We start from the raw sequence: 72,089 nt of genomic DNA, 5'->3' as shown, positions 1-72,089 counted from the left end.
TCAGGAGATAGAGACCACGGTGAAACCCCGTCTCTACTAAAAATACAAAAAAATTAGCCGGGCGTGGTGGCGGGCGCCTGTAGTCCCAGCTGCTCGGAGAGGCTGAGGCGGGAGAATGGCGTGAACCCGGGAAGCGGAGCTTGCAGTGAGCTGAGATTGCGCCACTGCACTCCAGCCTGGGCGGCAGAGCGAGACTCCGTCTGAAAAAAAAAAAAAAAAAGTAGTAACAAAACTGGAGTCTTACAGGGGATAGAAATTCTAAACTTCCAGATGTAAAACCTTCAAAATGCCAAGAACCACAAATAAGAGTGTTTTTAAAGCTTCCTTGCCAAAACTCTAAGATTTCACTCAGGAGTCACTATTATTATTATTATTTTTCTTATTATTAACACAAGCTGGGCAGGCCTTGACAGAAGATTAGCTTGCAATCAGGTTTTGGTTAGAATTTCCAAAACAAGTACCATGAATAGTTAATGAACATCAAGGTACATCTGTTTAATAATAATAACCTCAGCTCTACATTAATTATTTAAAAATCTCTGGTATCCTTATAAGATTTCCGGAGATATAGCTTTGTATCTTAGATTGATTGCAGGGAACTTGAAGAAGATTTTCTGTTCACATCAAGATTTTTATTCACTGAGGCACAGAGAAATAAAACACATCATTTTTTCCTGTGCCTGGAATTATGGTCTGTATCCGGTATTCTGATTATTTAAATATAGATAATTCGTAAATATGCAGTTGAAGTACCCATTGCTCCTCAAAGCAATTTTGACCACCATGTGACTTTCATTGCATTTGTTCATAATACTTAGCACTTTTTTTTTTTTTTTTTTTTTTGAGATGGAGTCTCACTGTGTCACCCAGGCTGGAGTGCAGTGGCATGATCTCGACTCACTGCAACATCCGTCTCCTGGTTTCAAGCAATTCTTTGCCTCAGCCTCCCAAGTAGCTGAGATTACAGGAGCCCGCCACCAAGCCCAGCTAATTTTTGTATTTTTAGTAGAGACGGGGTTTCACCATCTTGGCCAGGCTGAGCATATATATCTATCTATCACATTTTCCTTAGCACTTATTGATTGATGGGCATTTGGGCTGGTTCCATATTTTTACAATTGTGAATTGTGCTGTTATAAACATGCGTGTACGAGTATCTTTTCATATAACGACTCTTTTCCTCTGGGTAGACACACAGTAGCGGGACTGCCGGATAAAATGGTAGATCTACTTTTCATTCTTTAAGGAATCTTCACACTGTTTTCCACCGTAGTTGTACTAGTTTATATTCCCACCAGCAGTGTGAGTGTTCCCTTTTCACCACATCAGTGCCAACGTCTATTATTTATTTATTTTATGATGGCCATTCTTGCAGGAGTAATGTGGTATTACATTGTAGTTTTGATTTACATTTCCCTGATAATTAGTGATGTTAAGAGTTTTCTTCATATGTGTGTTTGCCATTTGTATGTCTTTTTTTGGGAATTATCTATTTACTTTCTTAGCCCACTTTTTGATGGGATTGTTAGTTTTTTTCTTGTTTATTTGTTTGAGTTCCTTGTAGATTCTGGATATTAGTCCTTTGTCAGATGCATAGTTTGTGAAGATTTTCTCCCACTCTGTGGGTAACTACGACCACAATTTCTGACTCCAAATTGCCCTATAGTCTCCCAGCCCTCCCAGCCTCCTTATGTTATTTTCTTTTCCTGGAAGACCTTCCTGATTTTTTTCTGTTTAATTCTACTTACCTTTTACAACTCAGCCCTATGAACATCTCTCTTTCAAAGACTTCTCTGAACACTTCCGCACCTTTGTTTTTCATGTAGTTATTTCTTTTCCTAAGATCTCTATATTCCAACAACATTACAATGTTACTAAGAGTATTAAATATGATAATAGTTGTGAAGCAATTAATAGTGCATTAATACCTAACAGACACCACAAATTATTTTTTAATTTTTTAAAATTTATTTTTAAAATAAATTTTAAAATAATTTTTAATTATTAAAAATTTTAATTATTAAATTATTTAAATTTTAATTATTAAAAAATTTAAAATTTAAAAATAATTTTTAAAATTTGTTTTTTAAAATCATTGCCAAGTATATACTCTATTATTCTCTTACTCCTTTATAAAGGAACTCCCAATTGTTCAACCATAATGCCTGATAAACTTTGTTTTTCAAAGGTAAGTCTGTCTTTGGCATCTTCATTAAATATGGAATAGAAGGGAGGATCAAGCAAAAGGTACTGTTTATAATACCATTTTATTTGTTTGGAAAATTCTCATATATTTTTGGATGAGATTTTATATTTGAAAAAGCTTCTATACACAAGCCGTATCTTGATTCAAGTATAACACTTTGTATAACTTAAGGAACTTCTGATTACAAATCTTTTACCTTGATCAATAATGCATACTGATTACAATTGCAGACAGTCTTTTCCCTAGGAATGCCAACAACTAAGTTACTTAAGACGAAATATAAGTGATAAAATATTGTTATTGCTTCTATCACCCTTTTAGGAAATACGTGTAATATGGTAAATTTTGTCCTCAAGTTTTATCCTTGTTGATTTTGGGAACCTGATTGCATTATATGCACAGCAATGTTCAAAATGGTGCAATTGGGGTAATTGTGAGAAGGTGGAGGGTGCTGATTATGGATAAGACCACAGAGATAGATGGCCTGGCTTTTAATTTCATTTCTATGCTGATAATTTGACCTTGAACAAGTTGCTTAATTTCCCCATGATTCAATATGCTTGTGCAAATGAAATAATGTTAGGATTTGTCTCATAGCATCACTGTGAGAGTTAAAGAGGATGTAGGAGCTACACCACTCACTACAGTGCTCCCCACATAGCAGGCACTCAGTACATCTTGATCATTACTTTGATCCCCTTTGGAGCCCCTTTCACCCTCCTGAGACAGAAGCCACACATTACTGGGTACCTGGTGACACCCAGCCCATTATTCCTTCCTAGTTTGGTACTTTACTCTTATTGCATCTAGCCCAGTTTCAAAGTCAAGTTTCTCAAGGCCTTTACTTCTCTAAACTGACTGGCATATGTGGTATATAGAAAGTACACAAGTCTGTAAAAAGATTTGAGACTTCATGCTCCAATCAGGCCCAATCCATCTTTGAGATTTCATAATAGAGAATAGAGAACAAGGATATCCATAAACCAAGGCTAATTTCTTTCTTTTTTTTTTTTATTATTATACTTTAGGTTTTAGGGTACATGTGCACAATGTGCAGGTTTGTTACATATGTATCCATGTGCCATGTTGATTTCCTGCACCCATTAACTCGTCATTTAGCATTAGGTATATCTCCTAATGCTGTCCCTCCCCACTCCCCCCAACCCCACAACAGTCCCCGGAGTGTGATGTTCCCCTTCCTGTGTCCATGAGTTCTCATTGTTCAATTCCCACCTATGAGTGAGAACATGCGGTGTTTGGTTTTTTGTCCTTGCGATAGTTTACTGAGAATGATGTTTTCCTGTTTCATCCATGTCCCTTCAAAGGACATGAACTCATCATTTTTTATGGCTGCATAGTATTCCATGGTGTATATGTGCCACATTTTCTTAATCCAGTCTATCGTTGTTGGACATTTGGGTTGGTTCCAACTCTTTGCTATTGTGAATAGTGCCGCAATAAACATACGTGTGCATGTGTCTTTATAGCAGCATGATTTATAGTCCTTTGGGTATATACCCAGTAATGGGATGGCTGGGTCAAATGGTATTTCTAGTTCTAGATCCCTGAGGAATTGCCACACTGACTTCCACAATGGTTGAACTAGTTTACAGTCCCACCAACAGTGTAAAAGTGTTCCTATTTCTCCACATCCTCTCCAGCACCTGTTGTTTCCTGATTTTTTAATGATGGCCATTCTAACTGGTGTGAGATGGTATCTCACTGTGGTTTTCATTTGCATTCCTCTGATGGCCAGTGATGATGAGCATTTCTTCATGTGTTTTTTGGCTGCATAAATGTCTTCTTTTGAGAAGTGTCTGTTCATGTCCTTTGCCCACTTTTTGATGGGGTTGTTTGTTTTTTTCTTGTAAATTTGTTTGAGTTCATTGTAGATTCTGGATATTAGCCCTTTGTCAACAAACCCACAGCCAATATCATACTGAATGGGCAAAAACTGGAAGCATTCCCTCTGAAAACTGGCACAAGACAGGGATGCCCTCTCTCACCGCTCCTATTCAACATAGTGCTGGAAGTTCTGGCCAGAGCAATCAGGCAGGAGAAGGAAATAAAGGGTATTCAGTTAGGAAAAGAGGAAGTCAAATTGTCCCTGTTTGCAGATGACATGATTGTATATCTAGAAAACCCCATCGTCTCAGCCCAAAATCTCCTTAAGCTGATTAGCAACTTCAGCAAAGTCTCAGGATACAAAATCAATGTACAAAAATCACAAGCATTCTTGTACACCAATCACAGACAAACAGAGAGCCAAATCATGAGTGAACTCCCATTCACAATTGCTTCAAAGAGAATAAAATACCTAGGAATCCAACTTACAAGGGATGTGAAGGACCTTTTCAAGGAGAACTACAAACCACTGCTCAATGAAATAAAAGAGGATACAAATGGAAGAACATTCCATGCTCATGGGTTGGAAGAATCAATATCGTGAAAATGGCCATACTGCCCAAGGTAATTTATAGATTCAATGCCATCCCCATCAAGCTACCAATGACTTTCTTCACAGAATTGGAAAAAACTACTTTAAAGTTCATATGGAACCAAAAAAGAGCCCGCATCGCCAAGTCAATCCTAAGCCAAAAGAACAAAGCTGGAGGCATCACGCTACCTGACTTCAAACTATACTACAAGGCTACAGTAACCAAAACAGCATGGTACTGGTACCACAACAGAGACATAGATCAATGGAACAGAACAGAGCCTCAGAAATGATGCCGCATATCTACAACTATCTGATCTTTGACAAACCTGACAAAAACAGGAAATGGGGAAAGGATTCCCTATTTAATAAATGGTGCTGGGAAAACTGGCTAGCCATATGTAGAAAGCCGAAACTGGATCCCTTCCTTACACCTTATACAAAAATTAATTCAAGATGGATTAAAGACTTAAATGTTAGACCTAAAACCATTAAAATCCTACAAGAAAACCTAGGCAATACCATTCAGGACATAGGCGTGGGCAAGGACTTCATGTCTAAAACACCAAAAGCAATGGCAACAAAAGCCAAAATTGACAAATGGGATCTAATTAAACTAAAGAGCTTCTGCACAGCAAAAGAAACTACCATCAGAGTGAACAGGCAACCTACAGAATGGGAGAAAATTTTTGCAACCTACTCAACCAAGGCTAATTTCTTAAAAATCTATTTCTTATTTAGAGCAGGAAAGGCGTCCATGTGGAGACATTAGGACTTAAATAGTCACAAGTGTATGCACATGTCATTTAAGAAGCAGCTGAGATTTCTTCATGTATTTGCTTGCAAGCTGTTTGTTGTCTCCTCTCTATTCAAGCTGGAAGTTGCTTATAGCCTCTCTCAGAAGGACTTGTCAGCACAAACAATGCAGATTGCAAAGTGAGAAAATCTGAAACAAAAGCACGTGCTCAACTCTCCCAGGTAAATATGCTTCCTAATGAAATCTTTTTCTTTGCAGCCTCCTGTACCAAAATAGTAAACTTTTCCTGTACTTCTAAACCATTCTGAATCTGTGTCATGTGAAGGCAGGACATTTGTGAAAGGAGGGACTCTACATCAACATGACTTCTGGTCCCTGAAGACTGCTTCATGTATTTACCATTCCAGCTATTCAAAGAGTCTGTCATAACTGCACTAAGCTCTTTGACCACTGGAGCACATGAGCTGACTTATAAAATGAAGGAATACCAACAAAAATGAAAGGGTCTGTCATAAAGACAAGTTACTGAGAGATGTGTGTGGTTTGAAAAATAAGATGATGGCAGGACACGGTGGCTCACGCCTGTAATCCCAGCACTTTGGGAGGCCAAGGAGGGCAGATCACAAGGTCAAGAGATCGAGAACATCCTGGCCAACATGGTGAAACCCTGCCTCTATTAAAAATACAAAAATTAGCTGGGTGTGGTGGCACACGCCTTAGTCCCAACTACTCAGGAGGCTGAGGCAGGAGAATCGCTTGAACCCTGGAGGCAGAGGTTGCAGTAAGCTGAGATCATGCCACTGTACTCCAGCCTAGCGACAGAGTGAGATTCCGTCATAAAAAAAAAAAAGAAAGAAAGAAAAATAAGATGATACATCCAGTATCAGAAAGCCTGTGCTAATTGTGGGCATGAAACTAAGCCACAAGAATGTCCAATGAATAATTAGAGGAGGCTAGGTAGACCCATAGGATGCACAATGAAAGCTAAGATGTTGCAGTTAGTAAGCTAAAATTCAACAATGATGATAGCTGATATGCATAGAATAGTTACTGTATGCCAGGAGCCTTTTCATTTTATCCCAACAACACTCCAATGAGAAGATTGCAATTTCTATCCAATCTGTGTATATAATGAAACTCCTAAACAGAGATATTCAGTAAGTGCCCAAGTTAAGACACATTCTGTGTACTGTAGCAAAGCCTTCCACTGGGCCACATTGTCTCTGTGGCCATTAAGAACCCACATTCTTTATGGCTGGACACTTTTTTCACTGGGATTAGAAAAAGAGGGTTAGAGAGGAGAATAATGAGCTTGAGGGTATGTGTACCTTTAATTTTCTAGCAGTTACATATAAGGTCAATATTCATGTATAACACAACAACAGCAGAAAAAACAAAATAATTCTCATCACTCAGCGAATTTAAATTATGGAATATAAGTTGCCAGCATATAATGATGCCAAGGCTGGGAATAAATATGGAGAAGGGAAAAAAAGCTGAGTCACTGTCCTTGTGATGATCAGTGGGTCAGAAAAAGGGCGGTGTAAAAGAGGTCATCAGTTCTTTGCTTTTCACTTTCCCAGACCAGATATTGAGAAATAGGCTTTCAAAATTATGATAATTATGGCTGACAACATTTATAAAACTTCATGTTATTAATGATAATGATAATAAATACTTCCTCACACACAATTCCATAGCTGGGACAGTTTTCTTTAGCATATATATTCATAGCACTATTGTTCTTTCCACTTATTGTAGCTATTGTTCCTTTATGTAACTCTCTTTTATGAATTGCCTACTGGACTTACACTCTCATTCTATAAGGTAGGGACTATTTAAGTTGCGTTTAGGTCAACATTATACTTATTGTCTAACTAACTGTACAATAAGTATCCCTTCAATATGTTAAAAGGATCAGTTTGATTTTCTGATTTCCAAGCCTAAAGCTTATCAGAGCATGTGGTAGTGGAAGTTGTCATAGTTTTAATAGTGAGAAAAGATGGCTGATGGAAATGAAAAGGACAAACTACCAAGGAAAAACTAAACGAAACAAAAAACAAACAAACAAACAAAAAACACCACACACACAAAAACTAACATCAAGGCACCAAAACAACAAAAATAGAACTCAAACAGGGATGTTGGTATAAAGCCTTGAGCCATTTGTTTAAAAGAATAAACTGTATTATATCATTCAATTGTCCTCTCTTCATCCATTTCATTGTATCACTATTTGTGGCAGATGAATAAACTATGAGGAGGAATAGTTGAGGTTTTTGTAAAAACTACATTTTTTACAATTGTTGTAGTTGTGTGTAAACACACATACACACCCACACACACACAGAGAATGTGTGTGAGAGAGAGAGAGAGAGAAATAAAGAAATAATTGTTTTTTCAACCACGGTTGCAGAGGAAAAAAAGTAACAAATGTACAATAACTATAACTCGTCTCTTTTTCAAAGATGAGACAAAGTAAGATTATCCTTTAGAGGGGGATTTGAGCTGTTTCCTTTGGCATACAAACCTCAAATCTTTCCTAAACAATTAGTTTTGGTTGTACTCCACAGTGCTCAAACTAATTCAATAACATTCCCTCTGGATTTCATCCCTCAGCTACTGTTGGCATCATCATTTTTCCCCACAAAGACTTCCATTGGAAGACTGTGTTAATTAACAAAAGGATAATATAGCCTCAGTGAAAAGAACATATTCAATTTGCTGTACTAAATGCCATGTTGGATCTTTCTTTTAAGAGAAACATCATTTACATTAGCACTAAAATTGCAATCACAGCTTAACAAACATAGTGATGGCAATAAAAATATAATGTTTTTAATAATTCCAAAATGTGTAATTTTGTTTTTAATGGTGAAATCAACACCAGGGCACTCTCCTTGTGGATTTCTCTTATCTAAGATACAAATAACAATCATCCTGGGAAAAGAGATATGGATATGATAAATTGTTTCTACTACTGCCCGACTTTATTTGTATTTTAGACCTATAATGTTCACATAAACAACATGATCTCCATATATCACACACATAAAAAGAAAGCCAAATTTTTTAGTAGGTATGAGCAGGAATATTAGAGTTACATATTTCTGGGATTTTTTACAAAAGCACTCAATTGCTGACTGATCTTGGGGAAGTTAATTAACCTTACCAAGAATTGGGTTTCTCATCTTTAAAATGAGAATACTAATTCCAAACTCACAGATACAGTATCCAAGAAATAAGACCATGATGAATGGAAAGTGCCTAGTACAGTAAATCCAGCATAAACCCAGTTACAGCACTCACAGTCCTGCTTCTTCCTTATATCCATTCAATTATATCCATATATGTCCTGACAGCATGCCAAGATAGAGGGTCTTATATTCTTAAATGGAGAGATCCATGTAACCTCATCCCAAATGGACTTGACATAGATATGTTGAAACTTTCTATCACTTTCAAAGAGCCACGCCATTGGCGTAACCACAGGATTGTTAGTGAAAAGTAACAGGACTCATGTTCACTCCTGCTATTTTGTTATGGTAATACCAATTAGTTAACACATTGCCTATAAAATTTTTTAGTTTAATTGTTAATTGATATTAACTGGGTACATGTAGGTTTATAGATATTACATACATACTATAATAAATATAATTATAATAATTCTGAATAATAAACATACTTATATAATTCTGAATAATTCTGAAACATAAATATCTGGGACTAGAGCCTTCCAGTGAGACTGCCTGGCTTGTAACTTTGGTTCTGTGATGTAAAGGCAGCTTAATCCTTCAACATCGTGTCTATGTTCTCTAAGCCTCTGTCAAGTGGGAATGACAAATGTATAGCTTAGCAGTGAGAATTAAATTGCATCATATATCTCTAGCACTAAGAATGGGTATATGATAAGAATTCAATAAGAGTTAGAAGCTTTTCAGTTATAGCTCTGATTACTCTTGTGTTTTATTATTGTTTTTGATATTATCATTGTGGTTGGGTAGCATTGAGTGGACTAATAACATGGGCTCAGAAATCAAGAAAATCAAGGTTTAAATCTCGAAATCTCTTTCTGAGCTTGGATTTTAACATCTGTAAAATGATAATGTGACATCTAAACAAATTAGGCATTGATAGTTATTTTTTTATCTTAACTTCACTGGGCTAAAGGATGCCCAGCTAGACAGTGAAAACATTACTTATGGATGTACCTGTGAGAATGTTTCCAGAAGAAATTAGCATTTGAATCCATACACAGAGTAAAGAATATCTGCCCTCACCAGTGTGAGTAACATCCTATCCATTGATGGCCCAGATAGAACAAAAATGTAGAGAAAGGACAAGTGCTCTCTTTCTTTTCTTGAGCTGGGACATCTATCTTCTCCTGCCCTGGGAATTCAGAGCTCCTGTGTGAGGCCTTTAGACTCTGGAACTAACACCAGCCTCCCTCCCCAACATCCCATATACCTCCCTGCTCCCTCCCACAATCCTCAGGACTTTGAACTTGGACTGAATTATACCTCCAGCTTTTCTTTTCCTATATCTTGCAGTTGGTACATTGTAGGACTTCTTAGCCTCCATTATTTTGTGAGAAAATTCCCATAACAAAAGTCTTCTTAAATACCTACATATACTATTGGTTTTCTTTCTTTGGAGAATGCTGACTAATACATGTATGGAAGGAAGTTGCTTCAACATGGTGAAGTACATATATGAAAAGCCCACAGGGTACATCATGCTCAATGCTGAAAAACTGAAAGCTTCCCCTCAGAAATGTGAGACAAGAAAAAATGCCCATTCTCTCCACTTCAATTCAACATGGTACTGGAATTGCTAGGTAGAGCAGTCAGGCGAGAAAAGAAATAAAGGAGATCAAAATCAGAAAATAAAAGGTAAAATTATCTCTGCAGATGTCATAATATTATCTATAGAAAACCTAAAACGACTCCACAAAAATTATGAGAGCTAATAAATAAATTCATTAACATATAGGATACAAAATCAAAATCCAAAACTCAGTTGTGTTTCTATACACTAATAACAAACTATCTGAAAGAAATATTAAGAAAACACTTTTATATGCAATAGTATCAAGCAGGATACAATATTTGAAAATAAACTTGGCCAGGTGCAGTGGCTCATGCCTGTAATCTCAGCACTTTGGGAGGCAGAGGCAGGCAGATCACAAGGTCAGGAGATCGAGACCATCTTGGCTAACATGGTGAAACCCGGTCTCTACTAAAAATACAAAAACATTAGCTGGGCGTGGTGGTGGGTGCCTGTAGTCCCAGCTACTCAGGAGGCTGAGGCAGGAGAATGGAGTGAACCTGGGAGGCGGAGCTTGCAGTGAGCCGAGATTGCGCCACTGCACCCCAGCCTGGGTGACAGAGCGAGACTCCGTCTCAAAATAATAAAATAAAATAAAATAAATAAAATAAAATAAAATAATAAAATAAAATAAATAAAATAAAATAAAATAAACTTAACCAGTAAGTAAAAGACTGAGACACTAAAAACTATAAAACAACTGTAAAAATAAATTGGAGTGAATCCAAATAAATGGAGAGACATCCCGTGTTTACTGAGTAGATTAGTACTGTTAAAATTTCCATACTACTGAAAACAAAATACAAATTTGGTCCAATCCTGAACAAAATCTCAGTAATGTTTTATATAGAAATAAATGAAACAATCCTAAAATTCATATGAAACCATAAAAGACCCAGAATAACCACACAAATTTTAAGCAAGAAGAACAAAGATGGGAGCATCATACTTTTTGATTTCAAAATATATTATAAAGCTACAGTATTCAAAACAGTGTGACACTGGCATAAAAATTGATATATATGAGTCAATGGAGCAGAATAGAGAGCCCATAAATAAATGTACACAAATATGGTAAATAGATATTTGTCAAGGGTGCCAAAAATACACAATGGGAAAAGAATAGACTCTTCCATAAATGGTGTTGAGAAAACCAGATATTCACATACAAAAAATGAAACTGGACTCTTATCTTACACCATACACAAAAATCAACTCAAAATGGATTAAAGGCTTAAACACAAGACCTGAAACACTCTATCTCTTAGAAGAAAGCACTGGGGAAAAGCTTCTTGACATTGCTCTTGGTAATGGCTTCTTCAATATGATACCAAAAGCACAAAAAAACAAAATAAAAAATAGACAAGACTACCTCAAATTAAAAAGCTGCTATACACAGAGCAAAGGAAAAAAAAAGAAAAAAAGGCAATCTATGGAATAGGAGAACACACATATATATATACACACACACACATGCGTGCACACATGTAATATATACTATATGTGTGTATATACTACAGGTGTGCACGTGTGTGTGTGTGTATATATGTATATTATGATAAAGGGTTAATCTCCAAAATATATAAGGAATTCTTACAACTCGATAAGAACACCCCAAAACCCCACTTGATTAAAAAACAGTCAAAGGAATTGAATAAACCTTTCTCCAAAGAAGACATAGAAATGACCAACAGGTATATAAAAGGAGCTCAACATTACTAATCATCAGGGTAATGCACATCATAACCACAATGAGATATCACCTGACACCTTTTAGGATGGCCATTAAAAAAAAAACATAATGGTTGGCAAGGAAGTGGAAAAGTAAGGAACCCTTCCGTAGTGTTGGTGAGAGTATAAATTTAAACAATATGGAGATCCCTAAAACAATTAAAAACAGAACTACCATATTATCAATTATTGTTCTGGAAATAATAATTAATATTCCAAAATAATCTATTTTTATTATTAAAAAATAAAAATTATTATTCAAGTATTCAAAGAAATTAAAATTAAGATCTTGACAAGATATCTGCACCTTTATGCTCACTGCAGTACTATTCATAATAGCAAAGACATGGAGGCAACCTCAATGTCCATCGGTAGATGAATGGATAAAGAAAATGTGGTCTATACATACAATGAAATATTATGCAGCCTTATGAAATAAAAAAAATTCTGTCATTTGTAACAGCATGGATAAATCTGGAGGACATAATGCTAGGTGAAAAGAGCCAAGCCATAGGACAAATGCTACATGATAAAATTTACATGAGGAATCTAAAAGAGCCAAACTCATAAAAGCAGAGAATTGAATGATGATGTCTAGGGACCGGGGAGGGGAAATGGAAGGTAGTAGTCAAAGGGTACAAAGTTTCAATTATGCAAAATGAGTAAGTTTCTGAGGTCTACTGTATGTACAGCATAGTAGCTACAGTTAATAATACTGTCTTATCTACTTAAAAATGTGTTGAGGGTGGAGATCTTAAGTGTTACCACACACACACAAAGACACACACACACAGACAAAGATAATAAATAAAGAAGGTAGAAGTGAACTTTTGTAGCTAAGGGATACACTTATGACATAGATTGTAGTGATAGTTTCACAGGTGTATATTGTCTCCAAAATCATCAAGTTGTACAAATTCAATATGTATAGCTTTTTGTACATCAATCATACCTTAATAAAGTGGTTTAAAAACAACAAAAAAAGGATGGTTGTGATAAATAAATGAATTTTTTATACAAAATAATTATCCTAGTACCTGTGACAATGGAAGCACACTCATACACATTTACGTTTTTATATTTATGTTTGCAAATACATTACTCATAGCATATGTGTTATATATAACATTAAATATATAATTTTTAATAATTTATGTTTGATAGATTCTTGTCCTTGTTTTTCCTCTACAATATTTTATGTGTTCATCTTATTTGTTTTCATGGGTGCCTAATGGGCATAATAGTGAGACAGGAATACAAACAAAACTCAAAAACTATCCTTGATGTATATTTCATATTCGAAAGTGGAAAGAAGAAAGAAGTTTTACATTTCATTGACTCCTGTCTGTCTGCTTGTATTTCTCTAGAGTCAAATGTTATTCTTTTACAGAACAAAACATATCATTGGCATGATTGTCCAAAACAAATAGCTTTCCTCAAACATTAATTGGGAACATTGGTGGCAAGAAAATTCCAACATCAAAATGGTCCACAGTCAGAGACAGTTCCTTTGTTTCTCTGTTCACCCATCAAGAATATGTTTTGTTTAATGTATTTGTATGGAGATTTTTAAGAAAATAATCTTTTAAAAAATAACCTATCTGGTTCTTCAGGCAGAGGGATATTGTTGCTGAACAATATCCCATTGGCAGAGCACAAGTCAATAAACATTAAATGAGTACCTGCTATGAATTAAGCATAATGTTAGCTCTATCAACACAAAGATTATGCAACCCATGCACAGAAAATTATTTAATGTAGAGGAAAAGGTTGATATGAGCAAACAGAAACAACAGAAGCAATGAAGGACATTGAAGAGATTAGGAAGGTCAATCACAAGATTCAGAAACATAAAATGACGTGGCGGGTTTAGGCAAGAGTAAACTTCTCAATTATTCAATTGTAGAGTGCTAGAATGTAAACATAAATGAATGAATGTATGTGCTAACACAAGAATAAGGTGTCTGAACAGGGAGCATCTTTGGGCTGGGTACAGTGGCTCACAACTGTCATCACAGCACTTTGGGAAGCTGAGATGGGGGGATCACTTGAGACCAGGAGTTTGAGACCATCCTGGGAGACCCTGTCTCTACACACACACAGACACACACACACACACACACACACACACACACACACACCCCACCACCACCACCACCACCACCACCAACAACAACAACAACAACAAAAACCAAAAAAACAAACAAAAAAACTTTAGCTGGACGTGGTAGCATGCACCTGTAGTCCTAGATACTTGGGAGGCTAGGGTGAAAGGATTGCTGCATCCCAAGATTTCAAGGTTGAAATGAGTTATGACGGTGCCACTGCACTCCAGCCTGCGTGACAGAGCCAGACTCTGTCTCTAAAACAAACAAACAAACAAAAAACAAACAAAAAAAACCCAGGAGTATCTTTGTTTAAGCTTTGACTAGTGGTATGAGTCATTATTGTCTTGGTGACTGGAAGCCAAGGACAAAGTTTAAGCGCAAAGGCAACAGTTGGCTTTTCATATGGCTTTACTGGTGTGCAGATTTTTGTTGTTGTTTTTAACGAGTTGATTTCTTCTTAATTGTATGCATAGCTCCTTACAGAAAATCATCTTGGCTTCTTTCTATATAATGCCTAACAGGACAAACATAAACTTCCCAAGTAGAGGCAGATATATAGAGCAAGGCTTAAAAACAGACTTTGGAGTCAAACTAATTTGAGTTTTGTCACACACAGGTTAATTAACCTCTCTAAATCTTAATAGAGAAAAGGTTATAATTATAACAATGCTGTCTTCCTCGTCCATGGCCAGAGCATTCGTATCCCTCAGGTCTTAGCTTTTCAGAGAAGTCTTCCTGACCACTGTACATAATTATTTTCTGACCTTCATTCAGAGCTGACTTCATGGGCATATGACCAGTGCAGTTGCACTGGTCCCTCCAACTCAGAAGGGCACCTTATTTGGAGTTCAGTGGTCTGCAGTTGCTGTCCTGCAATTTTCTCTCTCTCTCTCTCTCTTTTTTTTTTTTTAACAGACAGTGTCTTGCTCTGTCGCCCAGGCTATAGTGCAGTGGTGTGATCCTAGTTCACTGTAGCCACAAACTCCTGGGCTCAAGTGAGTCTCCTGCCTCAGCCTCCCAGCTAGCTGAGACTACAGGTACATGCTACCTGGAGTTTTTAATAATTTTGTCTTTGAATTTGTATTTTGTACCTGAAGTCCAAGGAGACAATAGAGCATGTGCCCAGGACTTGGAACCTTGGCGTATACATCTTATCATAACCTACCGTATCCCTGGGATGAGTTCTCTGCCACTTGTTCCCCTGCCTCCTGGTTTCCTGGGCCAACCCAGCCTCACCCTCTTTTCTCCACTCATGGCTACCACCATCCTTCTCGCTGGCAGGTTCATGGAGAGGGGTACAGAGGATTACAGTTGTATACACTTGCCCCATGACATCTCAGGGTGGGGCATAGTAGTGGCTGTCACTGCTGCAGGCTGGTAACACAATGGTTTGTCTGGCAGAAGATTGACTAGAGCCTGCATCTCAGCAGGGGGAAGCCTTTAGCGGAACCCCAAACCATCTACTAAAACCTCTGGGAGCTGGCCATCTACTGTGAGTTGCAGTGAAAAGCCTGAAGGAAGGAAACACACCTGATATTCCACTTCCCAAGACTCTACCCATGGTCAGGGAATAGAGAGTCAGTTCATCAGCTAGCAGATGGGGAGCCAGGCACTCAACAGGCTCCAGCAAGCACAGGTATGATAAATTTTATGTGGCAGGCCCATGGCCCTCTCTAAGGGTTTGCACTCAACCACGAGTATGTCCAATGCCCAGGGGTATCTCTCAGCCACTCCCATGCCAGTGGGATTATCTCGTCCAGCTTCCAAACTTCCTAAGTCTGACTTGTGTTTTTAGGGTTTTGTTGTCGTTGTTGTTGTTTGAGATAAAGTCTCTCTCTGTTGCCCAGGCTGGAGTGCAGTGTTGCCATCACAGCTCACTACAAACTCTGCCTCCCAGGTTCAAGCAATTCTTATGCTTCAGCCTCCCAAGTAGTTGGGATTACAGGCTTGTGCCACCACACCTGACTAATTTTTGTATTTTCAGTAGAGACAGGGTTTTGCCATGTTGGCCAGGCTAGTCTCAAACTCCTGACCTGAAGTGATCTGCCAGACTTGGCCTCCCAAAGTGCTGGAATGACAGGCGTCAGCTACCACACATGGCCTGACTTGTGTTTGTTTCGTCTAGCCAGCTTGAGACACTCTCCAGGGAGGAGCTGTGAAATAAGAATTGTGTAATTTCAGAACATAGAATCAAATGAGGTATATAAAATAACAACTAATATATATCAAGTCAATATTTAATTACAAATTATTGTTCCATTAGGGTAGAATCTATATCTGTTTTGTCAAATACTAAATATTGCATAACAATGAAAGCCTGCCACAGATTATGCATTTAATAAATATATATTGAATAAGTTAATGGATAAATGAATGGATGAGCAAACAAATGAATGCAAGATGGTGTAAGGATTAAATGGAAAAATGTGCAATAAAAATTATTATAGTTCCTGGAACATAGGCCTGCAACTGGTGGTCATTGACATGGTGGCAGTGACAGTGGTGAAAGTGATGGTGATGATGCTATTATTCCACTTGATACAATATATTTTGTACAGTAGGAATTTTCTTGAAATACCAAATTAATAATCTTTTTGTACATGACTTGTTTTCTCATTCTGTCTTATGTTTTGTACCTTTGCCCTACGTACTCTTCTTCTGATTGCCCTACGTACTCTTCTTCTGATTTCCCTCTCAACCTACACTCATTCCTAACTCCTGTCTCCTTGTTAATTCATACCCCTATAACAGAAATTAGCAAAAATATTACATACTCCAAAAGACCTGTCTGGACATCTCTGCCTAGGTCACATCCACATAAATATTCTTCCACTGTGCCACCCCGAGCACATTATCTGAGTTATGATTTGTATCTGTGTGATGTGTGTATAGGTTTGAGTCATCTTGCATACTAGCTATATGTTCCACAGGTGTAGGGTCTATATTTTTGCTCAACATGGTATCCCAACACATAGCTCAGATTCTGGCCCAGGGTTGCTATGTAACACTCATTTGCTGCATAAATTTGTGATTAAAGATACAGAAAAAAAAAGTGGTTATAGCAAATGAAGATTGTGGGGGAATAATAGCAAGGAGCATTGTTCTAAGCAGTGAAAACCTCTCCAGTCTATTTCCAATAGAGTTTCTTTGTTGTTTCTTTTTCAACCCCTTTTTAAAATTCTTGTAATAGCTATTCAGGTCTCCGCACGTGTTTATTTCTTTGTTCTTCATGCAATTTCTTCCTTCCAAAGAGTCCATTTGGTAGCTCTGATAAGTCAAGAGAAGATATGCATCCTCTCGGCTTGCAGAGCTCTGCAGTGTAGACTTGGCTAAAGTCCTGAAGCCCCCAAAAAAATAAAGAGTCAGCTGAACATGTGGCATGAATTTACCTTTCTCCTCATGTTTACTGTCTCTGCATTTCTGGTTCAACTTAAGTTGCCTGAGTTAATATTCATCCTCAAAAACTTGAAAGAGCCTAATTTTTGCATATTTGGAAGATATCCTAGAAGAGGTGTATTTCTTCTTTTATAGGCCTTGAATCTTTTACCATATGAGTGAAGCCTTCTTTAATAATACAAATTATGAATGCAAATTTGCATGACCAAAATCTTTTACTTAAAATGAATGAAGAAATCATAGCAGATTACAAATTGAAAAGAAGATTACAAATATCACACAGTCCAAAAGAATAGCATATTTTTAATTAATTAACTTATTGAAATACTTCCATAATACTTTTTGTTTTCTAAAGTATTTGGCTGCTTAGTCTCATGACAGTTTTGGATTATCCTGTTTTATAGAGTGAATACAAAGTTATTTTCAGTCTTTTATCAAGCAAGTTTGATTGTTTGTTTTTTGCTTATTTTTCTTGAATTACCAACGATATCCTTGAAGGAATAAAAATGGTGATTTGACTAGGCTTCAGTGAGAACAAAATTCTTTCTTTACAAAGTTAGATATGTATGGGTTAGAAGATTATTCCACACACAAGTTTTAAATTTTAAATCTTTTTTCTCCTCCATCACTTAATTCTGATGCTGGGGGCCATAGGACATTTTTGCATAATGATGCCAACTATTTATGTTTTGCTATGAGAAAGAGAGTCATACCTTGGGAAGTCATTCTCACTTTCAGACAGCTAGCAGTAACAACCATGCACAGAGCAACTGAACTATATAAAAATATTCTGTGAAATCCATGTATTCCTGGCACGATTTTCTTTCAGCAAGATCCCAAAAATGTCCATGGAGCACCTCAACTCCAACTAACCCAAGCAGAGAGTAAGACATAGAAGGATTTGGGAAGGAAAGAAGCAATGACCAATCAAGATTAAAATGTTTTACTTTTCAAATTTTATAAAAGCCCGACAGTCTGGCTATGGTGCCGAGCCCTCTGAAATAAACGGCCCCTGCGTTGAGCTGCATTTCTGTTTTGGTAAACATATCTTTTCTTCCTAAACAAACTCCTCTTGGCAAATATCATTCAGTAATGCGAGCCTTCTCTCTGTCGGGAAGATAATATATTATCAAGAACATCATAAGGATACAATGCTGTTGGCATGTTTCTTTTCAGAGGAGGGATATTGAATCAAGGTGCTGGCCTAGATCCTACCTACTACTAGATTCTAGATTACACCGAAGAGGACATAGTAAGAATAATTGTTACCGTAGCTCTCATAGCAAGCTATTTTTTTTTTTTTTTTTTTTTTTTAGATGGAGTCTCACTCTGTCACCCAGGCTGAAGTGCAGTGGTGCGATCTCGGCTCACTGCCAGCTCTGCCTCCCAGGTTCAAGTGATTCTCCTGCCTCAGCCTCCTGAATAGCTGGGACTACAGGCGCCCGCCACCACGCCCAGCTAATTTTTCGTATTTTTAGTAGAGACAGGGTTTCACCGTGTTAGCCAAGATGGTCTCGATCTTCTAACCTCGTGATCCACCCACCTCGGCCTCCCAAAGTGCTAGGATTACAGGCGTGAGCCACCGCACCCAGCAGCAAGCTTTTTTTTTTTTAACTACATACTGTGTAACATACACTGTGTCAAGAGTTACATGGTGTATTTCATTGTTTTTTATGATGTCTCTGTGAAAATGTCTGTCTTATAATAGTTTCACTGTACAGGCAAAAATGCTGAAATATAGACGAATTAAGTAAACTGTCCCAAGGATAAGCTGGTAGAATTGGCATTTTCACTACGGAAATCTGATTCCAGTGCTCTTAGCCACTATATTTCAGTGCTTTTTGGTTTCTTATACATATCTTGTCTCAAAAATGTAGAGTAAAGAACCTAAGTTTTGGAATGCAAACAAGTTAAATTTAAATCTCCCTTGGAATATCACTAGTTGAATGAATCAGTTACTTTTTAATTGTTATGAATTAAGATTTTGCTTCTCATCTGTAGGATAATAATTTTCAAGTACATATTTCATAACACTGTTTGAAAAATAAGTGAGATAATGTGCAAGACAACCTTTAGCCCATTGGACAAGGCATATCTCTGAGCTGTAGTTTCTTCACATAGCAGCTATTTGCCCTTAGACACCTCCATTTCCTTTAGCTGCACAACGGGGTTACATTATTTATTTTAACTGGACATAAGATAACATGGAAAACAAGCTGGATGTGGTGGCTCAGGCTTGTAATCCCAGCACTTTGGGAGGCCAAGGTGGGTGGATCGCTAGAGGTCAGGAGTTCGAGACCAGCCTGGCCAATATGGTGAAACCCTGTCTCTACTGAAAATACAAAAATTAGCCGGACATGTTGGTGGGCACCAGTAATCCCAGCTACTTTGGAGGCTGAGACAGGAGAATCGCTTGAACCTAGGAGGCAGAGATTGCAGTGAGCCGGGACTGTGCCATTGCACTCCAGCCTGGGCAACAAGAGAGAAACTCCATCTCAAAATAAATAAATAAATAAATAAAAACAAAGATAAAATGGAAAACAAAGGTGAAAGGGGTATATCAATTGTAAAGTATGATGCAAAATATACATAGCTAATATTTTCTACTATCTTTTCTAGGAACCATTACTAGTGTCATATTTTGAATTCATAGAACATTATGGCTACTAAGTATATGAACATCAGGTGTTTGAAAAGTCAGATAAAACTTGGGCCCATGCCCATCTTTGAGCAAAGGGAGGAGATAGGAAAATGAGTTTAAGTTCGTCCAATCAATTAAAACCAAATTCCTGGTGGCATAAGTTGTTTCTGGTTTTGACATTTTGTCCCCATAGGTGGTGACCACAGAGCCTAGGTGGACTACTAGGTCACTTTTACTTCAATTTCTCTTTGCCACAAAAACAGACTCTACCTGGAATTCAACAATGAAACATTCTAAAGTAGGCAATAAAAAAAAATCACAGTTTTTTTATCCATTAATGTAGCTGCATTTTAGACATAGTCTCCAGATTATTACTTTTTTTTATAATGAGGATGACATTTTCTTTGGTGTTACTTTAAAAATGTAGACTGTAAATGCTGAGAAAGAGGCAATTCTTACACAGTGCATTAAGTGTATTATATTAATCAATTTACATGTCTTTACTGTGCCCCATTTATCCAATTCACACATCTTCCCCAGACCTCAATTTACTAAGAAAGCAGTGTCTCTCCTTATACTTTAATTTGGACCAAGACCAAGTGAAACCAAGAGGGAAGGGAGATATAAAGAAAGAGGGACATGGTTTATTATAGGGAGAGAGGAAGCAAAATGGCCTCTTAGATATTTGCAACGGAGGACATGACATTTTCAGAAGAGTCAAAAAAAATTTGCAAAGTCACCTTTTCCATTTTGTCACCCATTTAGTGTTGGTATATTCATGGCTGGTTACAAGAAAAGGCAGGGGAAAGTCACACTAGGGAACAGTAATTCACTTAGGTAATCATCAGAAAGGAGTAATGGGGAAGTTTCTAAAATGCCAGTGTACACAAGATATTGTTGTGGTACGATTAATGAGCCAAAGGGAGAAATGCCCTTCAAGTAGGCTGACAGTTGCCAAGTGCTCTGACATTTTACCATGTGGCCACAGCCTCTTAAATTCCTTCTGATGCTGAACTCCACTGTAAGATCAGAAAGGTAAATGAGAACAAGAGCAGAAGTTCATTCTTCTGAGGAATTCATGATTTCCTAGGGTAGCTTGTGAATCTCTAATTGCTGCTGCCAGTCATGTTTGGCCTTCTTACCTGATCTTTAGTCTGTCAAGCTCATCAGTAAAGGTTTTCAGCTCAGTAAAAGCAGAAGATTCCAAAACTACAATGGTTCTCTATGATTAAACACATTACTCAATTCTAATATGGCTTTTGGTTTTCCCACTATTGCCTTAAGTGCTTAACTTTTCCCTATTGTCATTCACTCTTGTGTCATCTTTCTCTGCCTTCTATACCTGGCATCAAAGCAGAATACCCAACTCTTTCTTCCTGCAGTCATCTAGACAGACAAGCACACGTACGTTTATCTTTTTAAGGATTACACCCTGATTAATAATGGAAAGGTAGAATGATACTGACAAAATAATGATGAAAGAATAAACTAATATTTCAGACTTATATAAAGTTATCACAGTTCATGGTCCTAGACTGTAGTTTCTACCATCCTTCTAATATAATAAATGGACATAACATCTGACTCACATTCTTAAATATTTTTCCTATGCTTTTAACTCACTGACTATTTCTCTCTCTTACAGTCTGAACACTATGATGATATGTGTTTTGATAATTCTTAAAGTGAACACGTCTCGTGCAACCATACAGCACAGCACAGAACACAGCACTTCCTTGTTCAAATTGTTAATTTGTATAACTAAGCAGCTTGGGTTAGGTTTCTTTTGCCACTCCTGCTTTCCAAGAGTGACTCTCACCTTTCTCTCCTTACACATCTTTTTTTCTCAGATCTTAGATCCAAGTTGGAAAAACTCATAGGATCCTCAAGCTGGTTACTTCATAGGTTAGCAACAGGATCATCCCCATGGTGTCCATGTCTCCTTCTACCCCAGTTCCTGTAACCAGGTCCCTGCCTCTTCTCTGCTTTGCTCTTCCTAATATCACCGTGTTATTGGGGTCATCCCTTACCCTATGAGGCTTATTACACTCCCCCAGAATTTCATTCAGAGCCTAGGAAGTCCCCTGTATCCCTGGAGCCATATACTCTTGTGAAACCTGTTTAGATGATTTGGTATCTGTCTTGGCCACTTCCTATGTTTCATTCCACTGCTTGTACAGAAAGTAGACTTGCCTATAAACATGGCTCCATTCAAAATGCAGACATTTTTATCATTAAGGAAAGATCAATTTTGATGCACACAAAAATCTCTGGAATGGGAGTGTAGATGCCTCTAAGGACCTGCTTTCAGGATCTTCAGTCGGTCCCCTCTATCCCAGCCCCTCATGAATTAACTGTAAGTATGTCTGTGCCCACAGGTTCAGTTTCACCCTGTGGCTTAGTGAACGCCACAATTGGGGCAAGAAAAATATCAATTGACATTTATTACTCATGGTATGAATGATTTACAAATATATCCTTTCATCCTTCATAGGTGTGAAAACTGAGGCTCAGAGTTTAGTTAATCTACCCAAGGTAGCAAGGCTATTAAATGGCAGAGATATCTTTCAAAACTAAGTCTTTCTAATTTCCAAAGCCCTTGCTCTTAATTTAATGTCAAAGCTGTATTAGAATTGTTGCAGAGAGGTCTTGAAGTGGAGACCTGTTTTTTTTGAACTAAAGCCTAAAAGGCATTGGGAAAAAAATTACAGCTGAATTCCCAGCCAGCTAAAGCAGACCTTGTACATTGCAGATGCTCAATAAATATTTACTGAGTAAGTGAAATATACAGTGGTCTAATATTAAAATAGAATTAGAAGCAGAGTTAGGAAATTTCTAATCTGTCAGTTTTGTGTTAATCCCTTAATAATCAAGTTATGTCTGTAGACCAGTGGCATGGTTTCTTTATAAAGCTTATTAGAAATGCAAACTCTCAAGCTTCACCCTAGAGGCCAAGAATCAACATCTGCATTTTAACAAGATCTTCCAGATGATCTGTATGCAAATTAATGTTACAGCAGCTTTGGCCTAAGCTTGGTCAGAGAGTTCATTGAGGCAGAATGGCTCTGAATATCTCGTTATTTGTATAATGATTCCTCACTTCTTTTGGCTCTCTGCTAATTGAGCAGACTCCCTCAGTTAGACATTGTTGTCCAAGACTAAAGCCCACTAAAACCCTTTGTAAATAAAGGTGTAGAGTCATCTTCCTTTGGTAGAACGTTAGAGTTCTCTACCTTTTTCTGGCTTAGCTTGTGAACTAATCTGCAGTTTTCTGCTAGTGATAGTATTAGAGAAATATTTTTGACAAATATTTTTGACAAATATTTTCATTGCATCAATTTTATTCTCTCTCCCTTGCCCCACTGGTAACAAAACAACATCATTACATACATGTAAGTAATTTTGGATGTTGGGAGAGGAAGGAATTGGTGGAAATAAACTTAGAAACTTATTCTTTAAAATAATCTGGAAACTTTTAAAGTTTTTATAAATATCTCAGACTGAATGAAGCCTTTAAAAATTATTATTAACAGCCAGGCGCGGTGGCTCACGCCTGTAATCCCAGCACTTTGGGAGGCCGAGGCAGGTGGATCACGAGGTCAGGAGATTGAGACCATCCTGGCTAACACGGTGAAACCCCGTCTCTACTAAAAATACAAAAAATTAGCCGGGCGAGGTGGCAGGTCCCAGCTACATGGGAGGCTGAGGCAGGAGAATGGCATGAACCCCGGGGGGCGGAGGCCTCAGTGAGCCGAGATTGCACCACTGCACTCCAGCCTGGGTGAAAGAGCGAGACTCCGTCTCAAAAAAAAAAAAATTATTATTAACAAAATAGAGCCATATGGCCAATAATCTAATATTCTTCTATTCACATGGCCACTCGCTGGTATCCTCATTTATATTACCTCAGCAGTTCAGAGAACACTGGGGAATGATGTATGCTTGTTGGGGGGGGGGGGATCTTTTCGTTTGTTTTCTAATTAAATAACTTATAAGCTTAAAAGAAATGATTACTTAAGATGCTTTCAGTACTTTTAAGAACAAAATAACAATAATCTCATTTGGAGCTATCAACAGAACATACAAAACTAGTGTGATTTGGGGCTGAAACAAAAGTTTTAATAAATAAGTTTCTTACCCTAAAATAATATTGCTAGACCTAAAATAGTGAATTTAGTTCTGGCTATAAGGTTTTAAAAAATGGCAAAATTGAATCCTTTCAGTGATGAAGAATCAAGATGATGAAGGGAAAATTAAGGAATGATGACAGGACCTGGAAATATTTCAAATGGAGAACAGACATTCCAGGGAAAGAGTATTTGGCATATACTATAATAAGAGAGATCAGAACTCCCGTAAGTGACCTCATAGTATAGAAAGACTGCCTGTAGTTGAAATAACTTTGTTGGTAATGGTTAGAATTGTTTGAGGAAGGTTCTTACTACAGGAAATTGTATTCAGAGGCTAAATAAACAAACAAGAACAAACCTACTGGTAGCGCTAGGGAGAAGGATAGTCAGGAAACATCTCATTTATCTGTACATTCAGGATTTGATATTTGGTAGATGATCAGAAATTGTATACATGCAAACTTGTTATTTCTTGCCTCAACTGGACCTAGTGTTTGACCCTCCAATATTGGTTCCTTCCTCAAATCTTAAAGACAACTAGAGAGAGACTAATTCTAAAATTTAGCTGATGGATTCAGGTGCTTATCTGTTTCCCCTTCCATCTCTCTATATATGCAGTTCAAAAATTATAGTATGCTATCATGATTTTCATCATATCTGCAAAAAGTCTCTACTTATCTTCCTTTTGATTGGCTCTTTTTAATGTAAACAAATGTATCTTAAAGGGAAAGCTTATGTCACTACACAGGAGAAATAAACAAGCGTTAAAAAAGTGGTAAAGACATGTTAACTTAAAACTAAGTCTTCTTTAGTAATGCAATTAGAATGGACAAGAAATAACTTTCTCAGGAATTCAATGGCATTTGTTTCAGGTATCTGTCTACCCTCTATAAAATGTTTCAATGTTACTCACACTTTCCAGTTAAATGATCTATGTATTAGGGCAGTAGGATTTTGATACCTATTGAACAGAAGTTTTTAGGTGGTTGTCTAGCTCATAAAACAATTTTTCCTTTGACTCATACTGTACAATGTCTCCCTTTCACACCAAACCCCTCAAGTATTGTCCTCTGTATATGCTGGGCATGTATCTGTTCCATGGCATTTATTGTAGTATTTGACTTGAAGTGGTGACTATTTTCTTTTTCAACTCTTCTGTTAAAAGACTCTCTAACCGGCAATCCTCTCTAACTCATTTTATGAGGCCAGCATCATCCTGATACCAAAGCCTAGCAGAGACACAATAAAAAAAGAGAATTTTAGACCAATATCCCTGATGAACATCGATGCAAAAATCCTCAATAAAATACTGGCAAACCGAATCCAGCAGCACATCAAAAAGCTTATCCACCATGATCAACTGGGCTTCATCCCTGGGATGCAAGCCTGGTTCAACATACACAAATCAACAAATGTAATCCAGCATATAAACAGAACCAATGACAAAAACCACATGACTATCTCAATAGATGCAGAAAAGGCCTGTGACAAAATTCAACAACTCTTCATGCTAAAAACCCTCAATAAATTAGGTATTGATGGGACATATCTCAAAATAGTAAGAGTTATCTATGACAAACCCACAGACAATATCATACTGAATGGGCAAAAACTGGAAGCATTCCCTTTGAAAACTTGCACAAGACAGGGATGCCCTCTCTCACCACTCCTATTCAACATAGTGTTGGAAGTTCTGGCCAGGGCAATCAGGCAGGAGAAGGAAATAAAGCGTATTCAGTTAGGAAAAGAGGAAGTCAAATTGTCCCTGTTTGCAGATGACATGACATATCTAGAAAACCCCATCGTCTCAGCCCAAAATCTCCTTAAGCTGATAGGCAACTTCAGCAAAGTCTCAGGATACAAAATCAATGTGCAAAAATCACAAGCATTCTTATACACCAATCACAGACTAACAGAGAGCCAAATCATGAGTGAACTCCCATTCACAATTGCTTCAAAGAGAATAAAATACCTAGGAATCCAACTTACAAGGGATGTGAAGGGCCTCTTCAAGGAGAACTACAAACCACTGCTCAATGAAATAAAAGAGGATACAAACAAATGGAAGAACATTCCATGCTCATGGGTAGGAAGAATCAATATCGTGAAAATGGCCATACTGCCCAAGGTAATTTATAGATTCAATGCCATCCCCATCAAGCTACCAATGACTTTCTTCACAGAATTGGAAAAAACTACTTTAAAGTTCATATGGAACCAAAAAAGAGCCTGCATCGCCAAGTCAATCCTAAGCCAAAAGAACAAAGCTGGAGGCATCACACTACTTGACTTCAAACTATACTACAAGGCTACAGTAACCAAAACAGCATGATACTGGTACCAAAACAGAGATATAGACCAATGGAACAGAACAGAGCCCTCAGAAATAATGCCACATATAACTATCTGATCTTTGACAAACCTGACAAAAACAAGCAATGGGGAAAGGATTCCCTATTTAATAAAAGGTGCTGGGAAAACTGGCTAGCCATATGTAGAAAGCTGAAACTGGATCCCTTGCTTACACCTTATACAAAAATTAATTCAAGATGGTTTAAAGACTTAAATGTTAGGCCTAAAACCATAAAAACCCTAGAAGAAAACCTAGCAGTACCATTCAGGACATAGGCATGGGCAAGGACTTCATGTCTAAAACACCAAAAGCAATGGCAACAAAAGCCAAAGTTGACAAATGGGATCTAACTAAACTAAAGAGCATCTGTACAGCAAACCATCAGAGTGAACAGGCAACCAACACAATGGGAGAAAATTTCTGCAATCTACTCATCTGACAAAGGGCTAATATTCAGAATCTACAAAGAACTCAAACAAATTTACAAGAAAAAAACAACCCCATCAAAAAGTGGGTGAAGGATATGAACAGACACTTCTCAAAAGAAGACATTTATTCAGCCAAAAGACACATGAAAAAATGCTCATCATCACTGGCCATCAGAGAAATGCAAATCAAAACCACAATGAGATACCATCTCACACCAGTTAGAATGGCAATCATTAAAAAGTCAGGAAACAACAGGTGCTGGAGAGGATGTGGAGAAATAGGAACACTTTTACACTGTTGGTGGGACTGTAAACTAGTTCAACCATCGTGGAAGTCAGTGTGGCGATTCCTCAGGGATCTAGAACTAGAAATACCATTTGACCCAGCCATCCCATTACTGGGTATATACCCAAAGGATTATAAATCATGCTGCTATAAAGACACATGCACACATATGTTTATTGTAGCACTATTCACAATAGCAAAGAATTGGAACCAACCCAAATGTCCAACAATGATAGACTGGATTAAGAAAATGTGGCACATATATACCATGAAATACTATGCTGCCATAAAAAATGATGAGTTCATGTCCTTTGTAGGGACATGGATGAAGCTGGAAACCATCATTCTCAGTAAACTATCACAAGGACAAAAAACCAAACACCGCATGTTCTCACTCATAGGTGGGAACTGAACAATGAGAACACATGGACACAGGAAGGGGAACATCACACACAGGGGCCTGTTTTGGGGTTGGGGGAGTGGGGAGGGATAGCATTAGGAGATATACCTAATGTTAAATGACGAGTTAATGGGTGCAGCACACCAACATGGTGCATGTATACATATGTAACTAATCTGCAAGTTGTGCATATGTACCCTTAAACTTAAAGTATAATTTAAAAAATAAAAATAAAAACAAATAAAAAATAAAAGACCCTCTAACCCATTAACTTATTTGCGTGACAGGTTTTGTCCCCCAGTATCCCCAACATTTTATTTCACTTAAGTTACACTATTGTTGACAAAAATCCCCCGAGATTCTATTTTTAATACTTGTCTGCTTTCTCTAGATAAACTTTGACTACTTGTGGATAATAAAAGGTTTGGTTAAGGTAGTATTAGAGGTGAATCTTTTTTATACAATCCAGGAACAGAGCTATCATTTAAGATGTAAATTGCATTTCCGTGTGAACCTTGCTTTCCAAGTCATGTGCTATGTGTGAGAAAAAGGCAAAATGATTAATGGCAGGGTCTTGCATGCAGAGGAAGATCAATTCTTTGTGCTGAACATTCTGGTGATATATTCTAAATCTGACATGTGCCTGTGGCTTTACCCCATTACAACTGGCATTCTGCAACTTCTGGGGGCTGGGTGACATTGCATAAAGCACACAGGCCTTTGAATCTGACAAGCTGGAGCATGAGGCCAAACTCCCTACTAGTAATTGTGAGGCTCTGAGCTAGTTTTTGAACCATTTGGAGCTTTATTGGTTTTCTGAAAATATTGAAATATAATGTCTTTATGCATGGACATGAGGCCTCTCAACATAGGTGCCAGTGCCCTTCAAGTGAGCCAGGTGAACACATGTTGAGGGTTACACAGTAGGTCTAAATCTCTGTATATCTCAACACAGAGCATAAGGAGACTAGCATAAAGTGATCTTGGAAGGGTTATTGGCAAATATTAGATGTCTCCTACTGCAGGAAGGAAAATAAAAGATATCAAAAAATTTACCCTACCAAAAAAATTAGGGTACTTTTCATCAACTCTGAATGTGAAAACACACTGTACATAACAGCTGTTTTTAATGAATACTGCAATCTAGATAACCAATGTATGTTTCATTTTCAAAAATCATATCATCCAAAGAGAAGACTATATTATTTTTCCTTTTTTATTATTAAGCTTTTACTTTTCTTGACCATATTTTATAATATCCAATTCTCAAGAAAACAATATGTAAAAAGTTAATGAAAGCAGAATATAACTTGTAGTAATCCTTTTAAAAAGTCTGCATGCATGAACTCACATCAAACACATACACACACACATGCACCCACATGCACAAACATGTACGCACCCTGCAAGAATCCTCCTTGCTATGTTGACTATGATAGTTAAGTAAAATGAATGTGTTCGGGAATTACTGTTCAGTAGTTTAGAAAATGGGATTTAAGATCGGTTTAAACAAGGTGATAAAGACCTTTCAACCCTTTTCCCTCTTGTTTTATATAGTTTCATTTTTTAAATAATCGATTCTTTTTGCCCAACAGTATACCCTAGACAGATATCTACATGTTTGACATAATGAAACAATGTCATTACTCTGTTCTAACAAATTCCCAGTGTAATAACAAGCCAAATAACTTCTTACCCACTACAAATATCTGTGTCAAAGAGGAATGAGAATTGCATAGACTGGAGCTATTTGCCTCTCCTCAGACCTCCATATCTAGGTGTCTCTTTTCATAGCTTAAGCTATAAATTGAATGGCATAATTTGATGATGGACATAGAACTGTGTATTAGTTTTTATTTTGACAAAATCGTTAAACATCACATAGGTTGAAAAATGAATCACGAAGCCCTAAGCCTGCCTTAGAAGATTGCACTTCATAAACTGAATTGCTCACATGGGCAACATTTTGGTGGAAGTTATAGATTTTCTATCATATCTCTGATAGATAGGACTAATATAACTTCAATAAAAACTCTGGATATGTCAATATAAAATTTTCCTTACCATTGAAAGATGTAAGATACTCCAACTAATAAATCGGAAGACAATCTATTCCTTAAGGTATACTAACATACATATTGGGTTACAACAAGCAAAAAAATCATGGAGGTAATAAACCTCAGTCACAGAGGGCCCATTGGAGAAGGTTTCTCTCCATTGCAAGGGTTCATATGATGGCTGTAGACATGAAATACTCCCTGAATGTTAATTTCCAGTAATTGATTCAGCTATACATGTAATGACTTAGAACTACATAAAAACTGTACCTGAATGTCATGTATGCCACCTATATTTATGACACTTCATATGAATTATATGGGTGGTGTAATCAAATTGGGCCTGAAGTGCAAGGTAAACTGAAAAATCAAAGTGAAGAAAGTCTAATTTATGCATTTACCAACAATTTTTATGTTACTTGAAATTGTGTATTACTTGATGTTTCTGGCCTCATTATCATTATTTGAAAATTGAAGATGATAATGAATATTTCTTAGGGAGGCTACAAGGGTTAAATGTTGAAGCAAGTAGCCCAATCCTTGGCAGCTGAGAGATGTTAGTTTCCTTGCCTCACCCATTCAGGTTGCTTTTCACCTTCATGACTTACAGTGGTCTTGATAATATGCCTTATGTGTGATCCATTATTTTTTTTTCTACTTCATTTATTTTGGGAACATAAATCATTTTGTATTAGTCAATGTTCTTCAGAGAAATAGAACAAATAAGATGTGAAAAAAGAGAGTGGAGAGAGAGACAGATTTATTTTAAGGAATTGACTCGTGGTTTTGGAGGCTGGCAAGTGCAAAATCTGCAATTGAAGTTCAAAGGCCTTCAGCAGGCAGTACTACTTCCTCTTGCTCAGGGGAAATCAGACTTGCATTATCTTCAGGTGTTCAACAGATTGAATGAGGCCCACCCACGTGATGGAAGGCAATCAGCTTTACTCAAAACCCACCCATTTATATGTTCATCTCAGGCCAGGCACAGTGGCTCACGCCCTTAATCCCAGCACTTTGGGAAGCCAAGGCAGGGCATTCACTAGTGGACAGGAGTTCGAAACCAGCCTGGCCAACATGGCGAAACCTTGTCTCTACTAAAAATACAAAAATTAGCTGGCCGTGGTGGTGGCCACCTGTAGTCCCAGTTACTTGGGAGGCTGAGACACAGGAATCACTTGAACCTGGGAAGCAGAGGTTGCAGTGAGCCGAGATCATGCCACTGCACTCCAGCCTGGGCGAGATAGTGAGACTCCATCTCAAAACAAACAAACAAACAAACAAACAAACAAACAAAAACATTCAGAATAATTTTTGACAGAAACACAGAAACATTCAGAATAATTTTTGACCACATATCTGGGCACATAAAATTAAACATCATACCCTTCTCTACAGAAACCTATCATTGTGTTTCTACGGAAAACATTATTTTTTGTTCAGAATCCTACTTCTTGGCAATTGAGTTTCAGACTTACTAGATTTTGTTAGCTAGTGAACATCAGGCTATATAATAGTTTTGTTTTTAAGAAAGACTATAAAATACACTTAATAATAAGGAGGCAGGTTTTATTTTTAATCTTTGTAAGCACTAGGCAGGCACCTTGATTTTTAGGATGTCAAATTTGCATCATATCATACATATTAAAATGCTTTAAATATCAGTTTTTAGAACAAGTAAAAAAGCCTTTTAACAATTTGCTTTTCTAATTATTTGACCATGAGTAATTTATTTAATTTAAAATTGAATATGCTTCATTAGAAAACATACTGCCCGCTGAAAAGTTATTCCAAAGTCACAAAACTAAACCCACATGTTTTCAGTAGGATGGACATTTTGTGATGGCTAATTTAACAATGCATTCCATTAATTTAAAAAGTAATGAGTTGTCTTAATGTTATCTTTCTAGACACCTAAATTTTTATTAATTTGTATGTTATTTTATTTTGTATGTTATTTAGCCTCTTTTGCCTAATTTGTTTATCTGAAAGTTGAAGATATGAATATCGCTTAGAGTGGTAATTTTTGTTAGACCCTGAAACAAAACAATGCTTTGAATCTTAAATACTGTGTGCTTATTGCCTCAAAAGAAGACGTATTTCGTCTTGCACTAAATCCTTTTTTGTCTTCATTTCTGGCTTTTTCTTTCAGAGATTCGAGATATTTCTGTAAATCCATGAGACGCTCATAGTTTATAAGCATAATGGCAATCACAGTCAATGGAGTGGAGAAACTCAACTTTGTTGTGTTCTGAATTCGAAGAAACTATTTATCATAGTCTCTGTTACAGTCCTTAACCATAGTCCCTAAATGAATACAATTCTCTACCCCTCCAGAAATGGAAAACATGGATATTATTGTCTTAATGATTAACCTCTCCTTTAATTTTAAACATAGCCATGAAACGAGTTTATTATTGTCAATGGTTTGGACCCCAGTTTAAAGACTGTTTACATTCTTTTATATGAGGCAGAAACACACTATCTGATCTCCAGTGATCTTAGAAGACAATCAGGAATAGAGATAAGAGACTTAAGTTATTTCTTTTTTAAATGTTTTCTCAACAACTATTATTGGTATTTGCCTCTCAAAATTTGACTGCATCTTCCCATTCCAGAAAATACTCCAATCTCAACAAGCTCACTTCCTAAATTTCATCTTGATGAGCGTCTACAGATTAGGCTCACATTGCTGCCTGTCTTCTCATACCTGGAAACAAAACTCACTTAACAAAGTAACTCCATTATCTGTTATTTCTATTGTCCTGCATGATTCATCATGTAAATCTGTTTCAAAAATTTAATATTCAACTCAACAAACTGAATCTGTGCTGTAAGTTGTAGGAATCAAAAAGCAATCAAGAGGTGGGGATGTTTCCACGTTTCTCACAACAGATTTGAAGAGATAAGATTTCCACATCCTCTGGAATTCTAAGGTACATAGTAGAAGGAATGAAATGAATCTAAAACAAAAACAATATGCATAAATTCATATTAAATATATACCATAAAAGCCATAAAAGTGGTTTTTTTTTTTGGCTGAGAATTTTTTTTTTTTTTAAATTATACTTTAGGTTTTAGGGTACATGTGCACAATGTGCAAGTTTGTTATATATGTATCCGTGTGCCATGTTGATTTCCTGCACCCATTAACTCGTCATTTAGCATTAGGTATATCTCCTAATGCTGTCCCTCCCCCTTCCTCCCACCCCACAGCAGTCCCCGGAGTGTGATGTTACCCTTCCTGTGTCCATGAGTTCTCATTGTTCAATTCCCACCTATGAGTGAGAACATGCAGTGTTTGGTTTTTTGTCCTTGCGATAGTTTACTGAGAATGATGTTTTCCAGTTTCATCCATGTCCCTACAAAGGACACGAACTCATTTTTTATGGCTGCATAGTATTCCATGGTGTATATGTGCCACATTTTCTTAATCCAGTCTATTGTTGTTGGACATTTGGGTTGGTTCCAACTCTTTGCTATTGTGAATAGTGCCGCAATAAACATACGTGTGCATGTGTCTTTATAGCAGCATGATTTATAGTCCTTTGGGTACATACCCAGTAATGGGATGGCTGGGTCAAATGGTATTTCTAGTTCTAGATCCCTGAGGAATGGCCACACTGACTTCCACAATGGTTGAACTAGTTTACAGTCCCACCAACAGTGTAAAAGTGTTCCTATTTCTCCACATCCTCTCCAGCACCTGTTGTTTCCTGATTTTTTAATGATGGCCATTCTAACTGGTGTGAGATGGTATCTCACTGTGGTTTTTATTTGCATTTCTCTGATGGCCAGTGATGATGAGCATTTTTTCATGTGTTTTTTGGCTGCATAAATGTCTTCTTTTGAGAAGCGTCTGTTCATGTCCTTTGCCCACTTTTTGATGGGGTTGTTGTTTTTTCCTTGTAAATTTGTTTGAGTTCATTGTAGATTCTGGATATTAGCCCTTTGTCAGATGAGTAGGTTGCAAAAATTTTCTCCCATTTTGTAGGTTGCCTGTTCACTCTGGTGGTAGTTTCTTTTGCTGTGCAGAAGCTCTTTAGTTTAATTAGATCCCATTTGTCAATTTTGGCTTTTGTTGCCATTGCTTTTGGTGTTTTAGACATGAAGTCCTTGCCCACGCCTATGTCCTGAATGGTATTGCCTAGGTTTTCTTGTAGGATTTTAATGGTTTTAGGTCTAACATTTAAGTCTTTAATCCATCTTGAATTAATTTTTGTATAAGGTGTAAGGAAGGGATCCAGTTGCAGCTTTCTACATATGGCTAGCCAGTTTTCCCAGCACCATTTATTAAATAGGGAATCCTTTCCCCATTTCTTGTTTTTGTCAGGTTTGTCAAAGATCAGATAGTTGTAGACATGTGGCATCATTTCTGAGGGCTCTGTTCTGTTCCATTGATCTATGTCTGTGTTGTGGTACCAGTACCATGCTGTTTTGGTTACTGTAGCCTTGTAGTATAGTTTGAAGTCAGGTAGCGTGATGCCTCCAGCTTTGTTCTTTTGGCTTAGGATTGACTTGGCGATGCGGGCTCTTTTTTGGTTCCATATGAACTTTAAAGTAGTTTTTTCCAATTCTGTGAAGAAAGTCATTGGTAGCTTGATGGGGATGGCATTGAATCTATAAATTACCTTGGCAGTATGGCCATTTTCACGATATTGATTCTTCCTACCCATGAGCATGGAATGTTCTTCCATTTGTTTGTATCCTCTTTTATTTCATTGAGCAGTGGTTTGTAGTTCTCCTTGAAGAGGCCCTTCACATCCCTTGTAAGTTGGATTCCTAGGTATTTTATTCTCTTTGAAGCAATTGTGAATGGGAGTTCACTCATGATTTGGCTCTCTGTTAGTCTGTGATTGGTGTACAAGAATGCTTGTGATTTTTGTACATTGATTTTGTATCCTGAGACTTTGCTGAAGTTGCCTATCAGCTTAAGGAGATTTTGGGCTGAGACAATGGGGTTTTCTAGATATACAATCATGTCATCTGCAAACAGGGACAATTTGACTTCCTCTTTTCCTAATTGAATACCCTTTATTTCCTTCTCCTGCCTGATTGCTCTGGCCAGAACTTCCAGCACTATGTTGAATAGGAGCAGTGAAAGGGGGCATCCCTGTCTTGTGCCAGTTTTCAGAGGGAATGCTTCCAGTTTTTGCCCATTCAGTATGATATTGGCTGTGGGTTTGTCGTAGATAGCTCTTATTATTTTGAGATACATACCATCAATACCTAATTTATTGAGAGTTTTTAGCATGAAGGGTTGTTGAATTTTGTCAAAGGCCTTTTCTGCATCTATTGAGATAATCATGTGGTTTTTGTCTTTGGTTCTGTTTATATGCTGGATTGCATTTATTGATTTGCGTATGTTGAACCAGCCTTGCATCCCAGGGATGAAGCCCAATTGATTATGGTGGATAAGCTTTTTGATGTGCTGCTGGATTCAGTTTGCCAGTATTTTATTGAGGATTTTTGCATCAATGTTCATCAAGGATATTGGTCTGAAATTCTCTTTTTTGGTTATGTCTCTGCCAGGCTTTGGTATCAAGACGATGCTGGCTTCATAAAATGTGTTAGGGAGGATTCCCTCTTTTTCTATCGATTGGAATAGTTTCAGAAGGAATGGTACCAGTTCCTCCTTGTACCTCTGGTAGAATTCAGCTGTGAATCCATCAGGTCCTGGACTGTTTTTGGTTGGTAAGGTATTGATTATTGCCACAACTTCAGAACCTGTTATTGGTCTATTCAGAGATACAACTTCTTCCTGGTTTAGTCTTGGGAGGGTGTATTTGTCAAGGAATTTATCCATTTCTTCTAGATTTTCTAGTTTATTTGCATAGAGGTGTTTGTAGTATTCTCTGATGGTAGATTGTATTTCTGTGGGATCGGTGGTGATATCCCCTTTTTCATTTTTTATTGCATCTATTTGATTCTTCTCTCTTTTCTTCTTTATTAGTCTTGCTAGCGGTCTATCAATTTTGTTGATCTTTTCAAAAAACCAGCTCCTGGATTCATTAATTTTTTGAAGGGTTTTTTGTGTCTCTATTTCCTTCAGTTCTGCTTTGATTTTAGTTATTTCTAGCCTTCTGCTAGCTTTTGAATGTGTTTGCTCTTGCTTTTCTAGTTCTTTTAATTGTGATGTTAGGGTGTCAATTTTGGATCTTTCCTGCTTTCTCTTGTGGGCATTTAGTGCTATAAATTTCCCTCTACACACTGCTTTGAACGTGTCCCAGAGATTTTGGTATGTTGTGTCTTTGTTCTCATTGGTTTCAAAGAACATCTTTATTTCTGCCTTCATTTCATTATGTACCCAATAGTCATTCAGGAGCAGGTTGTTCAGTTTCCATGTAGTTGAGCGGTTTTGAGTGAGTTTCTTAATCCTGAGTTCTAGTTTGATTGCACTGTGGTCTGAGAGACAGTTTGTTATAATTTCTGTTCTTTTACATTTGCTGAGGAGAGCTTTACTTCCAACTATGTGGTCAATTTTGGAATAGGTGTGGTGTGGTGCTGAAAAAAATGTATATTCTGTTGATTTGGGGTGGAGAGTTCTGTAGATGTCTATTAGGTCCACTTTATGTAGAGCTGAGTTCAATTCCTGGATATCCTTGTTAACTTTCTGTCTTGTTGATCTGTCTATTGTTGACAGTGGGGTGTTAAAATCTCCCATTATTATTGTGTGGGAGTTTAAGTCCCTTTGTAGGTCACTCAGGACTTGCTTTATGAATCTGGGTGCTCCTGTGTTGGGTGCATATATATTTAGGATAGTTAGCTCTTCTTGTTGAATTGATCCCTTTACCATTATGTAATGGCCTTCTTTGTCTCTTTTGATCTTTGTTGGTTTAAAGTCTATTTTATCAGAGACTAGGATTGCAACCCCTGCCTTTTTTTGTTTTCCATTTGCTTGATAGATCTTCCTCCATCCCTTTATTTTGAGTCTATGTGTGTCTCTGCACGTGAGATGGGTTTCCTGAATACAGCACACTGATGGGTCCTGACTCCTTATCCAGTTTGCCAGTCTGTGTCTTTTGGTTGGAGCATTTAGCCCATTTACATTTAACGTTAATATTGTTATGTGTGAATCTGATCCTGTCATTATGATGTTAGTTGGTTATTTTGCTCGTTAGTTGCTGCAGTTTCTTCCTAGCCTCGATGGTCTTTATAATTTGGCGTGGTTTTGCAGTGGCTGGTACCGGTTGTTCCTTTCCATGTTTAGTGCTTCCTTCAGGAGCTCTTTTAGGGCAGGCCTGGTGGTGACAAAATCACTCAGCGTTTGCTTGTCTGTAAAGTATTTTATTTCTCCTTCACTTATGAAGCTTAGTTTGGCTGGATAGGAAATTCTGGGTTGAAAATTCTTTTCTTTAAGAATGTTGAATATCGGCCCCCACTCTCTTCTGGCTTGTAGAGTTTCTGCCGAGAGATCAGCTGTTAGTCTGATGGGCTTCCCTTTGTGGGTAACCCGACCTTTCTCTCTGGCTGCCCTTAACATTTTTTCCTTCATTTCAACTTTGGTGAATCTGACAATTATGTGTCTTGGAGTTGCTCTTCTCGAGGAGTATCTTTGTCGCGTTCTCTGTATTTCCTGAATCTGAGTGTTGGCCTGCCTTGCTAGATTAGGGAAGTTCTCCTGGATAATATCTTGCAGAGTGTTTTCCAACTTGGTTCCATTCTCCCCGTCATTTTCAGGTACACCAATCAGATGTAGGTTTGGTCTTTTCACATAGTCCCAAATTTCTTGGAGGCTTTGTTCATTTCTTTTTATTCTTTTTTCTCTAAACTTCCCTTCTCTCTTCATTTCATTCATTTCATCTTCCATCAGCGATACCCTTTCTTCCAGTTGATCGCATCTGCTACTGAGGCTTCTGCAATCTTCGCGTGGTTCTCGAAACTTGGCTTTCAGCTCCATCAGCTCCTTTAAGCCCTTCTCTCCATTGGTTATTCTAGTTATCCATTCTTCTAATTTTTTTCAAAGTTTTTAACTTCTTTGCTATTGTTTTGAATTTCCTCCCGTAGCTCAGAGTAGTTTGATCGTCTGAAGCCTTCTTCTCTCAACTCGTCAAAGTCATCCTCCATCCAGCTTTGTTCCATTGCTGGTGAGGAACTGCGTTCCTTTGGAGGAGAAGAGGTGCTCTGCTTTTTAGAGTTTCCAGTTTTTCTGCTCTGTTTTTTCCCCATCTTTGTGGTTTTATCTACTTTTTGTCTTTGATGATGGTGATGTACAGATGGGTTTTTGGTGTGGATGTCCTTTCTGTTTGTTAGTTTTCCTTCTACCAGACAGGACCCTCAGCTGCAGGTCTGTTGGAGTTTACTAGAGGTCCACTCCAGACCCTGTTTGGCTGGGTGTCAGCAGCAGTGGCTGCAGAACAGCGGATTTTCGTGAGACCACAAATTCAGCTGTCTGATAGTTCCTCTGGAAGTTTTGTCTCAAAGGAGTACCCAGCCGAATGAGGTGTCACTGTGTCCCTACTGGGGGGGTGCCTCCCAGTTAGGCTGCTTAGGGGTGAGGGACCCACTTTAGGAGGCAGTCTGTCCGTTCTCAGATCTCCAGCTGCGTGCTGGGAGAACCACTACTCTCTTCAAAGCTGTCAGTCAGACAAGGACATTTAAGTCTGTGGAGGTTCCTGCTGAGTTTTTGTTTGTCTGTGCCCTGCCCCCAGAGGTGGAGCCTACAGAGGCAGGCAGGCCTCCTTGAGCTGTGGTGGGCTCCACCCAGTTCGAGCTTCCTGGCTGTTTTGTTTACCTAAGCAAGCCTGGGCAATGGCGGGCGCCCCTCCCCCAGCCTCACTGCTGCCTTGCAGCTTGATCTCAGACTGCTGTGCTAGCAATCAGCAAGACTCCGTGGGCATAGGACCCTCTGAGCCAGGTGCGGGACACAATCTCCTAGTGTGCCGTTTTCCAGGCCTGTTGGAAAAGCGCAGTATTAGGATGGGACTGACCCGATATTCCAGGTGCCATCTGTTACCCCTTTCTTTGACTAGGAAAGGGAACTCCCTGACCCCTTGCGCTTCCCGAGTGAAGCAATGCCTCGCCCTGCTTCAGCTCGCGCACAGTGCGCTTCACCGACTGTCCTGCACCCACTGTTTGGCACTCCCTAGTGAGATGAAACCGGTGCCTCAAGCAGAAATGCAGAAATCACCCATCTTCTGTGTCGCTCCGGCTGGGAGCTGAGACTGGAGCTGTTCCTATTCGGCCATCTTGGCTCCACCCCCGAGAATTTCCATAAAAGTGTTTTAAACACTTATGGGCATGTAAAGGGAGAGGCTGGTTTCCATCTGTGATGGGCAGAATAGTAACCCACCAAGATGTCTATGTTCACATCCCCAAAAGCCGAGAATATATTATCTTACATGGCATGTGAATATATTATTTACATGTGAAGATAATACATTGTCTTACATAACTTTGAAGTTTGTAGACATGATTAAATTAAGATTCTTGAGATGGAAAAGGTAACTCATGATTATTTGAGTAAGCCTGATGCAATTACAAAAGGCTTTTTAGGAGGGTCAGGGTCAGAGAGACAAAGATGACCCACTGCTGGCTTTGCTCAGAGAGGAAAGGACCACAAGCCAAGGGATGCAGGAGGCTTCTAGAAGAAGCAAAAGAAAGGAAATGGATTTTCACTTAGAGTGTCTAAAAGGAGTGTAGTCTGGATTTTAACCCAGTGAGATTTCTGACCTACAGAACTCACAGGTGATAAATTTGTGTGGTTCTAAGCCAGTCCATTTGTGGTAACCTGCTGCAGAAGCAATAGAAAACCATCAGATCTCATGAGAACTTACTTGCTATCAAAAGAACATGGTGGGGGAAACTACTCCCATGATTGAATTATCTTTACCTGGTCCCTCCCATGTCATGTGGGGATTATGGGAGCTACAATTTAAGATGAGACTTGGGTGTGGACAAGCCAAACCATGTCAATCTTTATGGGGGAAACTTCATATTAGTAAGGAAAAAATATACCTGGAAACAGAGTTGAATCATTTTTCTATTGAAAGGATTTGATTCTGGGTCACTGCCACTTTCTTATCCTAAACATATTCTGGCTTAGAAAAAATAGAAATCTGAAAACAAAGAGAAATTGTTTCCCAGAGCAAAAATAAAATGATATATTTTAATATATAAATTCATAATCCTGTTGCACACAATGACAAAGACAAAAGTTTCAAATTGCTAAGCTTCCAAACAATTCTGCAAAATAGTTTAGCTGGCATTCTAAATATTCCAAAAGAATGGCTGACAAATTCTACCCAAGCTAGTGGAACTGTTTTGCTTTTCACATAGCATAGGGATGTAAAAAGAACAAAGAATTAGCTAAAATGGCCTAGTATAAAGAGGGTTAAGAAGAGAAAACACTGAACCTGTCTAAGCATAAAACATAACGTAAGAGTAGAGGGAGTTCTAATTCTATTAAACACAGTGTCTTCAGTGGGAAAATTGAACGGGTCAAGACTCGTCAGATTGTATTAAGTGAAAGAAGATGGCTAATGGCATGTCACTGAGATCGATGCATGGCCCACCTCTGCCTATCTAGTAGCATGGCTTCCCATCATGGTGCACAGATGTGTAAGTCACAGGAAATTGGCAAGAATAGTTAACTGCCAAGAGGGAGGTTTAAGAAGCACATTCCTCTAAAGTGGCCATACAATGCCACTGTAAAATTTTCAGTTTCCAGCAAAGATTTTATAAAAAAAAAAAAGGAAATTAACACTGCTTGCATAAATAATTGTATTACAATGCTTTATTATAAAAGCTGATTTGATATTGACTCATTATTTTATATACAAAATTCGTAAGCGCAATGTTCACATGGAAATATTAGCTACTAATACATAGGCTCTAGTCATTAACTGATAGTAAACTGCTATCATTAAATGAATAATATTAGCTTCCACCATTTGCCTTTAACTTTATTGTGTCACTATATTCTTGAAATAACTTCTGAAGATGGCAACATTAACCCTATTCTACAAATGTGAAAACTGAGTTTTAGTGAGCTTTCACTTGCTGAGGGTCATGCTGCTAAAATGATAGTAGAGTTTATTCTAATCTCAGTTTATCTGATCTTGGAGTTTAAGATTTTTTAACAACTATATGCAAATGCACATACATAGACTGCATAAACGCAAGTCTATCCTATATATTTATGTATGTAGGTATGTATGTATGTAGGTATATGTTCATATATCTATGTATCTATACACATATTGTTAGTGGGCATTGTTTTTATGTATCTTTCAGAATTGCCCTTCACAAGAGCAATCTGAGGAAGTCATAGGTACTATCCTTCAGGTGTGAATACAGTGGCCTTGGACAAGGAGAGGTTGTGGGTAATAGGGAGGTGTAAGGAGAAAGAAAAATCGCTAAGGTTTTACTTCTACCGTGTGAAGATAAAAAGAAGCAAGGTTGCAATTTAAAGCCCCATGTATCTTTCAAAGCATTCTAAGAGGCACATTAAGCCAAAGTGAGAAATTGATATGGAATCTTACTAAAGAAATTAGAATTTCCAGTTTGAAGAAAATAAGCTGCTAAACCTATCTTCACTTCTTAGGATATGCCAAAATCTCATCCTTTGCCATTGACACAAAAAATTTTTTCAAAATACAAAGCAGTTTTTCCAATTGTTATAACAATTTCTTTTTTTTAACATATATGCTTTATAAGTTTGCTTAGGTCTATGAATGTATGTAAAGATACATATCTTTGTAATGTAGATGCATAAATTTTCTATAATATGGAGACTTTCTGCTCAACAAGATGACAAGGCAAAAACATGCTGAAATTCTGATTTCCACAGTGATAGATTTGGATTCAAATTCTTACTTTTAATAAGTATTATCATATTTATTATAAACATTAAAATATTATTACACATCCCTTAGGATTCATGTGAAAAAAATAAAAGAATTAAGACATACATACAATATCACAATAATGAAAAGAATTATTAGAACTTCAAAGTTTTTTGTTGTTTTTTGTAATTCTCAATTTTATTTGAATCATAAAATAGTTTCAGGTGATGTGTGAAAAGATATATTCTCTGTCCAAGTGATGTGTTCGCAGTAGTAAATGGTTATTTAAAGACACCCAAAGGTGAGTGAAATAACACTGTACAATGAATATGTGCTTTCATCAGTGTGTATGCATTAAATTACCTCTGATTTCTATTGTGAGTTGAATTAATATGCAAGAGCATCTATCTCTGTACCCCATATCCTAGACAGGCAATATTTTGTAATTAATTCTGCCTCTCAATTTATTGGTCACAGGCAATGTCCTGGGTAAGTACAGCCTGTACCTAGGAATACAAAGATGAATAACAACACATTGTTCTTACTCATGAGAACTTCAGAATATGGACAGGGACAGGGTTAGATGAGATTTCATATGATGACTAGATATATTCCTATAAATATTAAAATAAAGATAGGTATAGAGTTCTTTAGGGGCAAGCAATCTTATCCCTTGATCATGTAGGGAAGGCCATGTTATTTTTCAAAACTCTGCAATAGTTCACAAGTTTACTCAGGGTTAAAGCCAAAATCCTCACAGTAGCCTAGAAGGCCTTACAGAAGCTTCTGTGTCATATAGTTTTATGACTCCCATCTCCTACTCTTTCCTTCTGCTCACTCTAAATCAACTCTTTGGGCTCTCAAACATGGCACACATGCTCCTGACTTAGGCTCTTTGTACTAGCTTGCTTCTTCACCTAGACATCAAATTGGAGAGTTAAGCTTATATTTCAGGCAATTTTTTAGATTTTAAGCAGAATAAGTCATATTACATTCATCTTTGAGTAATAGCCCTTGTAACATGGGTGGACTGATGGATGAGCCTTGAAGATAGTGATACTTTGAACTATTAGTGCTGGTGAAGATGAAGTGAAGAAGATGAAGAGAAATTGATACAATTAAATAACAAATCTGCAAATTTTCTCTGTTTGCAGATGACATGATTGTGTCTTTAGAAAACCCCATCATCACAGCCTAAAATCTCCTTAAGCTGATAAGCAACTTAAGCAAAGTCTCAGGATACAAAAATCAATGTGCAAAAATTACAAGCATTCCTATACACCAATAATAGACAGAGAGCCAAATCATGAGTGAATTCCCATTCACAATTGCTACAAAGAGAATAAAATACCTAGGAATCCAACTTACAAGGGATGTGAAGGACCTTTTCAAGGAGAACTACAAACCACTGCTCAAGGAAATAAGAGAGGACACAGACAAGTAGAAAAGCATACCATGCTCATGAATAGGAAGAATCAATATCGTGAAAATGGACATACCCAAAGTAATTTATAGATTCAATGCTATTCCCATCATGCTACCATTGACATTCTTCACAGAATTAGAAAAAACTACTTTAAATTTAATATGGAACCAAAAAAGAGTCCACATAGCCAAGAAAATCCTAAGCCAAAAGAAGAAAGCTGGAGGCATCACACTACCTGACTTTAAACTATACTACAAGGCGACAGTAACCAAAACAGCATGGTACTGGTACCAAAACAGCATGGTACTGGTACCAAAACAGATATATAGACCAATGAAAAGAACAGAGGCCTCAGAAATAACACCACACATCTACAACCATCTGATCTTTGGCAAACCTGACAAAACAAGCAATGGGGAAAGGATTCCCTATTTAATAAATAGTGTTGGGTAAACTGGCTAGCCATATGAAGAAAACAGAAACTGGACCCCTTCCTTACACCTTAAACAAAAATTAACTCAAAATGGATTAAAGACTTAAAGGTAAGACCTAAAATCATAAAAACTATAGAAGAAAACCTAGGCAATACCATTCAGGACATAGGCATGGGCAAATGCTTCATGACTAAAACACCAAAAGCAATGGCAACAAGAGCCAAAATTGACAAATGGGATCTAATTAAACTAAAGAGCTTCTGCATAGCAAAAGAAACTATCATCAGAGTGAACAGGCAACCAATAGAATGGGAGAACATTTTTGCAATCTATCCATCTGACAAAGGGCTAATATCTAGAATCTTCAAAGAACTTAAACAAACTTACACACACAAAAAAACCCCATCAAAAAGTGGGTGAAGCATATGAACAGACATTTCTTAAAAGAAGACATTTATGCAGCCAACAAACATATGAAAAAAAGCTCATCATCACTGGTCATTAGAGAAATGCAAATCAAAAACCACAATGAGATACCATCTCACACCAGTTAGAATGGCAATCATTAAAAAGTCAGGAAACAACAGATGCTGGAGAGGATGTGGAGAAATAGGAATGCTTTTACACTGTTGGTGGGAGTGTAAATTAGTTCAACCATTGTGGAAGACAGTGTGGCAATTCCTTAAGGATCTAGAACCAGAAATACCATTTGACCCAGCAATCTCATTACTGGGTATATACCTCAAGGATTATAAATCATTTTACTATAAAGGCACATGCACAGTTTTGTATATTGTGGCACTGTTCACAATAGCAAAGACTTGGAACCAACCCAGATGCCCATCAATGATGGACTGGATAAATAAAATATGGCAAACATATACCATGGAATACTATGCAGCCATAAAAATGGATGAGTTCATGTCCTTTGCAGAGACATGGATGAAGCTGGAAATCATCATTCTCAGCAAACTAACACAAGAACAGAAAACCAAATACCGCATGTTCTCACTCATAAGTGGGAGTTGAACAGTAAGAGCAGATGGGCACAGGGAAGGGAACATCACACACCGGGGCCTGTCAGGGGGTGGGGAGATAGGGGAGGGATAGCATTAGGAGAAATACTTAATATAGATGACACGTTGATGGGTGTAGCAAACCACTATGACCTGTGTATACCTATGTAACAAACTTTCACATCCTGCACATGCACCCCAGAACTTAAAGTATAATAAAATAATAAATAAATAAATAAACAAACAACAAATCTGTTGCAGGTTTTAAAAATTTAGCAATTGAATACAGGAAGCAGATAAAATAAATGAGTTGAGAAATCAGAGGTTTTCTTGGCTAAAAAGATTGGGTATCCATTAATAAGATTAGATAATATAAAGACCATAACATGGGGAACAGTAGATAATGAGTTTAGTGTTACAAGTTGAGTAAATAAGGCAGGGGAATTGAAGAAGGCAATGGAAACTAAAATTTGGAAGCTTGGGGAAAGGAGAATTTGAAGATACTATTAAGACTAATCAGGAGGTATCTCTGAAGAGTAATAAACTTTTATGAATAGACAATGCATAAGTACCATGTCAGGTCTATGTATAAAGGGTCATGGAAGATCAGAGAGTGAAATGTATAATACTGGTTGAAGAAATGACTGCACAGATGGGATTTTGGAGCCTTATAAAAGAGAGAAATTTTATTCAAAAAGGCCTTTTACAAAAATATAATTATGCATGCAAATATTATATAATAACTTGGAAGCAGTTTGCTGTATCTAACACACAGGATTATGGGTTTGGGGATAATCATTAAGACAGGAAAGTTAGACTTAATAAAACCACTACAAAACCTGGCTGCTGTCCTAAAACCTAAACTAATGTGGTAGGTAAGGGAAAGAAAAGAGATTAAGATAATTACAGAGTGATTCAACTATTGGGTAGACATTCTATTTATTAATGTCAGAAAAACTGAAATAAATTCAAGTCTAAACTCAAGTTTGGATTGGGCAGATATCAAGAATTTTTAACGAGCAGTTCCCACTAGCTGGTATGAACACAGGCAAGTCATAGGAATTGTGTAACATTAAATTTAGGTATTTTGATTTACAGCATGCATATCGTAAATAGACAGCTGGTATACCTTTACCAATAAGACACTTGCACTGTAACTTTTCATTTTAATGTAATTCATGTGAACTTACTAAAAATAAGCCAAAATTTGTATAGGTTACTTTGGCTTGCACAGTACTTTTTTTTTTTTTTTTTTTTTATGATGAGGGTAGTTTACATTACCAGCTGCCAAAGCAATTCACTCCACTTTCAATGTTTCTTAAAACATTTCCATCAGGCTGTGATGGAGATGAAGCAGTTTGAAGGCATCAGAAAGCAAACTAAGATAGGGAAAAAAGAGCGCATTGAGACAAACCCAATATTTCCCACTACTTACATGTATTCTTTTTCTCTCTTAGAGTATTTCTTATCAAGGTAAGACATGGAAATAGAAAATTCTGGCTTATAGTTTGTACTATTCTACCCAGGCTGGGAAAACACAGCAAAAAAAAAAAAAAAAAAAAAAAGGAAAGAAAGAAAACCAGGAATTTGGGATTGCAAGGCTTTTACACATTGAGGAGTAAAGATCCCTGGGGGCGGGTTGTGGGGAAGAACCATAGAAAAGTCAATCTGTCATTTTGCTTAGTTTGCTTACAAGGTACATGCCAGCATATAAATTTCCAGGAATAAAAGGTTAAAAATTCTGCAAAAGTCTGATGCTTAGAGGTTAAAAAGCCTGGCAGAGCATTAATAACCTTGCAGTGTTGAGGAAGAAAAACAATTGAAGCCCAGGAACCATGGTAAGTATATATAGCTTTGAGTTTAAGTCCTAGGGGGGCTCAGCTCTAGGAGTAGTGCAAACAAGAAGTAGACCAGCCTAAAATTCAGCTTCAGATTAACTCAAATATTAAATGCATGAAGCTAAACATGATACTTTCCAATTGCTCACCATGCAAAAGTTAAATCATCTCTGGAAGAAAATAGTATCATTTACACTTTCTGGGGTTTTTTTTCACATGCATTAAAGCATTTAATAAAAAATTACCTGGCTGACTTAGGCTTCTTTTTAGGATGTAGAAAGCCATAGGAGAATGTGCATCTACCTTAGTGATGAGACTTGCTAGATAATCTACAAAATCATGATTATAAATCTCAGTAGAGAGCTGAGAATGTAAAGAAATCTAATGAACTAAAATTGATAGAGTGTTGAGCCCATCCTAAGGCAGAACTCATGTCTACTGTCACCCTTGATGGAGCAGTGAGAATGGAGAAAATCGCCATAGATGTGGGTAAGAAAAAACTTAATAGAAAAACAGCTTAACGTTTAAGGAATTTTCAAAGTTCAAGGGTGAGCTGACACGGCAATTTCAAATCCCTGGGAGCCATAGATGGAAAAGAAATCTGTTTACATTTGTCAACTCTTTTCACCAAATGCTTTTGAGAAAAAATAGGAGTAGGAAAGATACTTGATGTCAGGCCTAGGGTGCGTTGAGGGTTTCTTGAAGACTGTTCTGCCCCTGTAATTCTACTCTAATACTGTGCTTCACTGGGTGTTCCTTTTTGCTCTTTTGACATTTTACAGTCCAGGAACCATCTATTTCCTTGGTAGTGTTAAGGCCTAGGGTTTCTTTTATTCTACTTGCTCAACCATTATTCATCAATAAGCACTGAGATGATAGCAGTGCCTAAGACGAAACATTTAGACACTCAGAACCCAAGCCCCGATAAAGGAAGGCTCATGATTTCACCTTCAAATTATTTGAAAATTATAGTGAACTGACCCTAAATAATGCAAAACAGAACACAAAGACAGATCCACAGATTGGCCAGTCCTCCACACCAGCAGCCTGACAGGTGGGGTGTCCCCTTTTCTGGATATAAATGTTTTTACAAACTGAGCTGTTCTTTTACCAAAATATTCACCATTCATCAAAAGCCCTTAGACACGGGACCTCCAACTTTAGCCAGGATCAGGTAATGAAGGCTGTTTATTTCTAAGAAGAAAGCAAGATGATTCCTACAATTGCTCAAGCTTACTACATGTAGAATGTTTACAGACCACAGTGAAGGAAGGAAGAATTCAGAAAGCACCGGCCAGGTGATTACAGTTTGCAGGGCAGAGTACCAAGGAGGAGAGAGCTGCACACAGGTGGAGCTCCAGAAATCTGCAGAGGGCCCCTTCCTTATTCAGTTGAGTGATGATCAGTACACAAATGTGAGGAAATTAATGACAGCTGCTGTAAAACCATTCAAACCCAGAGATTTCATGCAACCAGAAATAAAGCCTAGCACCACCAGCTAGCAGAAAATATTATAAGATACAGGACATTGAGTGGAGTACAGCTAAGAGTCTTGCCTCAGAAGTGTGCGACAACTAACTTAGAACAAAAACAGTCTTCACCTAGAAAAAGCTTAAAAACAAAACCCAGAGGATTACACAGTTTATAAGTAACTCAACCACATCCAAGGATGTTTATAGCAATACAAAAATATCTAAGAAGTAAAGTCTTGATTAAACGATCACTTGACTCAGAATACTTCAATGAATGTTGCTCACATTACCACTGAGCATATTATCAGTAAATTATTAACTGACTCACATTATGTAATACCATGTACTTTGTGTTGAATTCACTAAAGTCCTTCCATTTATATACCATGATTTTTTTAACTTTTATTTTAAGTTCAGGGTTACATGGGCAGGTTTGTTACATAGGTAAACTCATATCATGAGGGTCTGTTGTGTAGATGATTTCATCACCCAAATACTAAGCCTAGTAACCCATTAGTTATCTTTTCTGATCCTCTCCGTCCTTCCACCTCCATCCTTAGGTAGATCCCATTGTCTCTTGTTCCCCTCTATGTGTCCATGTGTTCTCATCATTTAGCTCCCACTTATGAGAACATGTATTTACCACTATTTTTTAATGGCATGCTGAAGGCTTTAACATTTTGTGAGTCTTAAATTTGACTCTTAAATAGCAAAATAATGTTCATATGTAGAAGGTTAAATTTCATCTATAACACAAGTGGTGCAGATGTCCAACATTTTAAGTAAAAATATTTACACACTCACTCTCTTTTTTTTTTTTTTTTCAAACTTTTAACATCAGAACTTTTCTCTTGGGGAAAAAATAGGGCTTGACTTTGTATACAAATTTTAACGGTAAAATACAGTCTTACCTTATATGCATGTATAAAATCAAAGCTGCTAGTGCTTTTTACTTTAGTTATCCTGTTAAAAGTATATGTCAATGATATTTTCAACTGGATCTCTGTCATTTAAATTATGGTTGAAATAATTGATTACTAGACATATGATAAAACCAAAAGATCTTGATTATACAATAAAATATCAATTCATTGGTAGTCTGAATCAATTATTTCAAATGTACCTTATTAATAAAATAGCCCATTCTCACACTCCTATAAAGACATACCTGACACTGGGCAATTTATGAAGAAAAGAAGTTTAATAAGCTCACAGTTTCATAGGCTGTACAGGCTTCTGCTTTTGGGGAAACCTCAGGAAATTTACAATCATGACTGAAGGGTGAAGGGGAAACAAGTGTGTCTTACATGGCAGGCAGGAGGAAGAGGGAGTGAAGGGGAAAGTGTGACACACTTTCAAACTACTGGATCTCATGAGAGAACTCACTATCCCTAGAACAGCAAGGGGGAAATCTGCTCCCATGATCCAGTTGAAATGGGAAAATTTCCCCTGTCTCCCTCACAGGGTGTATGACAGGGGGAGTGGCTGGCTTCTTCAGTGCCCTGCTGCTCAGACCTCTACGAGAGCATATAGACAGGCAGGTTGTGGGGCTCCAACCCCATGGCAGTGTCTAGGGGTGGATGTTGACAGCTCCTGAAGCCCCAGTGGGCGTGCATTACAGGGTGCTCTTTCACTTTTCCCATCTATAGGCAGCTTGTGTTAACCAGCTCAATTAGACCCTCTACCCTGTCACAAGGACAGAGGGCTTTCTGTATGTTGGGTTCTTTTCTTGGTGTACTGGAAGAATCAGACCACACCTGGACTTGGAGAGTGAGTGCAAGGTTTTGTTGAGTGGAGGTAGCTCTTAGCAGATAGGGGAAGCCATATGGGGATGGAGTGGGAAGGTTTCCCCCTGGAGTCAGGTTGCTGAGCCACCTGGGCTCTCTTCTGACTGCCCCAGCCAAACTCTGCATTGTTCTGCTGGTGGATGGCATGCCGGCTTGCAGTGCCTGTTGGTGCATTCCTCTCAATGTTCAGCCACCTCTGTGTTCCTAGGCTGATGCTTGCAGTGCCTGTTGGTGCATTCCTCTCAACGTTCAGCCGCCTCTGTGTTCCTTGGCTGATGTGCTCCTCTTGACATTCAGCTGCCTGTGTATCTGCCTGCTAGGGTGTCAGGGGTTTTTATAGGCACAGGATGGGGGCGTGGCAGGCTAGGGTGGTCTTAGGAAATGCAACATCTGAGCAGGAAATGGCCTGTCCTGACCTAGGTCCCTGCAGGTGAAGCCCTAGCCAGGTACCATGCCCTCCTCTACCCAGCACTTCCCTTAACCCTGCTCCCTCCGCCCCCTATCATTTAAAGGGACCATGCTCTTCCCTTCCCAGCACTTCTGTATCACAATCATCTCCCACCAGGTCCCTCTCCCAACATTGGGGATTACAATTCAACATGTGATTTGGGTGGTGACACAGAGTCAAACCGTATCATACTTCAAACAGGCATTTCTACTTTGAGGTTATACCCAACAAAAAGGTAATCAAATATGTGTCAAATATATTCATATCAGGTAGTTCATAATAATCTAAACTGGAAATGTATTCAAATACATACATACTGTATAACTCCCTTAGTATACATTTTAAAACAGACAAAATTAATCTGTGTTGTGATAGGTCATAGTTGCGGTTTCCTTTAAAGGGCATAATAACTGTGATACAGGAAGCTTTTAAGATGCTAGTCAAGTTCAAATTTGATCTGTGTTGTAATTAAACAAGTATATTCACTTTTCAAAAATTAATTGACTTGATCCATTTATGAGTTGCGTGTTTTCTGCATATGTTTTATTTCACCAAAGTCTATATTTAAAAATAAATGATCTAAACAATATTCAAAATCGGATTTTTCTAGGAAAAACGTTCTTGAACATTTTTATTGAACTTTTTTATTCTAATTTTTGATAGAACAATTATTTTCATATAAAAAACTGTAAGGGACATATATATTTAAGACATAGAGACATATTTGCCACTTTGTTCCTGAAAAATAAAATCTTTTAAAATGTAGTTTCTATGGTCCTGAAAGAAACACAATGGTCTTTTTTTTTTTAAATAAAAAGCATTGGCACTTTGATATAGAAATTAAATATGAAAAAATAATAAAGACAATTTAGTGTCATAAGGCAAAAGCTACGTCATTGTAAAATGTAAATAACATAATACATACTTAATCACAAAAACTATTCAGTCTTCCCTCCTTCCATTAAACACTTTAATTTCAAAGTGAATAACACACTCCCACTGAAAGAATCATTTTGCATTTATATGCTTGTGTGTGTTTTTTCTCTTATTAACTATTGCATGGAATGGGTCAAAATGGTTTCTAGTCTTTAAGTTTGCACAGATTATTCTGGGTATTACCAGAGTTTATAATGCATACCAAAGTTAAGAAAGAGAGAGAAGAAGAATGTTGTTAAATGTTTCATCATTGGTACTTCCAGTTCTGCTTGGGTGTAAATACAAATGATGCCCTGTCTCTGATTATGGACTATGAGTCTTACACACTTGAACAGGCTTGGCTTCTTCCTGTTAACTTCTGACCTGTGTGAAATCCCATAAATGTCACATCTGCCACAGCCCCTTTCCCAGTCTTGCATGCTTTCAGTGGACCCAAGTGTTCATCATTATCAAATGAGAAAATGTATATGGAAGTGTTTCAAAAATTATAAACCACTAAAGAGGTAGGTAAGAGGACCTTGGTTTCTGACTTAGTAAATTAGGACTTTCAGGAATTCTTGGAGAAAGGAATGATGTTTATTGGAAGGCAAAGGCTTACTTCACAAATAATTCTCAGAGACCAGGTGGGACTCAGCCATTTCAGGGGCTGAAGGATGTGAGGATGGGTTACTTTGTAACACTCACATTTTCCCTGGAGACTGTGCAAATTTGGGTATAGAGGAGGAAACTCTAAGAAAAGAAATGGCTTTTTCTTACAGATATGGGCAAGAAGTTTTAGAAGTTTAGGGGGTGAATACTAAAAAACTTTGATCAACGGTGTCAGTTCTCTGGGTTTTTGCTTAAAGACAAAGCCAAGAAATGTTGTAATAAAATTATTAGAAAATTACCTAGGCTTTACTGGACTCTGAACCCAGAAAATGAATAGCCTTGATTTTTCTCAAAATAGGATCATTCTGTCTAATCGACTTCCCCTAAATGTAAACCTTTCCCTTTCCTCCCAATGACATCCTCCCCACCCACAACAAATAGAGATATTAACACTCAGGAAGGAAGATGATCCGGCAATTAAAGCATTTAGATATCATTAGGTGCTCAATCTGTTTCTTCCTGTTATTGCGAACTTCCTATCTCGGTGGACGAAATATCCGAAAACAATCACTGCAAAAAAGAACTTTAAGTAAAATCAGATATAAGAAACTAAAATCTTGAGAAGCACTGAAGCTTCATGAATAATTCTTGAATACCATGGTGTGAATGCTGCCTTGCTCCACTCACAGTTTTTCAAGACGTTAGTTTCATGTTTTATTTAAGCTCAACATAAATGTTAACGTGGTCCTCATCAGATTCCTTTTATCTAACTCTGAAGACTGATGTGTTGATGTTGTAATATGGAAAGAGGGCCTGGGGGATGGATTTTAAATTCCCATCCAGGTCTTCTGTAAGGAGTCACAAATGAATTCCTTTTCCGGGAACTGAGTTGTAAATTTGTTTGTCTCGGTGCACCACCTCAGCATACACATCTGCTGATCACTGTTAATTAGTCTCCTATTGTCCAATTTGTAATCTAGATATGTTTTATGGAGATGTAACTGGTGAAGCATCATTGTGTGTAATCTTTCTCTGAAAAGATTCTGCTGAGCAAGTGACCAATAAAGTGTATGCAATGCAAACATTAATCAAAGAGAATGTCATTAAAGCTTACTATAGCAGTCTTCATTAAGAAAGAAAACTAATCTAACTACTATTGTCCTATCTTCCTTATGAATTGTTACTATTATGATGATTTTATGATTTTACTAGTCAATAGCCCTCATGGAATATTTGGGTTACTTACAAATTAAGTTTTGGACTTCAAGTCACTTGTAAATCAATTAGCTTTGTTTCTTAGCAGAAAATCTGCTTTGAGCTACAGTGTTCTGTTTGGTAATTAGTATTCCTGGTTATTCTGAATAGTGCATTGACATTGGATTTGAACATTAGGGAAAGAAACAAAGGATGTATTTTCTTGGTGCCTGTATTTGGATCATTCCTACTAAAACATTAATTCATTAGTGTCGAGTTACTTAATGGGCACCTGATACAAGCCTTAGTAACTTTTATGTGTTGCTTAAATAAAAAAAGAAATCATGAAACTAACATACAGATAGACTTCACATTTAGCAATGCACCAGTCATGCTAATTGCCCTTAAGGATGATGCTTCTAAGATCTCCTACAGTTTAAGTTCACAGCTTATCATTTATATATTAAGAAAGTGGTTCACAGGGGTTCTGGCCAGTTCTTCCCAGAATACAGTTTACTAGGTTGCACAGACAGGATGTTTGTAAAATAAATGGGCATCCACTGAGGTGGAACTCTTTATTCATGGTTGGTAAAGGAATGTTTCTCTAGGCCAGAGGCCAACAGTATTAACAATATATTGTACTACAGAGAACCTAGCCAGAATACATTATTTAATAATTTTGTGAAAAAGAAATTGGTCTTGGCACTTTAGATTTTTAGACCTCAAAAGCACAGACATCTAAAACAAAGATAGACAAATGGAACTATATTAAACTAAAAAACTTTTATACAGCAAAGGGAACAATCAGCAGAGTGGAGAGACAATCTGTTACATGGGAGAAACTATCTGCAAACCATTCATCTGATAAGGGACTAATATATAGAACATATAAGAAAATCACACAGCTTAATGATACAAATACACAATTCCATTAAAAAGTAAGCACAGGACATGAATAGACAATTCTCAAAAGAGCAAATACAAATGGCTAACAAACACATGAAAAAAAATGCTTGACATCACTAACCATCAAAGAAATGAAAATCAAAGCCACAATGAGATACCATCTTACTTACTTACTATTTAGAATGGCCATTATGAGAAAGACAAAAAAATAACAGACGCTGTCAAGGACGTGGAGAACAGGAAACTCATGCACTTTTAGTGGGAATGTAAATTAGTACAACCACTATGGAAAACAGTATGGAGATTTCTCAAAAAACTAAAAGCAGAACTTCAATATGATCCAGCAATCTCACTACTGTGTATCTTTCCAAAGGAATGTAAATCGGTAATCCAAGGGGTACCTGCACTTGCAATGTTTATTGCAGCAATATTCATAATAGCAAAGATACGGAATCAATCTAAGTGTCCATCAACAGACAAATGGATAGAGAAAATGTGGTATGTATATATACACACAATGAAACACTATTTGGTCATAGAAAAAGAATGATATGTCATTTGCAGCAGCATGGGTAGAACTGGAGGTCATTACGTTAAGTGAAATAAGCCAGGCAGAGAAATAAAAATATCACATGTCTTACTCATATGTGGGAGCTAAAAACCTTGATCTCATAGAGATGAAGAATAGAATGATATATACTAGAGGCTGAGAAGGGCATGAAGGTGGGAGGAAAAATTGAAGGGATATTGGAGAATAGTTACAAACTTACTGTTAGATAGAAGAAATAAGTTACAACGTTGTACATCAGAGTAGGATGACTATAGCTAGCAACAATAGTTGTATGTTTCAAAGTAGCAACAAGAGAGGCCTTAAAATGTTACCAACACATAGAAATAGTAAGTTACTCAGGTGACGGATACCTCAAACACCCTGACTCGATCATTATGCATTCTATGCACGTAAAAAATACTCAGAGTTACCCCATAAACATGTAAAATATTAAGTGTTAACAAAAGAAAAGAAAAAAGAAGGCCAGATGCAGTGGCTCATGCCTATAATCCCAGCACTTTGTAAGGCTGGGGTGAAAGGATTGCTTGAGCCCGGGAGTTTGAGACTAGACCGGGCAACAAAGCAAGAACTGATATCTACCAAAAATTTAAAAATTAGCCGGGCATGGTGGCATGCATTGCACTCATAGTTACAGCTACTTGGGAGGCTGAAGTGGAAGGATCTTTGGAGCCCAGGAGTTCAAGTTTGTAGGGAGTTATGCCACTGCACTCCAGCCTGTCTTAAAAAAACAAAAAGTAAAAACAGTATTTAGTCTAGTGATTGTCTTTCCAGGGTTATTTAGTTTGAACTAACAAATGCATTTTAACTATGGCCAAATTCTTGACTCCCTGAGCCATAATTTGCAATGTGATTTTCATTTGATTGAACTTTACAAGACTGCAGGATTTGGAATCCAAAATGTCAAAACCTACCATCTGCTTATGTGTTTTGAAGACAACAAGACAGTGAATCCTTTGGGTTGTGTTTGCTTATTACATGAGAACTGCTCACTCTCTTCTTATGCCTCTTCATTGTCTGAAGATGGAAACTGCACTCTTGTAGATGGTAGATGAATTTATGAGTCCAACGGGCTGAATCTAGATGCAAGGCTAAGCAAGATCTCTTTATTAAGATTAATAAATTATAACAATGGCTGCTAACATACATTGAGGACTAACTTTGGACTAGACAGTTTGCTAAATACTTCCTGTGCACTCACTTAACCATCGAAATAACGGTATGAGTTTGGAACTCTTATCACTCAAATTTTCTAAATATGACAGGCTAGTCACAGAGAAATCAATTAACTTGTCTGAGGTCACATAAATAGAAGTTACGGATTTGGATTTGAAATTAGGAACATCTAACGCCAGTGCCATGGCCAAGCATTTAATCTGTTACCATATTACTGCTACTTTTCTACATAGTCCACATATTAGAATTCAGTCAAGAAATGGCTGAGATATTTGAAACCATTTGTCACCAGTGATGGGGCCAATAAAATTTTCAAGGTATCATATTTGAAGTATATCTGCTTGACTCATGGGTCATTTCAGTCACAGCATAGAACAAAATGGGAAGGATGACACTGGGCAACAGATCTCTTTCCTCATTCCTACTCTTTCTAGTTATGTGAACTTAAGCAATTCCCTTGATCTTCTGGGACTGCAGTTGGCCTCATCTTTATAAATGAAGAGACCGGACTAAATTATGTCTAATTCCTTTCCAAGTCTGACCTTCTGTTTCTACAAAACCATATCCTTTATATTCACACAGGGACAAAGACATAAAAATAATAGTAAAATAAATGTGTGTAAATACCCTTACAGATTTGCTAACCTTGCACTCCCTGAATAGCATCTTCATTGCATTGCCTGAAATATCATCATGCATTTTTTTCCCCTCAGCCCTTTTTGACACATGCTAATCAGAAAAAAAAAAGCCATTCTAAGTGAAAGGGGCCTCTTCATCTTCCACTTCACCATATGACTCCTGGGCTCAAAGAAACATTTTTATGGGCATTTTTTAATATGCTACGTTTTAACCTCTTGACCTTGTCTTGGGCACTTTATTTTCTGTCTTCAGCTTCAATATTCATTAGTAACATTGTGACAAAAAGGAATATGAATGGCATTAGGAAATTGAGCCCTACTCAAGCTAAGAAAACTATGCTAATGCTCACACATTGAAATAGAGCAAAGACGTTTGATGTTTCTATACCAAGGGCTGGTTTCAAATGATTGTAAAAACGTGCTGAGACTTTTCATGTGAACAGTACGTTTAAAGACAAACTCATTTTTAAAAATAACAATAAATGCGGAGTTTACTTCTCCACCCCAAGCTAGAAATTCATTATGGGCCAAATATATTATTGGGACTGGTATGGAGCATGACATATTAAATGTTCTGACCGTTGTAACATATGCATAGATAATATATGGCTCATACAACTTTCATAACCCTCTCTGCTGATTCTCTTCTAATATCTCTCTAAAGACATTTGTGGTATCATTCTTCATTTATTTTGTATGCCGCTTTCACCCATTGTGGATAAACATGAATTTAAAATTCTAGAAGTACGAATAGTTATCTTTGCTGATGCTTGGTGAGGTTTTAATAAAATATACATGACACCAGTGGTATGTATCTGGGAGTTACATAGCAGTGAAGAAATCCAGAGATAATTATAATCTTTTATGCTGATGGAGGAATTAGCACCTCAGTAATAAGCAATCTGAAGTAGCATAGACAGAGTTTTTTATTTGTCCTTGAACCATTCGATGTGAATGCAAATAACTAACACATATAATTCTATTTTTTATGGCCCTATTCAGGAAAAGAAATCTAGATGGAAAGAAAAGAGGGGACTTGTATAAGTTTAGTGGAGAAAATCCTCAAGCTAGTTAATGATTGTTGCCTACCTCTTTCACCTACAAGGATTTCAAAAATAAAGTCTATTTGGTGGCTTAACAAAGAAATTCATTTATTTCCACTACTTCACCAGTGTCCTTCATTCTTGTGTATAAAACAAAACTCCTGGTTTACCATGAACTACATTCTTTGAAGGCATCTGATTCCATTTTGTACTGCTATAACAGAATATCTGAAACTGGGTAATTTATAAAGAACAGAAATTTCTTATCTCACAGACCTAGAGGCTGGGAAGTTCAAGATCAAGGTACTGGTATCTGGTGAGAACCTTCTTTCCCATCTTCACATGGTGGAAGATAGAAGGGCAAGAGAAAGCTAATGCTGTGTCCTCACATAAAAGAAGAGCAGAAAAGGGAGAAGCCACCAGTGCAAGCTCTTTTTATAGAGGCATTAATCTATTCAAGAGAGCAGAGCCCTCATTAGCTAAACACCTCCCAAAAGGCCACACCTCCCAATACAGTTGTATTGGGGGTTAAGTTTCAACAAAAGTTTGGAGGGAACAAAAACATTCAAATCATAGCAGTAGGTTATTTGTTGATGCTGCCTAGATTTCTTGAATTTGTAAAATTAAATCAAATGCACATGTATAATTATTGACTTCAGAGAAACAAGGGCCATTTCCAGTGACAGACATTTCCAGTTTGGTGAAGATTAAGACATCTGACACAAGACCATGCTTACAGCATTTAGCAGACCAGGAATAAATGAAGTCTTTGCACTGGGAAAAGAGATCATTGTATCATAAAATCTGGCGAGGTATACACTGCCATGTTAACAGTGGTTGCTTTTGTGTGGTCAGCATTTTTTTCATATTTGATACAGTTGCTCTATAACTTTCTATAACAAATTTACAAAAATGACAAAGTCTATTAAAAACAAATTAACAAAATTAATGATAACTTCTTGCCAGCAAGTGTATCTTTCTTTCATTGCTCAACTTTGAAAAACTGTGAGTATGTGGTATGCTATTCATTGACATGTATAACATAAAAATACATAGTATGTACCATGTACCAGATACTGAAGAAGGTCTATGTGTGAATTAACTCATATTGGTATGATATTTCTGAAAAATAGTCATTATTTTCCTGTATTTCTGCTAAAAAAACAAAACAGAGATTCAGAAACTGTGTAACTTGTAAGCAGCAGAAAAACTAGATCTATTAAAATCTGTGATCAATCACTTTCAACATTCTTTTTTTTTTCTTCTTAGAGGACACTCAAGAGCATGCTCTACTGATGTACCCTTCTATGGGTAACTCAAGGCTATAGTGTGACCAGAAATATTTAAGTCACTTTTGCAGTTGATTTTCATTTCAGGTGAAGCTTGCTTATTTCTTTCTTTTCTTTCTTTCTTTACTTTCTTTCTTTTCTTTCTTCCTTTCTTTCTTTCTCTTTCTTTCTTTCTTTCTTTCTTTCTTTCTTTCTTTCTTTCTTTCTTTCTTTCTTTTCTTTCTTCTTTTTTTGATGGAGTCTCACTCTGTCATGCAGTGGCATAATCTCGGCTCACTGCAACCTCTGCCTCCTGGGTCCAAGTGATTCTCCTGCTTCAGCCTCCTGAGTAGCTGGGATTACAGACGCCTGCCACTGTACCCGGCTAATTTTTGTACTTTTGGTAGACAGGGGGTTTCACCATCTTGGCCAGGCTGATCTTGAACTCCTGACCTCGTGACCCACCCGCCTCTGCCTCCCAAGGTGCTGGGATTACAGGCGTAAGCCACCGTGCCCTGCCTCAGGTGAAGCTTTCTAACCAATGTTACTTTATGTTATTGTATTTCTTTAACATTTTTACACTGAAATCTACGAACTGGGGTCAGCCATATGATTGTGGTGGATGGCACACCACTTACAATTTTGGTCATCTAGTATTGGCTTACCAAATAATGATGGAGGATATTTTTAAAAATCCATGCATCCCATTATTATTAAGTCAATTCTGCCTCTTAAAGCTTTCATATTTCACTCCCAAGTATATTATCTGGAGTCATATAAATGTCTCTTGCATGGAGAAATATTTTGTTCCATTGCAGTACTTAAATGTTTTAACCATGACCCTCACCGGCTCAGATACCCTCAGGGTGTCTAACCTGGAGATAAGCAGACATAATTTATGTGTCTCCTCCTGAATAATGGTTTCTATATCCTTACCCCCTTGTTGGCAGGAAGGTAGAGCAATAGTTAACAGTGTGGGCTGTAAGGTTGACCCAACTGGCCTGTAGCCTGGCTCTGCCATAATGGCTCTGTGACCTTTGGAAAATGACTTACCTTTGTTTACCTCCCTGCTTCATTGTAAAAGAGAGATTAAACTATGGCACTTGCCTTGCAGAGCTGTTGTTAAAACAATGAAATAAAGTAATTTACAGGGCGTGTATGTACTTGGTATGTTCATTATTCATATTTTTATCATTGTTGCTTGCCTTTACACATAGTTTTGATTGTCAAAAACCAACATAAAGCAAACAACCTTTGAAAGTGTAGCACCACTTCTCATCTCAGAGTGTTCTTTAAAACCATCTTGATCAGGGAGCATTACATATTATTGGAAGAAAAGGTAAAAATTGAACTGGGTATCTACCCTCTGTACTCTCTGTGCTCAGCCCACTGTACATCATACAATAAGAACACTTAACAGAATGTGTCGCAGTTTCTGTTCTCTGCTATAGCTATTCAACTCTGAGCCCCTTCAGAGTTGGAACTGTATCTTTTTTCTATTCCCACATGAAGTACTTATACCAGCTGAAAATACTGGATAAGTATGTAATTGTTATAATTGATAGGGTCTGGTATAATCAGAAGAGGAAATTAAAACAGAGTCACAATCTCTAGGGTCCCCTTGACAAAAAGGAAGATCCATTTGGTCAGTTTTGGGGCTTAGAATTTTATTTTTGATTTACAAAGTACCAAGAAGAACTGTCTTCAGCCAACTAATAGGAGCAAAGTCCCTCAAATTGTTGATTGTAATCAGCAATGATGTATTTGTTTTTACCTAAAAATGTTGAGTTAATTATCAGGGAGGGGAGTGCTAGAATGATAAGCAGTAATAATGTACTAAATAGTTTGATTTTTTTTTTTTACGTTTCTTATGTTGCACTTTTATGAAACAACCTACACCATGGCTGCTACTTTAAAAAGCAAAGCATGTGTCTCATTAACAAAATCCAATCTGAAGCAAACCAAGGCCTTTTATTTCTTGAGTCAGCAAACTATTTTGGGGTAAATGAGACTTTTGGTGGGATGTGCAAAAAACATTTCTGAGAATCAAAGTTTATGACCATTTTATTTTTTCTTTGTATAATTCAAAGGCTGAATTTGATTACTTATTCAGCTATTAAGTTAAAAGTAGTACAGTACATTTTAAATGTGACATAGACTCAGAGGAAGAGATATCAACCTGCACCGAATTGCTGTAAATCACATGCTGCTGTGTTTAGTTCAGCAGTTCTGTGTTTATACCTTGCCTTAGTCTGTTTAGGCTGCTGTAACAACATACCATAGACTGGGGTGTTTGTAAACAATATACATTCATTCTCACATTTCGGGAGGCTGGAAGGTCATCAAAATTAAAAACCCAAACCTGTGAAATAGCCTCTTAAGAAGATAAAACAAGACAGTAAATACCAGAAGAAAATATTTGCAAATCATACATCTGACAGGAAGGTGTGAGGAAGTCTCCAAACACAACTGTATTATCTAAAGGAAAAAAAATGATTACAAAATAAACCAAAGACACAGAACAGGCCTTTCATCAAAAAAGAGGACATAAAAGATGGCAAATAAGCAGATGACAATATGTTAGTTATGTCATGGGAGTGTAAGTTAATATCATAGTGAGACAGGTCACATTCATCAGAACGCCTTAAACAAAATATCAGAAAAGAATCAAAGGCTAGTGTGGTTCTGGGGAAACCAGGTCACCCCCATATTGGTGAAGGTCATATATAATGGTCCAGCCACTCTGGAAAACAGTGTGGCCTTTTCCAGACAACAACAAACAAGCAAACAACGATGTCCAAGTACCCTACAAATCAGCAACTCAAACACCCCAGCATTTATTCCCAGAGAAACGAATGCATTGTGCAGTAAAGGGCTGACACAGCAGGTTTGCCATGTTCAGAACCTGCACATTCCAAAGACAGGTCTGGCCTCACTTGGCTCCTAGAAGTTAATGCATACACCTTTAGAATACCATGACTTCTCCTGATAAGAGTGTCCTCCTATAACTGGGGTCTTAGGCAGTTATGTCAACAACAATGATCTACAGTGGGCACTTTGGGCTCTGGGGTACGTGTTAGACCTTCAGGGGAGTCAGCTTCATGGAGTTCTGTGAGTCCTTCTAGTCATCTCATTGGTAGGTATTCTGGAGGACACTACACCTGGCATGACAGCCTTTACATTCATCCTGGACATTAATGTTCTCGTGTCTATATTGCATATATTGCTTATAGCCAAAAACCAGAATATTGCTTAGAGCCAAAAACCAGAAACAACTTCTCAGATGTACTTCAAGGAGTAAGATTAAGAGTAGGAGTTGGTTTAGGCATTTTCTTTCAAGGAGGGGGTGTATGTGTTTTCCTTCAAAGGAGTCCAGCAGCTCCTTCGCAGGAGTTCAGCAATAAACAATGATTACTACCTAATGCAATGAATTACCACCTAATGCACTGTACCATAAGCTCCGAAAGGAAGGGTACATTTTTTGTTGTTGATGTTGTCTTCTATCTTGATGAGTGCTGTATCATCACACCCCAAAATAGTGAAGAAGTTTAATAAATATTTGCTGTGTAAATTATATTGGACTGAGCACTTGTTTATGTGAAAGCTGAGATTATTATATTAATTTCAGAGATGATGGTAACCCTTTACTCCTATTTTAAAGTAAAAAATCACAATAATTCTATTATTCTAAATATATAGTCTTTTATTGACTTTTCAACATGTTTAAGCAGTTTTAATAGGCTAGGGACGTGCTCTCTTTCATGTCATACTCTGAAAAATACCTGCTACTTACACCTTCTCTTTGTGTGGTGACTTTACAAACCACCCTGAACTAAAGCAACTTCCAGGCTAAGAGTTATTTGAATATTGGGAAAGAATGATGCCAGAAGTCTTTTGGAAGACTTTTCTCCAATAGTTTAGAAAGCTTTAAAGTAAACACATAGTAAAAAGGGGTTGTAATAGGATCTCAGGTATATAACACATTCAATTGAGCATAATATCAATATTAATTTTTCACATATTATGATTAATTGAAGTGTTGTATTAATTTACACATGCTCCCATGCTTACACACTAATTTATGTAAGTTATTACACCAAGAACTGGTCATTCCTAATAAATGAGAACTCTACTACTAAAAATTTATCCATACATTTAAAAAAGATGTGTGTGTACATATATATGTACATATTGTTGATTATAATAAGCAATGATGTAACTACATGTTTAGTACAGATTTAATAGTTTTCTGAACATTCTCAATCCAATCTTGGTTGAATTAGCTGATGAGGAACCCATGAATGTAAAGGTCAACTGTGTGTGTGTTTGTGTGTGTGTGTGTGTATTAACGGATGTGTATATATACACACACACGCATGAGCATATGTGTGTATATACACACACATGTATGTGCATGTGTGTGTGTATGTACACACACGTGTATGTGTGTGTATATATGTATATGTGTGTGTGTATACACACACATATGGTGGTTTGTAGAGTCACCACGCGAAGAGAATGTGGAGGTTATAATTTCCCTCATATTGTTGATTGTAATAAGCAATGATGTATTTATTTTTACCTAAAAATGTTGAATTAATTTACATATGATAATTAATTGAAATGTTGTATTGTATCTAGGGTAGGAGAGTGCTAGAATGGGAAGAAGTAATAATGTAGTACTAAATAAACCGTTTGATTCTTTTTTTACATTTTTCATATTGCATTTTTATGGAACAACCAACACCACACACATATACACATACACACACACATATATACACATATATGTATGTGTACACACACACATATACACATATATGTATGTGTACATACACACACATATATACACGTATATATGTATGTGTATATATACACATCAGCTAGTACACACACACGCAAACACACACACAGTTGGCCTTTACATTCATGGGTTCCTCATCAGCTAATTCAACCAACATTGGATTGAAAATATTTGAAAAGCTATTAAATCTGTACTAAAAATTTACTGATTTTTTCCATTGACATTATTCCTTAAGCTATAGAGTATAGCCACTATTTACAAAGCATTTACATTGTATTAGATATTATAAGTAGTCTAGAGATGACTTCAAGAATATAAGAGGATAAGAGGATGTGTGTAGGTTATATACAAATACTACACCATTTGATATCACAGGCTTGATCCTCCTGGAAATAATCCCTCATGGACACCCAGAGACAACTGTATATATATATATATATATATATATATATATATATATATATATACACACATATATATGTGTGTGTATATACACACACATATATATATATGCATATGTATATGCATGAGTTAAAAATTTAAAGGCCCTTTTATTGTATTGTATTAACTTAATTGCAAAATATTCAGATTTAAAGCTCAAACTCTAATGATCGTTCAATGATAAACATTGCTATTACTTAAGCAAGAGAATTGCTTGATATTAGATTTTAACTTGGTATAAAATAAGGAAATTTAAGTGATGAAAAAGCCTATCTTTGAAAAGGCAATGTTGTGTAGATTAATAAAATTATATAAGAGGTACTTTAGTCTCCTCAGAAGGATATTAAAAGGAAAATACATATTATTAACTGATTTAGAAACAGCTAAAATGGAACTTCTTAAATAGTAATTGCTACTTTAACATGCTTGGAAGACTCTGGGAATATAAAGTACAAACAGTTGATTTCCAGTGTGGACATTTGTCCCCCGTATGAGCTTTGTGGCAAGAAGTCACATTCATTGTCTCCAGTCACAGTCACTGTGGGTGTTATGCTCAGAGACCATATGACCCACACTGTTCCTTGTTGCATGCCTGGCAAGCTGGCATATGTCTATTACTGCAGAGTAGGTGGTGCTATAGTGGCAGCCATGCAGTAATTGTGGATTCGATTTCCCAAAGCATACATTTTACTAACAGATTTGAGAGAAAACCAATGTTTTCTATGTTTAAACTGACATAGCTTTATTATAAGTAGAATACAAAATATGCATGAAGTTTTCAAATAAATCCAGATACTTAAAAGAAGTTTTACTTTTCTTGTTGGTTGAGAGCCTCTGGAGGTTCTCATTCACTCCCCTCTGCTATTAGAATAATTCAGTGGGAAAGTTTGTGAAATACTGCATCATCAAGTCTTTGATAGTCTACATTAAATAAAAATGAATTTCTGTCAAGATGGCAGCTATGCGTATTCTAGACACTTCTTTATTCCTCTTTCCTCAAGGCTGGGTCTAGCCCAAATTTTGGCTGGGAGAACTTGGTATGCAGGCAACTCATTTCCTTTTCTTCCTCAGTCTCTCCCTCCCTGACTTTGTCTCTTCCTCTTTCCTCTACTTTTCTCATTTCTTATTATTTCTCCTACTTCTTCCTTTTTCTCTCTTCCCTTATCCTTCTCCCTATCTCCCAGTTCATTCTCCTGTTCTTCATTCAAATATGTATTAGGCATCTCATATCTTAGGCACAGTGGTAAACACTGTGGTTATAAAGATGGAAGATGAGAGAGAAAGAATTGGAGCATTCTGCTTTAAGCTCCAGATAATTATACTTATTTTTTCAGAACTATGTCACTAGTGCCTTCTATGATATCTAGCCTATATAAAATGCTCAATAAATATTTATGAATAAACAAATCAAAGAATGCATAAGGGAATAATAAAGTAATTACAAGTAAACAAGTTTTAATAATGTCTGCTTTTTGTTTAATCTTATTACTTGAGTCTTACACTCACTGATAGGTGAGAAAGGTGGAAAAACTAAGGTGCAAACTCAGGTGTCATGGTACTGCTTCCTGGAGAATATCTAGTATTGAAGCTTTGTTTTGTCTTCAATGAAGACCAAGGAGTCTGGCAAGAATAAAAGAAAGGAAATAGCATTCTGTGCAGAGTAAAGGACACATTCAAAAACAATAAGACAGAAAATGGCATAGCATGTTCAAGAGATGATAAAACTATTTCAACATGAGTAGTGCAAACCACCCTGTTACACCAGAGGGATATTTGGGAGTAAGAACAGTTTGCTTGGTAGAAATCATGAAAAATAAATATTTTGGCAAACAGAACAAAGTGATCTTAAGTATTATCTCAAGTGCTTTTGAATTTTCCTTCTCAGACATTTCTTATCCTTGATGCTCATTTAATTTTTCCAAACATGCTTTCACAGGGTAATAAACCAATTACCTTGTTCACACTTTTAAGTTGGTAACAATAGTTGAAGCAGAGGATTCAGAATTAAATTCCACAGCAATACTGCAGGTTATATTAGTGTGTGAGACTTCTGGGCACAATTTTTGGAAAGAGTGTTTGGTGATTTCAGTGCTCATGAACCTGCTTAAAATGATTCAACTCCATCTGTTTGTTTCCACCAGGGATAGCAGTAAAGTGCTATTAGACACTTGCATTTTTCAGGAGACAAGAGATCAATGCCTGAATATAAAATACAAAAAGTTAAATGTTGATTAACTATATTGGTTTTCTATTACTTTTGTAACAAATCACCACAAACTTGGTAACTTAAAGCACACTTATTAACTTATAGTTTTGTAGGTCACAAGTTTGACATAGGTCTTATTGGCTAAAATCAAGGTATTAAAAGGACTGCATTTTCTCTTGCATTCTGCAGGCTCTAGGGAAGAATCCATTTTCTTGGTCTTTTCTTGTTCTAGAGTCCACTCATTTTCTTGGCTCATATCCCCCTTCCTCTGTCCTCAAAGCTAGCAACATTGCATCTTTCTAAACCTTTCTTCTGCAATCACATCACCATCTGACTACAGCTACAAAAGGTTCTCCACTTTCAAAGACTTATGTGATTAGATGGTCTACCTGATTAATTCAAAATAACACCTGCAAAATTTTTGGCACTGAAGGGAAATGTATTCACAGGTTCCCGAGATTAGGACTTGAGCATCTTGAGGGGTGGGCTTTGAAATTTGTCTACCACACAAGTTTATGTGTTAGTACATATGTTTTTATTATTGTGTAAGTCAATACCAAGAGGAAGGGGAAACAAACAAATAAACAAGCAACATAACAATAAAAAACTACTGTCAGATACATCCCGTTTATAAAGCCAACCTTTATTCATTTCTAATAGGTCAATATTTTCACTTTTTTTTTTTAAAGAAAGCCCAGGGAGAGTGATGTCAGCAAGATAGCAGAATAAAAGTTCTTTGGTTCTAGTCTTCCTCACAGAAGTCCACGTAGCACCTATCCACAGATAAGAATACCCTCATGGATGTCCCAGAACTTGAGAGTGGACCATGGAACTGAGAAAAGCTGCATTTGAAGAGTAAGAGGAACAGTTTCACTTGGCTTGTGTTGTCCTTTCCTCCAAGCTGGCATAGCATCACACAAAGATGATTCCCCTTGGCCCAAGACTTCAACAGTGGGGAAAGAGAGTTAGAGACAGCCATTTACCTTCCCCACCATTCTGGGATCCTCTGCAAGAGACCTATTTCTGTCCTGTCTCATGGGGAACATTAAGGGTATTGGTATACCTGGGGTCAGTTAGAAACAAAGAGTAGGAGTGGAGCCCCAAGTGACCAGGGAATAGATGTTGGTAGTAGCTCTGCATTCTGGCCAACAGAGGAATCTCACCAGAGAAACAACACAATCCCACCAGGGAATCCCACCTGGCCAACAACACTGATCTGCAGAAAGCACAGTAGACAGGTCTGCCAGGCTCAGGTGCCTAGCTGGCTTCCTTATCCATTTCTGGTGCTCTGATTGAGTATTTCTCAGGCAGAGAGGCAAGCACAGGTCTAAATATCTGTGAACAGAGACATCTGGCCCTACCCAAACTCAATACTAAGAGGTGACCTCATCAGGCCTTGGAGCTCTGCCTTAGACTTTCCCAGTCTGGGAGGCAAGCCTATGTCCATGCATATCTGTAGCAACTCTGGTTCTAACTATCATGAGTGGCTAAGCAGCAACTTCAAAGACTTTGCCTAACTTAGAAGCCCAGCAAACTACAGATTTCAAAAAGCAGCACTGCCTAGCCAAAGAAGTTGTCCTGCAACCCTGCCCAATCATAGATAATTACAGAACCCAGCCAGTATCTATGCCTGACTATGGAGTCCAGCCAGTGGTCCCTCCAGACTATGGAGCACAGCCAGCAATTCCACGTGACCTCAGAGCACAGGCTGTAGCCCAGTACAACTGGAAAACCCAACAGCAAGGTTTGCCTTCATCCGGAATTGCTGATCCATCCAGAATTCCAGGCTAGACTAAATATTGAAGCTATATCACCACCAAAGAACAATAGCAAAGGCCCAAAAAGGTGGCCATTTCTTCAGATGCACAGACATCATGTTAGGACATAAAGATTATGAAGAATCAGGGAAATATGACACCAATAAAATAAACTAATAAGCCTCCAACAATGGACCCTTAGGAAATGGAGAACTATGAAATGACTGACAAAAAATTCAGAATAATCCTTTTAAAGGAATTCATAATATATAAATAGAAAACTAAATGAAATTTGGAAAATAATTCATAAAAATGAGAAGCTTGACAAATAAATAGAAACAATGAAAACATCCAAATAGAAATTCTACATATAAAGAATACAAAAACTAAACTGAAAACAATGTAACAGCAAGCTTCAACAGCAGACTTGATCAAGCATTATGAAGTATCAATGAGCTTAAATAAAAGATATTTGAAATTATCTAGTAAGAAGAACAAAAATAAAGAATAAGTATAAGACAGCATCAAGAGACCTAATCTTTGCTTAATAAAAGTTCCAGAGAGAATGGTGTGAACCCAGGAGGTAGAGCTTGCAGTGAGCCGAGATCACGCCACTGCACTCCATCCAGCCTGGGGGACAGAGCGAGACTCTGTCTCAAAAAAAAAAAAAAAAAAAAGAAAAGAAAAAGAAAAAAAAAGTTCCAGAGAAATATAGAGAAAAAGGCTAAGAAAACAAATTTAAAGAAATAATGACTGAAAATTTCTCAAATCTGGGGAAAGACAACAATATCCAGGTACAGGAAGTCCAGAAATCTCCAATTAAATTCAACCCAAAGAGGAAGTCACAATGAAATACCATATTCAAATTATCTAAAATCAAAGACAAAGAATTCAGAAAGCAGTAGTAGATAAGAAACATCATATTCAAAGAAGTCACAATACAGTTTAATCTGATGATTTATCAGTAGAAATCCTACAGCCTAAGAGAGAATGGGATAATATCATCAAAGTGCTGAAGAAAAGCAAAAAAACAAAAACTGGCAACCAAGAATACTTTACCTAACAAATCTATCCTTCATAAATGAGGGAGTCATAAACTTTCCCAGACAAATAAATGCATAAGTAGTCTATTACCAATAGGTCTTTCTTACAGCAAATGCTACAGGAAAAAATTTAAGCTGAAACACAAGGCTAATAATTAATAACATAAAACATATGAAAGTAATGAAAAAAATCTCAATTGTATATGCAATACATAGTTATATTCAGAATACTCTAATACCATAGTGGTGTTATGTAAAGGAATATTCTTTCTACCAGGAGATTTAAAAGACAAAACTGTATTTGTCTTTTTATTGTTTCTACTTATATTAAAAAAATTGTAGCTACAATAAATTATTAAAAGATACAAATTACAAAAAGGTATAAATTTTGACATTAGTATCATGAAAGGTAAGGAAGAGGGACTGGAAGTACAGAGTTTTTGTATGCAATTAGAGTTAAGTTATCAGTTTAAAATAGCATATTATATGTATAGGGTGATTTATGTTGACCACATGGTAACCACAAATCAAAACGTATAGTAGTGGCACAAAACATAAAAAGAGACTTAAGGCATCCCACCACGAAAATCACCAAAACACAAAGGAGGACAGTAAGAGAGGGATAAAGAAACAAAAGATTTATGAACCAACCAGAAAACAAATTACGAAGTGGTTGTAGCAATTTCTTACCTATGCATAAATACTTTGAATGTAAATAGATTAAAATTCTCCAATAAAAAGAAACAGTGTCTGACTAGATTAAAAAGAAAACTTTATGTTGCCTATGAGAGACTCACTTTATTCATAAAAGCACGCATAGACTGAAAGTGAAGAGATAGAAAAAGATATTCCACACAAATGGAAATCAAAAGAGAACATGAATAGCTACACTCAGACAAAATAGACTAAGTTGAAAACTGTAAACAGAAACAGGGTAATTAAATAATGATAGGCATAACAATGATAAATATATAGGCACCCTACATCAGAGCATTTGAATATATAAAGCAATTATTAGATGATCTGAAGCGAGAGGTAGATTGCAAGACAGTAATAGTAGGGGATCTCAATACCCCATTTTCCACAGTGTACAGATCATCAAGTCAGAAAATCAGTAAGGAAACATTAGACTTGAATTAAACTTTAGACAAAATGGACCTTACAGACATATACAGACATTCCTTCTGAATATACATTATACTCTTGTGCACATGGAACAGTCTCCAGGATGTATCATATATTAGGCCATCAAACAAGTCTTAACAGATTTTGAAAGATTGAAATCATATCAAGATCTCCTCCAAAAACAATGGCATAAAACTAGAAATAAATGACAGGATAAATCTTGGAAAATTCACACATATGTGGAAATGAAACAACATGCTCCTTAAAAATGGGCAAGAGAAGAAATCAAAAAGGAAATATAAAAATATCTCAGGATCAATGAAAATGGAAATACAACCTACCAAAACTTATGGGATGTAGCAAAATTAGTCCAAACGTAAAAATGTATAGCAATAAAGGACAACGTCAAAAATTCTCAAATAAACAATCTCAAGGAAGCAGAAAAAGAAGAAATTAAGCCCAAAGTGAGCAGAAGGATAGACACCAGAAAGTCTAGAGAAAAAAATAATTAATAAAATAGAGTGGGTTTTCTTAAAAGATAAATCAACAAACTCTATCAGCTATAATAAGGTAGACTAGGAAAAAAGAGAAAACTCAAATAAAATAAAAAATGAAAGAGGAGATTTTTTTTCTGTTGTGAGGAATTTTTTTCTGTTGTGAGGAATTGTGAAAAATTGTCAAAAATCATAAAATCCTTAAATACAATTTACTGTACAGAATTGCATACAGGTGGAGAATTCCTATTCCCAAAACCCAAAATATTAAATTCTCCAATATTCTAAACTTTTTAAAAAGCCAATATGATACCACAATATTTCACACCTGACCTTATGTGACTTGTCACAGTCCAAACACGGTCAAAACTTGATTTCATGCACAAAATTTAAGAAAATGTATGTATTTACCTCAGTCTATGTGTATACAGTATACATGAAACATAAGTGAATTTTATATTCAGACTGAGTCTCATTCCTCAGACATCTTATTATAAATATGCAAATAGTCCACAAATAAAAACAAAAACAAAATCCAAAACACTTCTGGTTTCCAACATTTAGGATAAAAAATACTCAACCTGTATTTTCATTCTTTCAATAAATTCGGTGAAAAGCATTAAGAAAATTTCTATTTAAAAAAATATTGTGTGAGTCTAAAACTGTTCCAGAAATAACTCTTTCATGTGTTTGTCTTTTCCAGTTTATTGCAAGTGACTTTGAGCGAAGGGAAAACTTCTCCTTTGCCCCCTGAAGTTTGTTTCTTTGGAAATCAGCTAACAAAAGTCAAATTGCAACTGGATCCAAGTTGGTTTGCTCACCACTCAAATGTCAAACACAAGAGGTAAGGGGAAAAGTTGGTTCAATCAGAGAGCTAGCAAATCAAGAAGATGTGGAACTGCATTCTAAAGCATCACTTAAATTTTAAATTTACCATAGAAATTTTAAAGGAAAACTTAGTATGGGAGACTTGCAGCAGTGGGGCAGAGGGTGCAGGGTACGTGTGTCTTGTTCTGATGGCTATTTGGGTAATTGCTCATATGGAGGTCTGGTTGGCATTATCTTCAGGTTGATGGTGGTGGACTAATTGTTCATGATTTTCCCTAAGTCAGAGGATTCTGCAGGGGCTTTGGGCTTTTTGCCTAATTTGTTTAAAGATTAGCCTCTGGAATTCCTTAAGCAAGAACATAATTAGATAAGCATGTATGGCTAGAGGGGAGTTTCTAGAGAGGGAAGGAATGAAGGGGTGAGAGGGAAGGGAAGAAAGTAAAAGAAAGTGTGTGATTAAAATATATTTTTAAAACTGATGTGCTGGTTAAAAGACTAATAAGAGAAACAGCATACAAAATATAATAATATGCATATGCATACATGGGAGTAAATGAAACATAAAAATATTAAAGAAACGGCCAGAGGGTTGAAGTTTCATACCATCCTGAGATTACAGAAATAACAGGGGTTTGGAGCACACCAAGACCAGTTATGGGAAGGAGCAGAGGAAAGGCATGGCTAGCCAAAGTCTTCTTGCTATGCAGATGAAACTGATACAGGACGGGCAAGCCCAGAAATTGAGGCTCACCCAGGGGAGTTCTTGGCTTTGCCCAGGAAATAATTCAAGGGCAAGATGGTGGTGTTAAAAAGTAACTTCTACTGAAGCAGCAGTGTACAGCAGAAGCAGAGGTACTGCTCCTTGTGGAGCAGAACTACCACATAGGCAGCGCACCCACAGTAGCGGCTCAGAGGCAGCGCTGTGCTCATAGTTATACCCGCTTTTAATTGTATGCAAATTAAGAGGCGGTTTATGCAGACATTTCTAGGATGAGGGTTGTAACTTCTGGGTTGTCTGGTTCTTGCCATGGAAAGGGGCAGTAACTTCCGGGTGTTGCCATGGCAATGGTAAAATGACTTGGCACAAGGGTGGGCGTGTCTTACAGGAAG

This window comes from Nomascus leucogenys, chromosome 2 (assembly GCF_006542625.1).
Source record: "Nomascus leucogenys isolate Asia chromosome 2, Asia_NLE_v1, whole genome shotgun sequence".
In the NCBI taxonomy this organism is placed as follows: Eukaryota; Metazoa; Chordata; class Mammalia; order Primates; family Hylobatidae; genus Nomascus; species Nomascus leucogenys.
Note: the sequence above shows the minus strand (reverse complement) of the source record.